General features: G+C 41.1%; 7 protein-coding genes and 1 pseudogene across 7 annotated transcripts in view; 3 read left to right on the top strand and 5 right to left on the bottom strand.

Moving 5' to 3' along the window:
- LOC115680245 (ACT domain-containing protein ACR4-like) overlaps window positions 1-882 on the bottom strand; it is a 3,299-nt gene extending 2,417 nt beyond the window's left edge. The window contains exons 1-3 of the mRNA XM_030604018.2: window positions 432-882; window positions 145-190; window positions 1-35 (exon numbers count right to left, since the gene is read on the bottom strand). The exon at window positions 1-35 is cut by the window's left edge and continues 80 nt beyond it. Coding sequence (XP_030459878.1) covers window positions 1-35; window positions 145-190; window positions 432-505 — 155 coding nt within the window. The 5' untranslated portion in view covers window positions 506-882. The remainder of the gene's footprint in view (window positions 36-144; window positions 191-431) is intronic.
- A 9,417-nt stretch (window positions 883-10,299) lies between these two features.
- On the bottom strand, window positions 10,300-16,162 carry LOC115680243 (glucose-6-phosphate 1-dehydrogenase, chloroplastic-like). Its single transcript, XM_030604017.2, has 10 exons — window positions 15,741-16,162; window positions 14,811-15,028; window positions 14,592-14,686; window positions 13,808-13,922; window positions 12,256-12,461; window positions 12,026-12,175; window positions 11,824-11,944; window positions 11,458-11,687; window positions 11,115-11,315; window positions 10,300-10,723 (listed from the first exon to the last, which is right to left on the bottom strand). The coding sequence occupies exons 1-10, from the start codon at window positions 15,943-15,945 to the stop codon at window positions 10,474-10,476; spliced, it is 1,791 nt and encodes a 596-aa protein (XP_030459877.1). The 5' UTR covers window positions 15,946-16,162; the 3' UTR covers window positions 10,300-10,473.
- Window positions 16,163-17,839: 1,677 nt separating this feature from the next.
- On the bottom strand, window positions 17,840-18,716 carry LOC115680246 (uncharacterized). Its single transcript, XM_030604019.2, has one exon. The coding sequence runs from the start codon at window positions 18,604-18,606 to the stop codon at window positions 18,016-18,018; it is 591 nt and encodes a 196-aa protein (XP_030459879.1). The 5' UTR covers window positions 18,607-18,716; the 3' UTR covers window positions 17,840-18,015.
- Window positions 18,717-31,635: 12,919 nt separating this feature from the next.
- On the bottom strand, window positions 31,636-32,778 carry LOC115680113 (heavy metal-associated isoprenylated plant protein 8-like). Its single transcript, XM_030603850.1, has 4 exons — window positions 32,685-32,778; window positions 32,232-32,401; window positions 32,059-32,146; window positions 31,636-31,985 (listed from the first exon to the last, which is right to left on the bottom strand). Exons 1-4 carry the CDS (start codon window positions 32,776-32,778, stop codon window positions 31,636-31,638), a joined length of 702 nt encoding a protein of 233 aa, XP_030459710.1.
- A 4,596-nt stretch (window positions 32,779-37,374) lies between these two features.
- Window positions 37,375-38,346, top strand: LOC115680087 (uncharacterized). Its single transcript, XM_030603824.2, has one exon. The coding sequence runs from the start codon at window positions 37,442-37,444 to the stop codon at window positions 38,294-38,296; it is 855 nt and encodes a 284-aa protein (XP_030459684.1). The 5' UTR covers window positions 37,375-37,441; the 3' UTR covers window positions 38,297-38,346.
- Window positions 38,347-44,487: 6,141 nt separating this feature from the next.
- LOC115680112 (protein COBRA-like) lies at window positions 44,488-46,010 on the bottom strand (annotated as a pseudogene).
- Window positions 46,011-50,320: 4,310 nt separating this feature from the next.
- LOC115680169 (protein LAZY 1-like) lies at window positions 50,321-53,466 on the top strand. Its single transcript, XM_030603917.2, has 5 exons — window positions 50,321-50,932; window positions 51,013-51,085; window positions 51,475-52,250; window positions 52,662-52,947; window positions 53,166-53,466. Exons 1-5 carry the CDS (start codon window positions 50,927-50,929, stop codon window positions 53,183-53,185), a joined length of 1,161 nt encoding a protein of 386 aa, XP_030459777.1. The 5' UTR covers window positions 50,321-50,926; the 3' UTR covers window positions 53,186-53,466.
- A 768-nt stretch (window positions 53,467-54,234) lies between these two features.
- On the top strand, window positions 54,235-65,374 carry LOC115680092 (probable DNA primase large subunit). Its single transcript, XM_030603830.2, has 20 exons — window positions 54,235-54,420; window positions 54,565-54,626; window positions 54,733-54,830; window positions 54,920-55,001; window positions 55,090-55,149; window positions 55,350-55,407; window positions 55,774-55,793; window positions 56,073-56,156; window positions 56,252-56,316; window positions 56,846-56,894; window positions 57,017-57,064; window positions 57,148-57,237; window positions 57,344-57,403; window positions 58,642-58,701; window positions 60,261-60,335; window positions 60,537-60,622; window positions 62,300-62,393; window positions 62,486-62,593; window positions 64,187-64,258; window positions 65,100-65,374. The coding sequence occupies exons 1-19, from the start codon at window positions 54,282-54,284 to the stop codon at window positions 64,202-64,204; spliced, it is 1,356 nt and encodes a 451-aa protein (XP_030459690.1). The 5' UTR covers window positions 54,235-54,281; the 3' UTR covers window positions 64,205-64,258; window positions 65,100-65,374.
- The last annotated feature ends 4,444 nt before the right edge of the window (window positions 65,375-69,818 follow it).

Raw genomic sequence — 69,818 nt, 5'->3', positions numbered from 1 at the left:
TCTAATAAGCTCCCACGCTTATTCGCGCTATCAACCTAAACACAATTCACAACGAGCGAAACACAATTGCGGCCTAAATTCCAAAAAATTCATACACAGGACAATACATAATTCATGAAGACCATAAAAACCTTTTTTAAGTACCTTGACCAGAGTGGCCTTTTTGCTGGATTCGTTATCAACCGTAACCCTGAAAATTCAGCACCAGCCGCAGAAAAACAAGCACAGGAAAAGAACCCGTCAACACCTCGAAAACAAAAAGGTCAAATTCCAGCAAGAAAGCGGAAGGAAAACCGGGGGCTGGGGGGGTGGTATGGTATAGGAACAAGAGCCCGCGAAACAGAGGTGCAAGAAATGAACACGCGAACACGAGACAAGACCCCAAGAACAGGGAACGAACGTGGCACGGTCCGCACGGATCCATGATGTACCTTGGTGGGTTCATTCTAAGAACGAGTTTCTCAAACTCGTCGTCGACGGCGAGAGGAGAAGACCAGCAATCCATATCTCGCCCACCACCCAGAAAGACAGAGCAAGAAAGGAAGAAAGAACGAAAAGAACCGAGCGCCGCCAGACAGAGATAGGGAGAGAGAGAGAGAGAGAGAGAGGTTCTTGCTCTGGTTCTGCTCTTCGTTTCCTCTGTCAAGAATTCTCTCTGTTTCAACTCATTGCGATTTGCACACACGCCATCCTGAAATTCCAAACCGTTCGTGAGTTATGTCTTCCCTTTTCCTCGTTTTGCCTTTTTCTATGTATGGCGGAGTGGTGCGTTGGCCGAGGGGCGCGGCTGGTGGTGGCTCTTGAGTTGGACGATGAGTTTTTGGAGGGACACAGAAAAGGAACAGATCACCACCACAACACAACACGCCTGCGTACTCTTCTCATCAGCCTTTTGTTTTGTCATTTTATTATACACATACCATATTGAGAGAGTGCATTGAAAAATTGAAGAGCATAAAAATTGCAAGAGTTTTACAAGGTGAATCTGACAGATGGAAAAAATGAAGACTTGAATATTCCTGCTCGCGAGGACCTACCTAGAGTATTTTTTTTGTTACAATTAAATTTTGGAGTGATTTTTTTTTGGTCCTTGTGATGAGACTCGTGTGAAATGAATCGCCTTGTTTCGCACGTCGGGGGTATCTGAGCGACTCTCGTTGGTAAGAAATCGCTTTTGTGAAACATCTGCGCGCAATTAGGAATGGGAATGGTGAATACAACCTGTCTACAGATACGAGACGGGATACCAAATACGTCCCGATGTGACGCGGCGCGAAGGCCTGGCAATGTCCGACACGAAATAACACGGTTATTGGGCAAAATATAATGTTATTCGATGGAACTGGCTAGATGATATTACAGAACTCGGACATGACACGTGAGCACGAATTGCCAGATGCATCTAACTCGCACGTCGCGCATTGTTACTGTAAAATGAAATTACGCCGTTCGTTTGACATACGTGTGATTCACCGGGTTCACAATGGATCGAGTCTAAACGGGGTATTCTACCTCGATCGGTGGCCCCGCTCTCTGCTTCCCTCCTTTCCAATTGGTCGAATCCCTCCGTTGGGATCACGGAATTGGGGGGTCTAGCGTGGCCGAGCTTGTTGCGATTCTACTGTTCACATGGCGGCTTTGTGAATGAATGTCTGTCTTAGTTTATGTATTGCTAGCATTCTCACTCAGCTCACGTTCCTGCCTTGTTTTGAGGACGCTCTGCTTTCACTTTAGGAGGGCCTAGTCAATGTAAATACATTAACGACATCCTAAAACCATTTCTTCTTCTTTTTCTTCTTTCATTTCCTAAGGTTTTAGCCTTCCCCCCCCCCCCCCCCCCCCCCTGAAATTTACTTAGGATTGAGCTAGGCCAACAAGTTTTGCACCCGGTAGCCACGCTTAAAGGTGTGCAGGTTTACGTGCCGATCGGAGCGATCTTAGTTTAAGTATCGCAAGAAGCTCTAGAGCATTTGTCAAAGGACAGCGGATCCAAACGATCATGAACGAGAAATCCGAATCTCCTTAATTCCGAGTGCTCTTTGTAATGCCAAAGCCGACATCGACACGTGCAGTTAATTTGTAAGCGACATGTAGTGACCGGGAAGCAAAGTGCTGATATGCCTTTGCCAACTTGTGGCACGAACATGGTAAAAGCCTATTGATGGACAGCATGTAGGTGTAAAAAAGGTCCTATAGTTTGAAGGAGGGGCTGAGCTTGGGTTTCCCTTTCTTGCCCCCCAGATCAAGAAAATCTTTGTGGAGATTTGATTGTGCTTTTTAGGGGACACCTTTGGGTGGGTTTGAGGGGGAATATGTCTCTGATCATCAAGGCTCAAAATCTCAGCAAGATTTCTGCTGTGCTAAGTGTGATTTAAGGAGGACATCTTCCTCTGCCCCTCTTGTCCTTGCCCTTTTGCCAAATCTAAAGGGATTCTGCTTCTTTTTGTTTGCCCTAGCTGCAGGATTCCTCCCTCCCTCTCTCTCTCTCTCTCTCTCTCTCTCTCTCTCTCTCTCTCTCGCTTTTGGGTTTGACTATAGACCTGCCTATACTGCTCCGGGGAAAGGCTTTTTGCTCGTGTGTTCGACGCCCTCTCGCCGCCCTCGAATTGTGCGTTATGATGCGGTAAATGTGAAACTCGGCGACGTCCTTTGAGCGGGTCTTTGAGGATAAGAGTCAACGGTGAAAATTCAATACACTCAATCTCATTCTATTGATCCGCAAACTTTAATGTACGGCGATGTCGGTATCGAAAATTCTTTCGTGGCCTCTCATGTTTTTACTATGTATTGAGAATATTCGTGTTCTAAAGAGAGTGGAAAGAAGCCTCTCTCCTACCTCTCCACGACGTGTCGTCGTAATCTAGTACAAGAGTCTTGTAACCCATCATAACATCACGACAATTCATCTTAGTCAAGTGTAAAACGGTCGAAAAAAAGGCAATGGTACTAACACGAGATCAGTATATCCATGTTTTTTTGTATGGTTTTCCCCATGCTGTGCTCCAAATTGTGGTGGTAATGGGTTCAATTTTCCTTCTATTTTTTTTTTCAATAAAACCCCTTTGTGGAATAATTTATTTATTCGACCAAAAAAAAACGAATAATTCATTTGGGAGCCAGCCTACCCCCATACCACTCCTCTAAAGATACAAAAATAATATAAAACCTCAAGTCAAGATCGACTATGATGGGATAATCCCAACAACCCCACTATATTTGTATACCGTCCACCGTGTATTTTTCTGTGAGAGACACATACTAGTACCGTTACTTTTTTGCAACTAGATTAAGACCCATTATGGTTATCACATGTTATGATGTTTTTGTACTTAATCACGGCGACAATCACTGAGATTTGTCTCAGTGACCCACCTTCCCACTTAGGAAGGGAAAGATGGGGAGTTCGATTCCTCACTGTTAAATATGCCTTGAATTTTATGTACTCGATCCGGTTCATTACTCGACCCGACATATTTTTTGTGCGACCCAAAAGTGGAGAAAAAATTGAGATTTAGTTCGCTTGCTCCGGGTTGGGCCGAAATTTTTTGGGAAGCTCTATTTATATCGCGGCTAGGTTTTTTCATTGATTAAGAGAGATTTTCGTTTTGGGAGAGATTTGTGAGCCGTGAGGTTTTTCTTAAGTCGTTTTTCGACTTCTGAAAACTATACTTTTTTTTATTATAGTGGAATCTTGTTTTGCCTCACCCGTGGACGTAGATCACCTTATGATCGAACCACGTAAATCTTTATGTTCTGTGTTTGTTTTTCCGCGTTTGCTTCAACACTCACCTCATCGAGAAGTTAAGGGTGAGGACGTTTAATTTCAGATATGGGTTTCGACTCCCACACTCTGCAAAGAGGCAAGATAAAAGTTTGAGAATGAGTTGAGAGTTAGAGCAGGACAAAAAAAAAATTACCACGACACGCCGTGATATCACATGGCACATCCAAAGTATCATAGAAGTGTATAGTCCCATTACAAAAAGCACTTGTTGTTGTTAGTCAATTTCATAGGATGTTCTTCCCCCCCTCCCCTTTTGTTTTATTGGTACAAAGGGTATGCAAGAAACGATAAGATGTGCTGTGGAATTATCGTAGACCATGAGAATGGTCATATTGAAGCGAGAGTGAGACTATCAAGTAGAAAATAGCTATGTTTCGAGCCAAAACAAAGATAATTCAACGAATGCCGTCAATCGTATCATCGACTGTCTCAACTATGCGAGAAATATCACTCGACATCAAATGGGTCGACGGCGCATTACAAGACCAATCATACGGCACAAGGAGAGTGTGGGATTATAAATTAATTATTGGGGAGAAAAACTTAGAAGTGACTCAATTATATACCTTTTATCATTATAAAGCATTATTAGCAAAAGAAGCTAGACGTGTTCATGATGCACCGAGTTGATACGGACTCAGAGGAAGAAACGTGGTGGGGTGAATCAACACCAAGCTCGAACTCAGTGGGACATAGTTATTAAGTCACATCACTTATATTTGGCAATTAAGCATGGCTTAGCTTCTTGTTAATGTTGTTTTCTTTTAATTATTTATTTCCCCATTAATCAGAGTGGAAATTATCTTAGTAGGAATGACAACGACGTTTAACAATAAACCATAAATACAGGGAGAGCCATCTAGATGAAATCAATTAAGGTGAACTTTAAAATTTAACCACTAGGATTTGCCTTGGTCACTCTTCCTACTTGGGAAGGGGAAAAATGTAGAAAGTTCGATTCGCCACCTTCTCAGGGAGGGTTAGAGGTGGGGACGTTTAGTTTTAGATATGGAGTTCGACTTCCACGCTCTGCAAAGAAATAAGGCAAAAGTCCGAGAGTGAATTGAGAGTTAGAGTAGGATACAAAAAAATACTTTAGGATTTATTGATTGCTTTTCCTTGTTTTAATTATTGTGTTATAATTATCACACAATTAGTAGATGCTGATCCCTATTCTTGACTTAAGTAAAGGGTGTTATAAACTCGACATATAGAACATATGCTCCTCCAAGTCATTTGTCTGCGCTTATCGTTTACTTTAAATTTCAATAGGTAATTATAAAAACATATTTTAACTTTTGAAAGAATTATATACGATTCAATAGGTAAATATCCTAATATCTTCGAAGATTTCAAGCACTATGGGGTTAAATAAAGGTCAAAGCGTGAGTTTTACAAAATTTACAAAGAGTCAAAATATTAAAAGTAAAGGTCATTCCCGTAAAAGCTAATTTATAAAAGTCTTATTTAATACGCAATGTTTGGACAAGGAGTTGTCCAAAAGTGAAGTATGAGAGATAGGGTTTTTTTTTTTTTTTAATATGTCGTAGCTCTAACTTTCGTTACTTTTTGACTTTTGCACTGACTTTTGCAGAGTGCAGGATTCAAACCCCATTTATGATTCTAGCTTTCTCACCCGCCAATCCCTTTACCAATAGGATTGCACGCCTATTGGCATGATAGATAGGGTTTATTACAGTGTAAGAAAGATATGGGCATGCTCATGTTGATCTACAAACCGCACGATATGTCCCATTTAGAAAGTATTTCACGATCCTCCAAATAGTTGAGTCTCCACGCTTACGTTATAAAAGAGGTAAGGGGCAGAAAAACAAAAAGGCTAGATTCCATTTGGAATCCCTCCACCTTAGGGGTGAGCGGTTCCAGGTTCCTCACAGGTTCCATCTGGAATCTACCCTCGAGTACAGGTTCTTCATTTTTTGGAACCTAGAACCTACCCGTTGGAACTTGAAACCTGGAACCTACCCTGTTACAGGTTCCATGGTCGGTTCCAGATTCCAACAGGTTCTTTTTTATTTTATTTTATTTTTAGTTAATCAAAACGAAAATGAATATTCATAAAAAAGAATACAAAAGACTAGTTATTGAAAAGTCACATTTTTCTTAAAAGAAAGGGGATAGAATGATAAAGAGCAATTGTTGGGATGCAATACATATGACTTTAAATTCCAAGGTAAGATGTCACATTTTTCTCAACAAAAAGTACAAAACATACTCTCCTCCAAGCTCCTCCAAAGTAAAAAAGTTTTTGTTTTTGGTCATCAAAGTAAGTTGCTCCTCCAAGCTCCTCCACCACCTTCAATACTGAAAGGAAACAGTAAAGATGAAGCTAGAAAAGTTAATTTACATGGAATAGGCACATGACCAGGGCTAGTGATCCTCCAATTATGCTTATAAGGATTTCAAGCTTAAAGGATGAGCCAACTGCTCCAAGAACCTCCAACTCCGTATGCTGAAGTAATGATATAAAACTAGAGCAACCTCGCTTTCACTCCAAATCACCTTCCTCTGAATGGAACTTTCCCAACGAAATGACTCAAAGACACATGCCCTAATATATTCCTTTTAAACTCCCGCTACACTGTGAATACATCCAAAGCAAATGTATTCCTTTTACTTGATTTTTTCATAGGTAACTTCATATAAATTTTACTGCGAATTTCATAGCAAGTAGAAAACATGATTCGTGCCATACAGAAAAACAATGCAGTCGCTTCCTACATTTTCTGATCACGCGCAAGAGCGTGATCTTGACTGAATATCGAAACCGAATGACTAGAATTTCGAGTTCGGAACAGCTTCGTCATCCGTTCATCGTCGTTCCTCGTCTCATTTCTACTAGGCGATGAATCCAGATGAATGTGCACGCAAGAGCACGATTTCACGCAGCTCAGGCACGATTGTCGTGATTGAATTCGATCGATCGATGCTAAAGATGAACCGAAGCAACGGCGGGAATTCAAAGAGAGAAGGCGGGAATGGCGAGGGGTTGTTCGAAGACGTTACGTACCAGAGCGACGGAGCTTCAGAGGAGGAAGACGGCGGCGAGCCCGAATAATCAGGGCGAATCCGCGTGGGGAGATCACAGGACCTGCAGCGAAGAAGGCGGAGCGAGGCGGAAGTGGGAGAGAACCGCGGAAGCGAAAGTGGAAGCGGGAGCGAGGGCGAGGCGGAAGCGGAAGCAGGAGCGAGGCAGAAGCGGAAGCGGGAGCGAGCTTTGGAGGGACGATGATGGAGGATCGGGTGATTCAGGAGGAGAAGCGAGCATTTGGGAATTAGGGTTTCGAAATACTAAATATGTAGTTTATGTTTTAACCTTTAGGGATCCGATTCCTGATCCTGGTTCTTGGTTCCGGTTCTAGGTTCCGATCCAGTTCGGTTCCTAAAAATGGGGAACCGGGAACTGGACCCTTTGTCCATGGAACCTGGAATCGAACCGGACCCACCGGGTCCAGTTCTTCGATTCCCGGTTCTACCCTGGAACCGCGCTCACCCCTACTCCACCTACCTCACTCGGCCATTTTAAAAAACCCACGTGCCTGCTTCTGCTTGTTCTTCCACGCACCTAAACCTTATATATTCAGCATACGCTGATTAAAATACCTACTATGGATTGGAAAATGTGGTTGTCTGGTTGTATTCTGAAAGATTTATCGAAAGAGGAACGAATCAAACTGGTCCTTCAGTTCGACCTAGACAGGCTAAAGCTTTGCTATATAAAATGCCATTTCGAATTTGATGAGTCAATACTTTGATGAGATCCTATGACAGGGAAAGTCTTAATTACTGAACTCACTGTCGCTGCTATATTTTGGCCATCGTGGTCGGTGCATCCAGCTCGTCACAACCAAGAGGGAAAGTGCCAAAACTGAACCCTTTTGGAAAACTAGAAGAGGGAAAAGGGAGCAAACGATCACAGGCAGTTGAAGCGCATAATATAATGGCATCAGATCACAAATTCACATCTTGATAGATTAGAAAATAAAAATCCACGAATTTTCATAAAATTTGATGCAGTAGAGACACTACACCAACTATGTTATAGACCAATAAAAAAGACGAGTCCACTCCCATAATGTCTAATCATGACGGGTTACATTTACTATTTAACTCGTCTTAGTTCGCATTCCGTCGTCCGGATTTTTGCCCACAGATGACATTATGAAATTAGCATCTGCGCTCATCGACACATCCAAGAAAACCACATTCAATACAATGATCTTCGCACATTTCAAACTCAATTTCTGCCTCGTTTCATCGATGCTCGTGTTCACACACACACAAATTTTGCTTTCTGTACCCTTCATGGCTACCTTACACATTTGTTGAAGCAGAAGCTGTGGGGGGTCTCTTTTTCTGCTTTTTTTTGTTTGGCACTTAGGTCTCGAAAAGCAATTTAATTTCGTCGCCACAAACACCAAAACAACGACCCCACATTGCGCTCGAGTTGTCACGTTCATCACGGATTTGTCAAAGAGAGGGACCTCTCCGCTTCCCCAGATCTCTTTGACTGAGCCATCAGAATGTCTTTCTCTTTTTCTTCTTCTTATTTTTTGCCCCATTCTCACCAATTCTTTCGACAGCTGTGATTCTGGATCCGTACGAGTCGCACGGCACGCAACAAGAGGGATACGGGCACTTCATTACACACAGAGTAAATAGACCTCGATCGTCGAAAACTTTCGCAGTGTTTGCCAAGTGCGATATCTCGTGTAGGAGATACATACAACACGGTATAATACGACGTCTTTGGGACGATGGCTCGGTTTTCATAAGAAGCTGAGAGGGGGAGTCTTGATCGAATCTGAGCTCTCTTTAATGAGCAGGATCCGATATATTGCGTGGTCCAAGAACAACCCACGTTGGGACCACGCCCGAACCTGTCTGGTTCTAGCCAATTGCAAAATTGTTGCCCCACTTCTAATTGATAAAGGAAAAAAAACAAGTAAATTTTCTTCTTTTATTCTTTCGCCGACTTGGGCCTGTAGATACGAAAGATCAGAGAACAGAATTAGCAAGTGGGTTGCCTTGTGCTTGCTTTGGACCTGCAGACTGCAGTAGCTTGTGGAGGGCCTTTTTATGGCCTTTTCTAGGATAAGAAAAATGGTTTGCTCAGACGCTTAGGTTGCACCCACAAAGGTGTGAAATGCGATGAGAGTGAAACAGATTTGTCCTTACAAAGTAATTGCCTGACATGTGATTTTGTAAGATCTGAAGTCTCTGAAAGCTTTCCCCTTTCTGCTCATAAAAGAGAGATGCTCTCAAGAGCTGCGTGGTCGATAAGAACATGGGGGACACTTCTAAGATACCGGAGTGTACAGCACAACATTACGACGTGTGTTCGCAATCGAGTGCAAAAACGTCACAACACATGGTAAAATTGGTTTACGACAGCCAAGTATAGAACAGTTGTAAAACCAAAGTGGGTGTACGGTACGCTAGTGTACCATGAAAAATTCCTTGAACGTGGGCTTTGGTAATAGAATTTTTTTTATGGGGCATCTAGATAGGGAATGCAAATTTGAACTTGTCGCTAAGATATTTTGGCGTGCATAAACATGTTTGAGCTTTAGTCTAATGAGCCGAGTAGGGACGCCGATCAGGGGAGTGTGATTGCACGCATGCGAGCTCTACGAAAAAGTTCATGCACGGCTGGAGAACTGAGCTGGGACATTTGGGTTTCCGCAATCCTAGTGAATGCATATCTTGTTCCGAGTGAATGTTCTGAAAGTACACAGAAGGCTAGGATGAGAGATGTCCCAACTTGTAAGAACAAGATACTGCCCTAATATAGAAAACTGAATAAAGTCAAGAAAAAAAGAGCCAACTGTACCTGAATTGGTGCAGAGTTGTTTTGATAGAGTTGCTGGTTGTTTTTTTATTCAGGGATTATATCAGAACATATTCTTCCTTGCAATTGCACTGATATCTACTGAATTCTTGTAAACGTTGACTTTAAAACATAAAAGAGAAGCAAAAGGGATTTTGCCTCCTCAACTTTCTCAGAAGACATGTCGCGGTAAGAATCTATTCCCAATTTTGTAGCTTTTTTATCACTCTCTGATTCAGGACGTTCGAAGTTGAAGGGATCCACACACCCTCATTCGTTTCTCAAATAGCTCAAGATGCTCTTCCAAGAAATTGGAAGTATGCATATCACGCAACTTCAGATGTCCCAAAAGCAAACGCTTGAGCAATGACACCGGCCCAGAATAGAAGAATAGACGATTCCTATTCTGGGTCAGCAAATAAAGTGGATAAAAGAGACGAGGATTGTTTACGGGTTTCTGATCCATGGCCTGATTGGCCTAAACAACGATCCCGAAGAGTAGCATCATTTGCCATCCGACTTCGAAAGGAAAAACAAAAATGGGGTTATTATTTGTATTCATGAAAGAGCAAATTATTCCAGTGTTTGAGAAGTATTTGACAAGAACGAATGGTAAAGGAGACTTTATGGCTCTTCCTTGGCCCTGTACCTCATACCTGTAGGATTGACTACTTTATACCCCTAAACTGAAGCCTTTCACATCTGGCCAAAGTCCTGGTAAATGCTCAAATTTTTGCAATGAGCAGTTTCTGGACCAAGATTACAAATAATGCAACTTGAAGTGGGGAAAAATATGAACGGAAAAACAAACAAATAGAAGAATGTTATCTGTTGTAGGTCACTGGCCTGTGCCGAGATCACCCCACCTTACGTTGTACCTTGCAGCAAGACGGTGTGCCCCAACAGGGCCCTGACTGCCGTAAGGATAGCTCTCGGGGATGGTTTTCTTCTCCTCAATCTCTTTCAACACAGGCGTGAAGATAGCCCAAGCAGCATCCAACTCATCACTACGGATAAAGACTCTCCTTTCCCCTTCGATAGCATCAAGCAAAAGCCTTTCATATGCATCAGGAATCTCCTTGGAATATCTACAAAAGGCACGAGCAGAAGTTGTCATGAGCATGTATCACTAAATGAAGCATTATCACATGAAGTGTCGAAATTTGTTTCTCTTTTCCCCATTTTCCCCAGGTACTTCAAATGTAAAGCCACTAAGACATTGTGCTAGAACTTCTCTTTATAACTAGAATCACAATCAACAAATTAAAAGGAAGGAAAAAATGGACAAAATGGATGCTTGAAGAAATACTACAGTGTCTATATTCTACAATTATTGATGTGAGCATGTTTTGCTAGTAGTATCTCACTACCAAAAATATGTCATTTCAACGAAATTAAAAGGGAGAGATTTACAATTGCATATGCTCAGAAGTATATTTTGCAAAAACTTTTTGAAAAATGTCAGAAATATAATTGTACCTCGCGGCATAGTGTAGATTCAGATTACTGTGGTCCAATTTCATTTCCAACCCAGGGACCTTATTGTTTATTAGCAAATAAATAGCCTCATCTGGCTGCACTCTGATGACAAGCTCATTTGTGGCTTGATTAAGATCCGTCCCAAGTTTCTGGTTATACAAATTGCCAGGCACGTGCCTGAACTGTACTCTTATCTCAGCCCTGAAAAATAACGGTGCAAAAGGCAAGGAAAATTGGATCGTTAGGCAAGAGATGGATGAGTATGCGCAATCAAAACGTGCAAGTTTCATATAGAATAACATATAGATATGTTGAATCTTCAACTTTTAGCAACTCTAGGTACCTCCGATCTTGTAATGCTTTTCCAGCTTTCATCAAGAAAGGCACCCCTTCCCATCTTGCGTTGTTTATGAAAAGGGCTGCCGCGGCGAAAGTAGGAGTTAAGCTCCCCTTTGGCACAGTCTTGTCATCGGTGTAGGCCAGGTAAGTGGTAGATCCCTCCTTGTGGCTTGTGTACTGACCAATTACCACGTCATCAAGATGTAAAGGCTTCATGCAACGTAAAACTTTGACCTGGTATGGGCCACATATAATTGGAGTCATGGCTCACACGCAATGACACTGAGCTCTCCCATGTGAGCCGTTTGAAATGCTACTCAAGTATGCCTAGAAGAATTAGGAGATGCCACATAAAGATTCGGGTTAAAACCTTCTCATTTCTGATATCCTCTGCATCCAAGCTGACTGGAGTTTCCATGGCAAAAAGGGCCAGTATTTGAAGTAGATGGTTTTGCATGATGTCCCTTATTATTCCGTAGTTGTCAAAGTACCTAAAAAGATCCACATCCACAAACAATGACTATATGGACTTCCAATTGACCTTAAAAAGACAAAGTAGGAGAGAAATTTACCCTCCACGCCCTTCGGTGCCAAAATCTTCTGAGAATATCAACTGTACATTCCTTATATACTTTCTTGACCACAAAGGTTCAAATATGAGGTTTGAGAAGCGGAGGACTGACAAGTTCTCCACTAGCTCCTTTCCTAAGTAATGGTCGATCCTGTAAAGAAATGATGCATGTCAATTAGTAGTACTAGTGCTCATCGCATGCAAAGAACCAAATTGTCTATAATTACTCACCTGAATATTTGATTTTCCTCTAAGTATTGCTTGAGTGCTTTTGTCAGAGCAGCTGAGGATTCTGAATCCCGACCGAAAGGTTTCTCCACAATTACTCTAGTCCAGCCGTTTCCGGATGCAGCTGATGAGCTTGAACATCTTACAGCATCTACGAAGATATTTGGAGGAATCGACAAATAGAAGAGGCGATTAGAAATTCTCCTGCCCTACACAGGTTACATCATTGCCATAATTAATGGAAGTCAACTCAAGACAGGATGAGGATGATTACAAAAGGAAAAACGGAAAATGCAGGTTGAGACATTGATCAAGAAACCAGCAAATTAAGGATTCATTACCTCATCTGAGGGGGCGGGGGGGTGTGGTGGGGGTGTAAATCAGATTCAAAGATAGAATACTTACAATTTACAAATACTACGTGACCAGGGAATCACATACAACCACATAGTCTGTAATTCCAGTATACACCCTCTAATACTGTATCAAGCACCAAGACACAGAGCACTCTGAAAAGTCATTGCCGACCTAAGTTTCATATGCAAAACTTTATTTACCAGTCAAAAGGAACAAAAACTACACTCCCATGTAGCACATTAGTTCTCAGAGTGAGCCTTCATGTGTAGATGCGGATCCCAACAAAATTATTAACTCGAGACAGCAGATGGACAGGGAGTTTCACAAATAGATGATTGTAACTACTGAAAGATACCGGCGAAGCAACTTAAATAGCTGCTGAGCATCTGTTGGTTTATCCCAGGGGTGGCCTTTCAAAATCAAATATGCAAAACTGCCAGGCACTTGAACTGTTCTATTTCAGCATTTCAATCTGTCAACTCACACATCTTCCGTTCCAAGCCTCCCATTTTTAGGTCAACTCGAGAGCCTGAAACACTATCGAATATAGTTGGCTAACCCACCATTTGGACTTTCAATCAAGATTAGTCTTCTAGGAGTGTACATGGGTTCATAGTTGCCCAGGGATCTTTAACCACCTTGCAAGTCATGATCTTGGTGTATTATGTCTAGGATCAGCTAAGTTCGCATCCAAACATTCCCATCACTAACTCATACCACTGAAATGCTCTTGGTAAAATAGGACTAGCTAAGAATCTTAACTTAAAATCATAAGATATGTGCATCAGCAATTTCATTTGAAACAAATGACCAAATTCTACTTGATGGATATGAGCCCGCTCCATCTCAACCTTTAGATAATGTGGCTCTCACGTGGGGTCCCCACCACTCAATGGCTGAGACAAAGTGGACTCACATGCTCTGGGTGCATACAAGAATTTTTTCACAAGAAAAACAACTAAACCTACTCCTGGAACCAACATGTTTTCAACAACTAGTACACCTCCATTCCAGTTCTTCTACTACAACTAAACCATACTTTTATCAAAATAACCACTGGGGCTATAATTGTCAGCTGCTCATAAAATATCACAACGCAATTGAGAGAACAAGATGCAAACTAACATGTACCCAGTTCATTGTTAGCACAGATATAATAAAAAAATGTACCCTGTTAAATTAATTTGTGAGCTTTTACCTCATGCAGCTTTAGCTCCTTATCTAGCTCTGCAAAGTTCTCTGGGGAATCATAATGGCCTGAATGATAGAAACATCTCTCCAGGAACTGGTCCATCTTTTCTTCACAATTCTCACTGAAAATCCAGAATTAATGGTTATCAACGGTGAGAATTCTCATATGTTTAATAATCCAAAATGAGAGGTCTAGACTGTTGGGGAGGAGAAGCATCTTATGTATCATATAATTCATGCATCACCAATTAGATTTAAGATATTGGCAATTCAGAGATAGATTTCCCTATTTGTCGTAACATCAATCCCTTTGTAAAATAGTGACTGGCTTGTTGCACCATGCTAGCGGTATAACTGTGTGCATCCTGTGATACTTTTCTACTGGGTTTATATATACCTTGTATACTGATAATCTTCATCTGTCTTATAGGCTTGAACTGTCGAAATTTAAATATGGTATTAGACCAAGTTTAAATTCTTTAAGGCCCATTTCAAGTTTCATTCCGCATGTAATTCTTGTTTGTCCTATGCCTATTTGTTATTTTGTACATGCCGCTCTTCATCCAATGTGCTTATGAGAGAGGTGCTGATACCAACATCACATTTATAAGCTTCTTATGAGCATTGAACATAATAATCTTCCTCCACCTAATAGTTTAAGCTTTTGAATTGGAATTTCAAATAGTTACGAAAAAAGACTTTCTTCATGACTGCAACAAAAGAACTAAAGAAGGATTCATGAATGTGAAATATTAGCCACTTGTGGTGTACGAGCCAAAAGCTGCATTTACCTTTTATCGATCCTGCAAGTTAGAGATTTACTGATCATGTTTCTGAGTTCAGCATCAGTCATCTTACTCCGACCATAACCATATATAGTGAAGTGCTGCAACCACAAAATCAATAAAAATGTGTGAAGCAATTTGGATGAAGTCCTAGGGGATCAAGATAAAAAGACAGAATCATAACTACTAAAAATTTGGAACAGAGCAACTAGAGAACTTCCACACCTTAGGGAGACAGTCTTCATAAAATAGTGCAAAAAGCGCAGGAAAGATCTTCTTTTTGGCAAGGTCACCAGAGGCCCCAACCACCGTGATGCTGACAGTAGACTCATTCTCGCTGATGTTTATGTTCTCCACCTCGGGCAAGGTCAATGACAAGGAGTCTTTTGATTTCTTCATTGGAAATTCGTTTTCAATTGGAATGATTGTTGTAGCCCCTGCACCTATGATTAACAAAAGCTGAATAAGAAGTTAAGAACCAAGTTCCTCATCAGTGGAAAAAATCTGAAGTTGGAAGGTACAGATACATTCATTAGGCAGAAGAAGATGTGCAAGATACTCTCATTTTTCATAATGTCCTTCCGTTCAGCTCACCGGAAATTTTTTTATCTACCCCTCTTGAACCAACTTCAACGAAAATCTAATCTCACACAATTAAGCTGCAGCTGATTCCTTCGCGAATATCAAAATCTTTCCGGTGGCATCTACTCCTAGCAAGTTCGATTCACATCTTGAAACATAGAAATATGCATCATCTTATGCCAAAAAGATCTTCTGAATCTTTATTCCTGTATCATATTTAGTCCGTCAAAACCAAAGCAAGATTCACTGGGTTGGAAGAAGGAATATGAACACAACAAACGAAAAAGGAGCCACTACGCTACAGTGCCTCAATCCGAAAGAAACAACCCTCACAGTATGCAAAAAAGAGAGAAAAAAAATAGTAATCGCGTAGCCAACAGCTAATAACTGGGAAAGCAACAGGACCAAAATGGACAGTAAAACTTTTGGTACGCAAGCCAAAGAAACCAAATGCAGTACCATATTCAAAAGCTATCATCACCAAACCCGACACGAGTAACTACAATGCGGGTGGTGGGCATTGCGAACCAAACTTGCATAGAAAGAGGAAAACATCAATTCCGACGAGGTTACCCTCATGCAGGCGAACCGCATTGGCGCGGCGACTCCTGCGTAGCCGAGACGACGGCTGCGCCCGCAACGCAAGCCCGCCTGGGATGGAGGGAAGCGTCGCTCGCCGATCATGCCCGCAAACCGAAGAAGGTAGACGAGGCCGCGGCGACGGGGAGGACGGGGTCGTTGCATGTGATGGACAACGCGTGGAAGAAAAGGCTGCCATGTATTGCTCTCTCTCAGCTGAGCTCTTTCGTCTAGAAATTCCGTGCTTCTCTGGATTCGGCTCTTAAAGAAGAAGGAACGTGGAGCAAGAGAGAGAGAGAGAGATTGGCAGTGTGTGTGGAAAGAAAAGCTTCGGAGAGAGCGAGGGCCGAGGCCCTGGGAATCTCCGAAGCCGAAGGAAGAAGGAAGAGGGGTAGTTGCAGAGGAGACCGTCTCCCCTCTGGGTGATTTATGAAGCTTGGTTAACTAGGTTAATCGGCGAGGTTAAATTGGGTATGATTGAATGGGCTGAACTCTGCACGGGCCAACCTATATTTGGTAGGCCGAGTCATCAGATGACTTAGTTACGTTCGGTAAATGGATTACGAATGAATTTAGAACCCAAAATAATTTGGGTATTAACCCAACCCACCTTTATGAATCTCTCTTCACTTATATTCACCTCACTCGATCTCGCGCTTGCTTGCTTCACGTTCTCTCCTTAGTTTGTGTATAAATTTTTCTAGAACAATATGGGTCGAATCGGGTATGGTTGGGCCTGGTATGAATCACTAAATTTGTATTTCATAGAACTGGATCAAAACGGGTGAAATAAGTTGATTTGATTTGGATCATTTTCAACGTGACTCGAGCCCGATCCGATCCACCCGTTTGACCGGTCTACCGTTGAGATAATCTAATTGTAGCAGTGATTTCGAGTGGGAAACTTCGATGGATGCATAGCTTGACGATCATGAGTAAATGCAACGATTCGATCGTTTAGGGCCATATAACTTTTTGCCTTCACTAATGCTGTGTTCGTTTGCGGAAAAATATTTTTCCGGAAAATATTTTTTGCGTTTTCCGGTGTTCGGGGGCGGAAAATGTTTTCCGTGGGAAAATATTTTCCTTCCCCGCCCCCAAATCTTTCATTGTTTTGAGGAAAATGATTTCCTCTTTTCACAAAGAGGAAATCATTTTCCCCCAAATTGAAGGCAAAATTGCTCATGGGAGGGAAAATGTTTTCCGTGGGAGAGGAAGTTGATTGCCGGTCACCACCGTTAGCAATGGTCTGCCGCCGCCGCCCGCCGCCGCCTCGGCCGGTCGCATGGCCGCCGCCGCCGCCGCAGCCGGTCGCGTGGCCGCCGCCGCCGCCACGGCCGATCAGCGTGGCCGCCGCCGCTCGCGCCGCCGGTCGCCGGCCACCGCCGGCCGCCGCCGGTCGCCGGTGAAAAATATTTTCCGAAACTTTTTCATATTGATCGCCGAACACCGGAAAATTATGTTCCGGGAAAATATTTTTCAAAAGGAGAATATTTTCCGCCAAACGAACGGAGCCTAAGGGAAATCTTGGAAGCTTTTCAGAGCTTTTGTTTTTGTTTTTAGCTCGAGGTAAAAACTCAAAAAATCAGCTAGATTGTTGCAGGTTCAGTCCTATGAAATATCGAATCCCACTCGGGAGTTAAGACCGACCAAGCTTACTCCAAGATCGAATAGGCAACCCGTTTTCTTCCATTATATCATGAAAAGAAACCCTACAATATATGCTAAAATTAGGGCTGTGGGATCTAATGTGAAAGTAGTGCACTCCATCATAGCTCCACTAATGAAATTATCTTATAAAAACTATTAAAATGTTAGCAAAAAAGTGAAATTAGCTGGTTCTCGATGTTCATAACCATAACCGGGAACCCATCAACAAATTGTCGATTCGGTTACCGATTCCGATTTTTTGAGATCGGGCCCTACAAGATTATGTAAAACTTGATCATCCTCTTTCTTTTTCAGGACACTTTGCAAAGTCTTCATTGCTAAAGGAAGGACTTTTGTGATGAGCCATGTCGAATTAACAACAAAGATTAGATCCCGTGCGTCCACTTAAATTTACTACACTAATTCCGGAGGAAGTGAACTCCTGATGATAAAACGTCTTGCAACTGTAGAGACTATGTATGCAAGATAATTCATTAGTTTTAGAAGGATGCATTCCTTTGTTTATCTAATCTATATCATGTCCTAAACCTACAACTTCAAAAGTCAACAATGGTCTATGATGCAAAATATATATGGTGGAGTCATGCGTCGGCCCATATTAAAGATCTGGCTCAAGCGACCTTCGCTTGTTAACCCTAGCAATGAACGCTTCAACTCTCCTATTCAATTCCTCAGCAGGCAATTCCTCCTCATCTTTATCCTTCTCCACCAATTTCCTCGTCCCTTCTGCTCCCACTTCTTCAACTCTACGGTCTTCTTTAATAAAGTCCTTCTTAGAATCCCTCCCCTTATCATTTTTCTTCTTCGGAACCGCATCGTGGACTTTGAAACCCTTGTTCCCTCGACTGATTCGGTCGATATATTCCGTGTAGAGGTCATCGGCCGGAGACGAGGGCGAGGCCCGGAGCCTCGATTCGCCGATGAGGAACACGACGATGGCGTTGACCACTATAAAGAGGCACTTCGGGTGAAGGAAGGTCGACTTTATGTGAGGGAGTGTGATGGATAGAAAATGGTTCATATAAGGCTCCAATGAGGACGAGGGAAGCGAAAAATGGTTAGAACAGACTAAAATGCACATTGCTGCGGTGAGAAGATTGAGAATCAGATGGTTGTTGGAAGGGGCGAGGTGGCTGCTCTTGTGTTTCTTCGTGGATTTGAGCTTTCTTGGTCTATAAGATTGATCCATTTTCAAGTGTTTGGGGAGCGAGAAGGCAATTGGGGCACTTCTCTAGGAGGCTTTGGAGAGAGAGAGAGAGGGTTAGAGAGAACTCTTTGCCATCTGACTGAACGTTGGAGAAGTGAGAACATGGGCTTTAATAGAGGGGAGGTGGGATATTTTGGTGAGATTCTGTATATTCATAGAAGTATATTTTCAGACCCAAAAAAAATAAGAATATTAGCAACACGATTCTAATAATGTGGGAAAAGGCAGAACTTTTACAAAAGGCATGGGGGCACAGGTTGAAAATGTGCTTATTTGGGTGCTTTTGCTTTGGCCTCCATTTGCTTATTTATTTTTGTTGTCCTAGTTCTTTTTTTGTCGTTTGCTTGTCTACCGTGTGCTCTAAAATGGTTTTGAAACAGCCTGGTTGGGAGAATTATTAGCTGCTGAGCTTCAATGCTGGAAGCTGACTCCATCGTATCCTCCTTGATGTACTTAGGGTGCGTTTGTTTCACGGAAAACGTAACGTTTTTAGAAAAATATTTTTCGGAAATTCATTTTCCAGGAAAATAGTTAGTTTTCCTTTGTTTGGTGATGTGTGATCGAAAACATTTTATGGTGTTTGGATCTTATTTGGAAAATGATTTCAATCCCATGATTTTATCTCGGGCAAAAAAAAAATTCGAATCTTTAAATTTTTTTATTTTTAAAAATAAAAAAGAAAACGTGAAAGAAAAGAATAAAATAGTAAAAAAGTAAAGGGAAGCAATTCCGGAAAGTATTTTCACTTTCTTAAATTAGGAAATTTACTTTTTTAATTTTATACATGAATATTTTCCTTAATTGGAAAGTGTTTTCGGTTGACTAATCATTTTCGACGGACCAAACGGGTGAAAGTCCGGAAAACGGATTCCCGAAAAATACTTTCCTTGAAACAAACGCACCCTTAGAGACCAATAATGAAGTTATTATCGAGGCTGAACCAGTGCTAAAAAAAACCCCTCCCTCTATACGATAGAGCTCTTCTATATCTCTTATGGCGATAGCTTATTCAAACCTTGCTAATCCACTTGAACCCTAGTCGCATCTTGACCATATCTCATCCCCTCTTTTTGGGCTATAACTACGCAAAATTCAGGCTTGAAAGAGCTTATTAGAGTAATTTTCTTAAAAATCACCATTATTGCTCAAATAACTTTAGGAATAGGAGTTCGCATGCTTTTTAAAATTCTTCCAAGCTTGTCCCTAGACCCTTAAAACTTATTAACTTCTTTTTTTCTTGATAGATCTCGTTTGAATCACATTGGTAAATCACCTTTTTGAACACTTTCCAGTTACATCGAGCAAGATTAGATATGTTCAAATTTTATGCTTTAATTGAGTCAATTGATAGCCTCAATTATTATTGGATCGATTTTGCCCGTCATAGCTCACAATTATAAGATTAAAAAAACGAATATATGAAAAGCATAGAGCTCGTGCCTTTTGCCTTTAGTTGATGGGAACACACAGTGAATGGAGAAATGTCTTCTCTATGCTTTTCTCAAGTGGTTTGGTACGCCTTTTTCCTTAATAATTGAAGAAGAGTATGTATTTGTTAATGTTGAACTTGGGAAACACCTCGGTAAAAGTGCCCGGCTTCGAGAATTAATCCACAAGACAAAATGTGGGTTAAAGCGTCTGGGTTTAGAATCCGGATTAACCTTCTGATGATTATTAAGTCAGTAATTAGAAAAAAAAGATGGGTACACAGAATTTAAATTTAGGATTTTAAGCTCCCTTATTTCAAGGAAAATGAATGTTAAAATTAATTACTTGTATCGCTTGAAATGATTAATCTATTAAAAATATTTTCATTATCGATAACATTTTATGTCTAAATATTTTCGTAGTCGATAAAAATATTATTTATTTATTTATTTTAGTATACCATTCAATCGATCATTTTTTTTAAAAACATTTTATAAATTGTTTATTTTTTGAGAAACGAACCAAGCCTCAAAAGAGTCCAATCCTGCCTGAACGAGGCCCCTTACGTTATTAGACTTTTTGTGAGTTGACTAGTCACGGTTGACAGGTAGTTGCCTTCGGTGACAATAGGCAAAACGTATGGCCCACCACTAAAGACACTTGGCACCTCGATAATATGTAGTGCTTTATAGTAAGTCATGTAATTTACAATGGTCGGTTCGATTTGAGGGTCACTATGGGCATGGATTCTTAATTAGTGGTAGCACCATTGTGGCGGTTAATTAGATAACGGTTAAGTGGTGTCGGACTAAAGTCTAATGATGTCAGGATTTATACTCCACCAACGGGATGATTCCGTCGGGTTGTTCTTGCCGCTTGACTAGGTGGAGTATTCCGATACTTAAAAAATCATTTATCAGTATTGAATAGGAAAAAAAAAAGGTGACCAAACAACTAGTAACTTTTCCAATGCAGCAGCATGGTGATTAATTAGTCAAAATAAGGGCATAGCTCATGCCATCAAGGTCTTCTTTTTTTATGAACATTGCTAGCAGTCAAATATACTCATTTTTATAACCTCCATCTATTCTAATTCTGAAAAAAAAAAATGGACCTGATCATGTCCTTAAAATGTTCCATCTCGGTCATCGTTCATACCTCAAGATCTTCGGGATGTAAAACTTTTAGAGGGTTATTTCCTTTTCTTAGGATGAGAGATTTTTATAAGACCACTGTCAACCGTTCTAAAAGCTTAAGTTATTAGACAATGACGTAGTTTAATATTTAATTACTACTCTAACAAAACAATGATACATGAAGAATTAGGAATGGACACCGGCACGTAAAAATAGGAAACGCATCTGTGGAGCCCGCCATCATATTAAATCAAACGGACAGGCCGCGGAGGCCCTCCTAGTCAATTAAGCAACCTTGTAAATGAATCTTGACCTGCACCTGCCACCTCCCATCCCTTTCCTTGCTCAGGCTGAGCTAACATGAAGAGCACCAGTAGCTAAAGAAACGCACGAGAGCTTCACCACATATACATCGCAAGCAAAGCTCACAGGAATCAAAAAAAGGCGATCCAATCAGCTGGAAATCATGAGGTCGCTTTAAGGCGGAAGTGGAGATGGTGCGGCAAAGCGGCCCACGAATGACGCAATCGAGCATGCGGGAGTGGGTAGGTTTCTTGCTTTTGTTGGGGTCATTTGATTAGATTAATGTCCTCCTTTAGTTTCTACTTCCTCTTCAAGAATAGCTTTCGCCTTTTTTGAAGGTAGGCCAGTATCGAAAGAAAGTTCCTACGGAACTTCCTCCTGCAACTTTCTTTTGAGCTTGGAAATTCGACCACGGAATGGTAAGTTGCTTTTGGGAGATGATCGGGGTTACGATTCGATTCCCAAATTGATAATTTTTCGTGAAAAAGAGGGAGTGACCATGTGGGTTAGTGGCGGTTCATGGATGGATCCCAGAGAGAGGGTGACCAAGGGAATGTGAAAGGGCAAAATAATGAAGAAAAGAAACTACACAAGAACCAGATCAATAGAACTCTTCATCACCGTAGCCCTTTCTTTATACTTTGTAAAAATTCATCTGAAAGCCCTCCATCATCACCACATACACGGACACACAGCCAGAAAAACAGAGAAAAAAGAACAGAGGAAGAAGAAGGTCATGAGAGAGGTTTTGCTCCGTTCTTATATTCACGGAGGATTAGGGTTTTCGCTCCTCCGAAATTATGGTTGTGCCCCCCATGGGCCACGGTGTCAGCTCCAGGCTGTCTCGCTCTTGGGCTGCGGCCCCACTTGTTTTCGGACCTTTACTCTCAACATCCCCCCTCAAACTGGGTGTGGTTTTGAAACCTAAACCCAGTTTGATTCTGAAAGAACAATGATCAAATCTGGACAAGGCCTTGGTAAAAATGTCCGCAATTTGATGATGGCTGGGAACATATTGCACACTGAGTAAACCTAACGAAACCTTCTCACGGACGAAGTGGAAATCGATTTCAATGTGCTTCGTCCTGGCATGTAAGATAGGATTAGATGTAAGAGAAATCGCAGATTGATTATCACAAAACAATACCGTTGGTGAGGTTAAGTGAATCCCGATGTCTCTCAGGACAAATGCAATCCACGTAAGATCAGCAGTAGTAGAGGCGAGTGCTCTATACTCTGCTTCGGTCGATGACCGTGACACTGTTGTCTGTTTCTTTGCTGACCAAGAGATGATATTTGAACCAAGGTAAGTGCAAAACCCCGTAGTGGAGCGTCTCGTATCGGCACAACCAGCCCAGTCGGAATCCGAAAAACCATATAAATTCAACGAGCTATGTGAGTGAATGAAAAGTCCCAAGTTAACTGTCCCCTTGATATAACGCAATACTCGCTTCAATTTATTTAAGTCACCCACTGTCGGATTCTGCATTTTCTGGCATAACACGTTCGTAGCATATGCAATATCTGGTCTGGTTATCGTTAGATATTGCAGACCGCCCACTAAGCTTCTGTATGCCAACGGGTTGTCAAGATAAACATCATCACCAGAGTTGTGAACTGGTTTTAGTGACAAGGGTGTGGAGATGGGCTTGCATTCCTTCATATTTGCTCGTTCCAGGAGGTCAATGGCATATTTCGTTTGACAAAGAAATAATTCTTCAGATGTGTACTTGGCCTCTATACCCAAGAAATAGTGTAAACAGCCCAAGTCTTTCATGTGGAAGCTGGAGCTAAGAGATTTGATCAACTCAGTGAGCAGCTGATTTGAACTTCCGGTTAACACAATGTCATCGATGTAGAGCAAGAGTAGGACTGTATCTTGACCCTTGTGTAAGATAAAAAGAGATGGGTCAGTAGCACTGCAGAAAAAGCCCGATTCCAAAAGGAAATTGCTGAATTTCTCGAACCATGCACGCGGAGCCTGACGCAAACCATACAGAGACTTTCGGAGCAAACATATATGATTAGGGAGTTCCGAGAATCCTGGGGGCTGCTCCATATATACCGTTTCATTAAGCGCACCATGCAAGAAGGCATTCTTGACGTCTAATTGGGGTATTGACCATTTTTGCACCATAGCTACCGAGAGGACAATGCGAATTGTCGCCTGTTTCACCACAGGACTAAATGTCTCGAGAAAATCGATCCCCTCTTCTTGGTGATAGCCTTTAGCCACCAAGCGTGCCTTTAATTTGTCAAGGCTCCCATCTGCGGCCAACTTGGTTTTAAATATCCATTTGCACCCGATTACATTCATTTGATTAGTGCGTGGAACCAAAATCCAGGTCTGGTTCTCATGCAAGGCATCTATTTCCTCTCTCATGGCCTTATTCCAACCTTCATGTGCAAGTGCTGATTTTACAGATTTGGGTTCTGCAGGAACCTGGTATTCAACTAGGCACGCGTATTTGGGGTTGGGCTTTACAATCCCAGATTTAAGCCGTGTCTGCATTTGGTGAGTAGAAGTGATTCTTGGCTGTTCAGAAGTCACTGCATTTGATATAGGTGGCTCACAACTGTTAGTTGCTTGAGTTTCTTCAGATTGTTCATGAACACACGTGTTCTCCAACTCAGTAGTGGGAGACATCTGTAACATAGGTGTTTCCTTGTAAGGCACTCTGATTTGTCCAATCTCAAGGACATCATTATCTTGTAAAAAACCCGAATTATCATGTGCACTATTTCTTGACTCTGATTCTCTAGCAGATCCCATGAACTTCACTTCTTCAACCCATTTCTTATACAAAATTGTATATTGAGGGAACACATCATTCAACTTTTGAGCAAATGGAAAGAGAGCTTCATCGAATGTAACGTTTCTGCTGATATATATCCTCCCATCTGTTGGTACAAGACAACGGTACCCTTTATGCTTCTCGCTGTAACCAAGAAACACACAAGTGAGAGAACGGGGATCAAATTTGTGTTGCGCATACGGTCGGAGACAAGGATAGCAGGCACAACCAAATACTCTGAGAAAATCATATCTTGGTTTTTGCCCAAAAATCTTACTATGAGGACTGTCCAACTGCAGATTTGGGGTTGGAAGGAGATTGATGATATAGTTTGCAGTCAAAAATGAATTGACCCAGTAAATCAGTGGAATTCTCGCGTGATAAAGCATAGACAATCCGAGCTCCACAAGATGGCGATGTTTCCTTTCTGAAACCCCATTTTGTTCCTGGGTATATGGACATGACATGTAATTCTTTATACCACAGTTCTGCAAATGTTTCTGAAATTTCGTACTAGTAAACTCTCCCCCTCCGTCGCTTTGAAACACTTTGATTTTGCGGTCGAATTGATTTTCCACACATTTTTGAAAGAGAATGAAGATATCATAAAACTCCGACTTTAACTTCATTGGATATACCCAACTATAACGGGAAAAGTCATCTACAAACATGACATAAAATCTGAAACCTTGAAAGGATTTTACTGGCGACGGGCCCCAAATGTCGCAATGAATCCTTTCTAGAGGAAAATTGGTTGCAGACTCTGATAGAGGAAATGACAACTTAGCACTCTTTATAATCCGACAGCTCCCACACATGGCCTGAGCTTGTTTATTCCACTGAATAAGTTTCTGATTCTGCAGAACTTTAAGTGTTTGAGCATTTGTGTGAGCAAGCCTCTGGTGCCACACTTCTTCACCCACTGCCTTGTGTCTTTGAGTAAAAAAAGCCTCAGTTGCTTGTTGATCGACTCTGTAAAGTCCCCCAACTTTCCTTCCGAGCATCAGTACTGAGTTGGTTTGATTGTCCTTGACATAAACACCATATTTGTCAAAAACAAAGGAGCAAGGATAATCATCGGTTAGCTTTGAGACTGATAGAAGGTTTTTCGTTATTTCTGGAACCACCAATACGTCATTAAGGGGTAATATATCAAGCTCAGTATGAAGGAAAGCATTACCAGTAAATGTGATAGGAAGGCATGATCCATCACCTATCATAACACTATCATTACCAGTATACTTTGAAGGGTTGTGAATTATACCGGGATTTGCGGTGATATGAGCTGTGGCACCCGTATCCGGGTACCATTCACTTCCCTTTGGGTCCTCAAGATGCATGGCAGCAAGTGCAGTTGGGATTTCCACACTTTGGAAGGAGTTATCAAATCGATACCAGCACCTTAGTGCGTCATGTCCCGGACGCTTGCAAATTTGACAAGCAACTCTCACATTCTCATGTGCTCTTTCTTCTTGATAATTCTTGTTCTCAGGTGAATTGGGTGAGGGGTAGGACTTAACATCTTGGTACCTCTGTGAAGAACTTGCATAGGGTTTAAACCCTTGACCTGAACCATAAGAAAAATTCTGTTGTCTGAACCCTTGTGCCTCCTGATTCATGCCATAGGGTCTGTAGCCTCGATTTCTCCCTTGATAACCAAAGCCACGGCCTCTGCCATTGTCATAGCCACGTCCTCTACCATTACTCCTTCCACCTCTGCCTTCATAAAACCGATTATTCCCCTTCTGACTAACAAACGCATAATCTGGTGAATTAAACCCACTGTTAAAATCCAGTTTCTGTTCACCCTCAATGGTTCTCTGCCCATAATATGCCAAATTGGGGTTAAACTGATTAGAGGAGTAATTTTGCAGCCTTGCCTCAAATCTCTCAAGCTGTGAAATGACCTCATCATAGTCGGGTTGAGGTTTCAAGCAGTAAATTGTGGTTCTGAAATTCTCATATTCCGAGCCTAACCCCTCCAAAACGCCAAAAACCTTCGTTATCTCATCCACGGGCTTACCAATTGCGTTTAACTGATCGCAAATTAGTTTGAATTCCCTGAGATAATCAGACAACAACCGATCCCTCTTTTGGCACGCTTGGAGTTTGCCCCTTAATTCAAACTCCCTAGCCACTGATTTTTGACTAAAACGATTACATAAAGTCTGCCATACCTCGAAAGAAGTCTCGAGTCCGATGATCATGCCCAAAATGTTTTCTGAAACAGCTCCACTTATCCAAGATGAAATCAACTGATCCGTCCTCATCCAGTCTGCATAATCCAGATTCTGAGCTTCAATCTCCTTTCCCTCGACTTCAACACGTACCATCTGTGGTGGTGATTTAATTTCACCGTTAATAAACCCAATGAGCTCTTGACTTCTGAGAAATCTATGAAATTGTGCTTGCCAAAGAAGGAATTTATCCTCAGCAAGCTTGATTGTAACGAAGTTGCAAATATTTACATGAATGGGAAATGGAAACTTTGGAACTCTCGCTGCCATGTGTGTGTTTAATAGCTTTCAGAGAAAGGCTCTGATACCATGTGAAAGGGCAAAATAATGAAGAAAAGAAACTACACAAGAACCAGATCAATAGAACTCTTCATCACCGTAGCCCTTTCTTTATACTTTGTAAAAATTCATCTGAAAGCCCTCCATCATCACCACATACACGGACACACAAAGACAGAAAACAGAGAAAAAAGAACAGAGGAAGAAGAAGGTCATGAGAGAGGTTTTGCTCCGTTCTTATATTCACGGAGGATTAGGGTTTTCGCTCCTCCGAAATTATGGTTGTGCCCCCCATGGGCCACGGTGTCAACTCCAGGCTGTCTCGCTCTTGGGCTGCGGCCCCACTTGTTTTCGGACCTTTACTCTCAACAGGGAAAAGTAGAATTATTGAGTTGCCTCTAGAGATTCGATTTTCGCACTATTTAGTGACAAATCATTGAGTGGGTGCATCTAGTTTTGATGCTGCTAATAGGAGTAGGCTGATACGATTCTATTGAGTTATCTTGATTTCGGTATTTCAAGAATGGGCCGTGCCAAGCATTTACGGGTTTCTTAGGGCGCGAATGGTAACCATTCTGCTCTAGAAATCAAATTCTTGCCAGAAATTGATTTCTGAAATTCTTGCCAGAAATTGATTTCTGAAGGAGAACTCTGTTTGATAAAACATAACTAATTCTGCTCTAGAAATTGATTTCTGGAACAGAAATCTATTTTGTTTTGTTGATTTTTTTTGCACCTAAAAAAATTTAAATTTCACTCAAAGTGAGTGGCCACAGATATTCTAAGCCATTCTATGAAGTTTTAAAATTTTTTATTTTTTGATTTTTTTGGGCACCTCAAAAAATTTAAATTTCACTCAAAGTGAGTGGCCAAAGGTATTCTAAGCCATTTTGTGAAGTTTTGAAATTTTTGATTTTTTTGGGCACCTCAAAAAAATTAAATTTCACTCAAAATGGGTGGCCACATGTATTCTTAAGCCATTCTATGAAGTTTTGAAATTTTTGATTTTTTTTTGGGCACCTCAAAAAATTTAAATTTCACTCAAAGTGGGTGGCCACAAGTATTTTAATTCATTCTGTGAAGTTTTGAAATTTTTGATTTTTTGATTTTTTTGGACACCTAAAAAAATTTAAATTTCACTCAATGGTGGCTTCTAAGCCATTCTGTGAAGTTTCAAAATTTTTTATTTTTTTAGAAAAAAATTCACCAAATTTCCTATTTTCCCGAAATCTGACTTTTTTTTATTTTCTGGAAATTTTTATGAATTTTTCTGGAATTTTTCAATTTTTATGCATTTTTTGAAAAAAATTTAGTGAGATCTCAAAATGTGTTGTAAAGGCCACGAAAAAGAGAGAAAAGAGGGAGAATCCATTCTGGAAGAAAGAAGCTACAAAAAGTAGCTTCTCTTTTTCTTGCCCAAAACTTATTCTTGAATCAAGAATGTATTTTGGAATCAAGAATGCATTCTGGAATCAAGTATTTTTAACAAACGCATTTTTATTCCAGAATGCAAAAATTGCTCCAGAATGCATTCCGGAAATTTTTTAACAAACGCATTTCTATTCCAGAATGCATTCTGGAGCAGAATTTTTGCTTCAGAATGGATTCCATGCGCGCCCTTAATGACCAATACTATACCTTACCCTGAAAATAATTGCAAAGACCTCCCGCACTCCAAAAAAAGCAAAAAGAAGATAACCCAACAAAACACTCATCTCCTCCATCTCTTCGCTGACCCGCCGCGGCCGCCTCACCATCGCGCTACCACCGTCAGCACAGCTTCTGTCTGAGCCTTGCAAGGCTATCATCCCCGAGCCCCTCTCTCCACGCTTGTGGGTGTGTTTAAGATTTAGTCCTTTAAATTGTTGACTGAGGTCGTACTAGTTAGTTGTAGTGGGAGTTCGTTTTCCAGTTGTATGAGGTCCTCAGCCGGGGAACCAGGCACAAACACTGGGATCCCAAGTCCAGCCTTGATGGGCCCCAACCCGAGAATGGGCACCTTGGTCTCGAGCGAAGGCACAGGCACCGGTCTCGGGTCTGAGAACCTGGTGCCTGTGCATGGTTTTCTAGCACCCGACTCGGGTCCACAGTGACCGAACCTGAGGCCCTAATACCTATACCTAAATCCCCGGCACTCGGGCCTAAGTCTACAAAGGTTGAGTGTGGGACTCCGATGCCTAGGCTAGGGACCTCGGTGACTCGAGACCCTAGCATTAAGGCTCGGATCCTAGACACTTGAGCCCTGGTCCATCAAGGCTGGGCTTGGGATGCTTGTGCCCATGCCCGAATCTCCAACCTGAGTTCGGGTCTATCGAGGTAGGGCCTGAGGACCCAGTTCTCATTTTTGGGTCCTTGGTGCTTGAACTTAGGACTGTAGTGCTCAGGCTCACGCCCATATCCTCAACACTCGGGCCTGGGAACCTAGAGACAGGTGTGGTTGCTAGGACTCGGGCTTGCATTGATGGATACGGGCCCAAGCGCCAGGGACTCAGGCATTGGCATTGGGGTCTTGGGCTTGGCCTCAATGGCATGGGCATCAGGATCTCGAGCTCGTCCTCAATGAACTCGTGCCCGGGCACCGGGGACCCAGTCCTAAACGCTGGGGACTCAGGAATGAGTGTTTGTCTTCCCATGCCCAAGTATGGAGTTCTGGGTCCAAGCGTAGATATCTAGTTATATTTTGGAAAATGATTTAAAAAAATCAAAAATCATTTTCCCAAATTAAGTATAGATTTTCTATTGACTTATTTTTCTAATCGATCCAAACGTCGGGAAATAAGGAAAATGTTTTCTGCAAAATAAACGGAGTCTTATAGTTTCATTTGATAGAGAATAAAGAAAAATTGACTAGAGGTAACACTGGTGTGTACGCGCAAATTAATTTTTTATCACTATTTATTGATAATAGAAATATGTTTGTAAGAGAGTAGCGATTTATATAGTACAGAAGTGATGAAATGTATTTTGCTGGTCTTCGTTCACTTTTCAAAATTATGGAAGCGAAGGAGAAATAACAATTCTAGTGGGAAAAGTGTTTAAAAAGTCTTAAACCTTTTATATTTATGCCAATTTAGTCCTAAATCTTTTTTTTGTGCCAACTGAGTTCTAAATCTTTTGTTTTTGTGCCAATTCAGTCATTTCGGCTAATTTTGGCCAGATTTTGGTGATGTGGATGCCGAGCAGCCTACGTGGTGCTGCCGGCGTTGATATGGACGGTTTTTAATAAAATTTTAATATTTTTTTCGATTTTTTAATTATTTTTCTAATTTTTTTCTTTTTTCCTTCTTTTCTTTTTCTTTCTTCTTTCTTCAACCTTTTTTCGGTGATTGGCCACCCCGGCCATGTCAAGTTGGCTAGCCTTGCCTAGGTGAGGCCCGATTGACCCTTGCCTCGGTGAGGGCGTCCCGATGAAGGGAGCTTCGCCCAGGCAAGGCCCGGCGAGGGTCGGCCTAGCCTAAGCCAGATCTGGCAAGGCCGGCCATCGCCCAGGCCATGGCGGCCTCGTCGAGTGTCGCCCAGCCAACCCTCGCCTGGGTGAGGGTGAGCCCCGACGGAGGCTCCCCTCGCCAGATCTGGCGAGGGGAGCCCTCGCCGGGGCTCGCCCAGGCCGCGCCGAGCATCACCTAGCCGGGCGAGGCCAACCTTGGGCGAGGTTAGCCTGCCCAACCATGGCCGGTGGCTGGTCACCGGCCATGGGAGGAAGAAAGCCAAAAATGAAAAAGGAAAAAAAAATCATCAAAATAATAAAAAATCGAAAAAATATTAAAATTTTATTAAAAATTATCCACATTAGTGCCGGTGAAAATGTTCAGTGTGGTTCTTTGAAGCAAATGTTTTGACTGTTTTGACTGGAATCTGCAATCAAAGAACATGAAAATGTTCAGTGTGGTTCTTCCATTAATTTAAGTTCATGGACTACATTGAACATTTCATATAGAACATGTACCAAAAGTTAAGGGAATATATTGAACAAATTAAAAGTTCATGGACCAAATTGTACAATGGGTCAAAGTTCAGGGATTGTTTGTGTCATTATCCCTACAATGATTTATCACGATAACACATAAAATTCTACATCATTAGGAAAAAAAACCTACATATTGCAAACATTGGATTTGTTACATTCTCCACAAAAATTACTCCACCTAAGCGCCACATAAGCATATATTTACTAATCACCATGGAACATTGTGGTTATGATCTCTTCACTTTGATAATTTGCCTTTTATTACAATTTAGTACATTTGACTGCTCAAATTTTCTCTAACAATGTTTCTTTATATTAAAGAGCAAATGACCACACAAATCTTTTACAATGCTTATTTCTTTTTATCATTTATTCTCGCACATAATGCACGGGTTCATGCCTATTAATTGGTAATTCCACAGTAACAAAACTATATAGGTTTATTGTCCCTTTCTCTAACAATGGATCGGTTCAAATTCGCGTAAATTACATGTGAATCATTACCTTATTTGACATCGGTTATCGTGAATTGGATACATATAAATCGAATCATCTACACGAGGGAAGAGAATAGCTCCCAAGACAATATTGAGTTCATGAGTCGGATCGGATAAGATTCATGTAAATTTCATGTGAATCCGTACCTTATCTGACAACAGTCATCGTGAAATTGGATACGTGCAAACCGAATCATCTATGCGAGGGAGGAGAAGAGCTCCCCAGACCATATTCAGCTCACATTTACTCTATTTTTTTCATCGTGTCCAGAACAATAAAACTTAAAAAGGAACGACAGGATACGATATGACAATTATATTTGTTCATTTATGTGGCAGTGAAGCAGCTAAAAAAGAAGGAATCCCACCTTACATGACGGAACAAGAATGGACATCCTCGTCGCTGAAAGCATTCTCGCAGCAACAACAGAGGTGATTCATGCAGCAGCACTGAGGGCACCGAGAAGGACAGTGAACCCAGTAAATCAAATGGCCACCGTCCTCGTTCGCTTCCCGTTTCTTCTCCTCGCCTTTCTTATCCTTCTTCGCTTCGCCTTTCTTCTTCTCCTCGACTTTCTTATCCTTCTTCACTTCCTCCTTCACGATCTCCGCGTGCTTCCCCATTTGTTTCTTGATGTACTCCACGAGCTTCGGCGGCTCGACGGCCCCCTTGACAGTCACCGTTCCTCCGGCCATGTCCGGTTTCACAGATAGGACACCTGATAGAGCAACATAGGGCACACGAAAGTGTATATTAGGAATCTCTTGTATGATTAACGAGAAAAAAATTACCTTCCATTTGGTAGATGGTCTTCTTGATATCACGCACACAACCCTCGCAGTGCATGAAAATCTTGAGCACAACTGTTTTGACTGGAATCTGCAATCAAAGAAAACTATTGTTGTTCACTATCATTAACCCTAGAATGGAACATCGATCTTGCCAAGGTTATAATACATAAAACCTCTGTCTTCTTCATTTCTTCTTTCTTGGTCTTTGGCAGTTCTGGGCTTATGAGCTCAGCATTTTTGTTATATTTCTTCCTCAACCTCTCCAATACCTTCACAATATCCACATTTTCGCCCTTGACAATCACCTCGTGTTTCTCCCTATTCGTGACAGTTTCTTCGACACCTGATTTTCATAACGTGAAAATTAGTTTTTCTTTTTCCCGACGAGAAAAATAGCAAAAGTCGACTGTTATGTACAAACGGAAATAATGCTCGACGGTCAATGAAAATATGTCCAAATTTCTTATCCCTTGCCTTTTCTGAAATGAGAGAACGCAATGAACACAACAACATGGGAAATGACTTGGGATGTCTTCATCTTCTGCAATTGAATGGCTACCCTAGACAAACTATGTTTCAAACACCAAATGAAAAGGAATGAATGGAAAATTGAAATGTTGATGTACCATCGAAACCTCTGAGGCAATTACGAACAGTATCGGCGCATCCCTCACAGTGCATGTTAACCTTGAACTTGACATCTTGTCCTTTGTTCGTCATATTCTGCGACAGCTATTCCAATGAATAGCAAAAAATTTACAGCAAAACGAACTGTGAAATTGGCTTATGAATGTATAATAGACTGATCTATTAGCTTATTGCCATCTCCTCCTTATTTCATTTACAAGCATCATCGTTTGCCTTGTCCTTAATTTATTGATACATTTCGTTTCCTGATTAGTTCGATTTTTCGCCCATTATGCTCCTTTCATTCTTGTTATGAATGGATTTCATTCATTCGGAGTTTATGAGCCCATTCCGATGAAATTTGGTCTTAATGACCTATCAAAAAAATGTAAAATTTGTGGACAATACACGTACAATAGCTTGAGCAAATTGGTTTTTGTACAGGCACCATATATTTTTGACATATATAGATAGCTAGATCACTTAGTGAGTCATTATGTATAGACAGGATCTCTATATGTGTAAAGAAATCGGTGATAAATGCATAAAAATAGATATATCACTATGAGTGGACCTAATATGCATATTCTTAAGTTCTCGAGTCAAGCAAATTGCATGCTGTGTAATCCAACTTTATGTTTGAATGTAGTAAAATCCTAACTTATGTTGATACTCATGGTGTAGCGGATTGAGAAGATTCACTACTTATATCACCAGGAACGCGAAAGATCCAGCGAAGATCCAAAACAACGGCCCAAACCTTGGAAGAAGCAAGACTGAGGATTACAACAGAAATCTCGAATAACAACATGCCCCTTTGGAGTGAAAAGGCAAGGGAAGAATCATGTATAATTTTGCTAGACAAATAATTTAGTAAAAAACCAAACAGATGTCTTTTACCATGCCATACAAGAAGGGTAAAATTTCAAAAAGCCCAATGAAATGGAGCCGTTTTATTAGGGAAAATTACCAAAAAAGTCTTAAACCTATTGTACTTGTGCCAATTCAGTCTTAAATATTTTAATTTGGTCATTTTAGTCTTAAACCTTTTGACGGTTTGCCGATGAAATCCTTTCTGCCAATTTTGACCGGAAATCATTGACGTGGAAACAAGCTGTCCTATGTAGCACGGTCGGCACTGACGTGGATAATCTTTTATAATTTTATTAAAGTTTTCTAAATTTTTTATAAATTTTTTATTTTTATTTTTTCTTTCTTTTCCTTTTTTTTTCTTTTTAAGCCTGGCAAGGAGCGAGGGTCATGGCCCTCGCCTAGTGGCTATTTGGGCGGGGCTGAGACCCCTTCCCACGACAAGTGAGGGCTGCGAAGCCCTCGCCTAGTGGTCGGTGAGGGTCGCTGACCCTTGCCTGTGCAGCGACCCTCACCATACTTGGTAAGGAAAAGAAAGAAAGAAAAAGAAAAAAGAAAAAAATAAAATTTACCAACGTCAACGCCAACTATTCTACATGGCATTGCCAGTGTCAATATTAGTGATTTCCAGCCAAAATTGATCGAAATGACTATATTGACAAATCGTCAAAAGATTTAGGACTAAATTAACCAAATTAAAATATTTATGACTGAATTGGTACAAGTGTAATAGGTTTATGACTTTTTTGATAAATTTCCCGTTTTATCAAAACAGTCTTCAAAATAGTGCTTGTCTTAAAAATTAAAAAGAAAACCCATGAAATTAACGACTTCGTGTCAATTCAACCTCCGGACTCACTGGTGGCTTAAATCTTCACCGACCGACAAGCATGTGCATCTCACATGTCATTTTCAAAGTGATGGCCAAGGGCAATTTAGCCTCGGGACACCTCTCTCTCTCTCTCTCTCTCTCTCTCTCTCTCTCTCTCTCTCTCTCTCTCTCTCTCTCTCTCTCTCTCTCTCTCTCTCTCTCTCTCTCTCTCTCTCTCTCTCTCTCTCTCTCTCTCCGTGTGAAGCCGCGGTCGAGGCTTGGCGTGGGTGAGGAACTCGAAGGTGTCGACGATGTCAAAGGAGACGTCGCGGATGCGCTAGTTGAGGAGGTTGCGGACAGATGCCGGGAACAAAACTCAGCACAAAGATGACTCTTTTTTTAGTATTGATACCTTAATTTGGGCTAATGATTTATTGCAAGACACCCAAGAACAATTTAATACGCGGCGTATCCTCTTTAAACGAAGTAAAATCAAACAAAACTCGACAAAGCTCATGAAAATAGGTAGATTCGGAGCTATGCAGGGAAAAGTTTCAAAAAAGTCCTAAACCTTTTACATTGGTACCAATTCAATCTTAAACCTTTCAATTTGACCAATTTAGTGCTAAACATTTTCACATCGGTACCAATTCAGTCCATCCAACCAATTTAGGTCGGATGTCACTGACGTGGACGCAGCCGTCCTATGTGGCACCACCGATGCTGATAATTTTTTTAAAATAATTTTTTACTTTATTTTCCCTTTTCTTTTTATTTTATTTTCTTTCCTTTCTCTTCCCTCTGCTAGTCGCCAGCCTCTATGGTGACTGCCGAAGGCCGCCGGTGAGGTTTGGCAAGGACTAGTGAGGGCTGGATGAGACTGCCACCAGCCAGAGGCCGGGACGCCCTCGCCAACCTCGCCTGGGCGAGGTCCCCTATCGAATTTGGAGAGGGGCAGCCTCATCCAGCCCTTGCCGGCCCTCGCCAGGGGTCGACGAGGGTGTTCCCACCCTCGCCCTCGCCGGTCGGTCATCGTGGAGGTTCGTGACTGGCAAAGGAAAGAACAAAAAACAGGAAAGAAAAGGGAAAATAAAAGAAAAAATTATAAAATAAATTCGACAAAAATATTGTTAAAATGTTCACGTTAGCGCTGGTTGTGCCACGTCAGACGGCCGGCGTTCATATCAGCGATTTTCAGCTTAAATTGACTAGATGGACTGAATTGAAAAAGATTTATGACTAAATTGATTCAATACCAATGCAATAGATTTATAATTTTTTTGGTACTTTTCCCGAGTTATGCCCACCATATTACCGGTACTTGTTTCTTCCAAGAGCAAAAGTCCAAGGCACATTGAAGTTCGACTAAAGCCCTTTATTCAAAGCTGCATAATGCGAGTGATCATTGCACGCCCTCTCTCGACATGTACGTTGGGTTAGATTTTACGGGACAATCTCGTTGCACTCCGGATGCATGTGTCGAATCGTTTAATGATGTCAATTAATGCTGTTTCCATTTGATTCTGAATAATGCTGACCTTTATAAAGAGTCTCTTAATGACTAGCCATCTTGGTGGCGTGTCCTGCCGCCATATAATAATGTGTAGGCTTTTATCTATCCAATTTATAGGTAGGAACAATTCTTTAGGAAACTTTTTAATTAAGAGCCTAGTTGTTTAACCTAAAATATAAAGTAAAAGTAATTCTTTGCCTTTCCACCGTTATTCAATTTTTGGAAAATCATTCTACGTAAATCTGCATATCACCATTTGAGTGTCGTGGAAGTTTTCAGAAGTTTAGGGTTTGAAAAAAATGTTAAAAGTGCGTGAGCTGCAAGATTTAAATAAAGTAAGAAGTAAAATGTAAGAAGCAAAAGTCAATTCAGATTTGTCCTAGATCTAATTTCCTTACTTGACGAAAGTCGCCGAACCAAAGGTTAATTGATTGAGCATGTTTTAAAACCCTTACTCCTCTTGAAAAAGTAAGTCAAAGAAGAAAGATGCATTTATGGGGGTTCCGTCTCATTACCTCAAAGACATACATGAGTCAAATAACCCATTCATCTTGGGCCGTTACAATTAAGCTTTGATCACGGACTCGAAGGACGGATTTCGAACTCGATATCTCATTCAACAAACCATTTGATCAAGCCTACATTAATTACCTTAGGCATATATTTAGAAGTTATAGTTAGATTTGATCAACGACAAGCATTGGGAGGTCACAATCACGTCAGGCCAAAAAATCTTTGCCCCAAACCTGTATATGTTCGAAAGTAATTGGGATTTTCAATATGACTTGAGATTAGGAAGATTGTCCAAAAAATCTTAAACTTATTGTACTTTTGTCAATTCAGTCTTAAAATTTTCAATATGACCAATTAAAAACTAAACCTTTTAAAGTTTTGCCAATTGAATCCATTTGGCTAATTTTGACAGGAAATGACTGACGTAAATGCCGGTCTTCCTACATGACATGACCGGCGCCGACATGGACAATTTTCAATATTTTTTTCAATTGCTTATTTATTTTTCTTTTCCCTTTTTTTTTTCCTTCCATCTTTTCAATTTTTTGTTTCCCACAGTGGCTAGCAAACTGCCCGGCGAGGGTCACCGGAGCTCACCAGTGCCATTGTGGCCATGGGCGAGGCTGGCCTTGCCGGCTTCGGTGAAGGCGGTCTCGTCTTCACAAAATTGCACTAAGTTTTAAGATTTTTTGGACAACTTTCCCGATTCAGGACCGACCAAAAGCCCAGGAAGCAAAAACAATTTTTGTTTGGGGGAGCGAAATCCCCATTCGATGCCTCGACCGTATGGGCCTTACGTAAGCACGGAGGAACTCAACGTGGCTAAACAAAGGCTCATTCATGGCCGATCTAAGGTGGCGCGCACGCGCCCAGCGATGAGCGTGGGCGTGGAGACTCCAGACCGCCTCGGCGGGTGGCGGTCCCCGCCTTTATTATAACCTGAAAAAGAAAGGACGGCTCCTACCTCTCCCTCTCTCTCTCATTTCATCATCTCCTTCGCCAACGAAAAAATCTCGCTCCCTCTCCCAGACACACTCGCCGGAGCAGAGATGAAGATAAAGAACAAGGGCAAAGTCCACCCATCTCCCTCCTCCTCCTCCTCCGCCGCCGCCGCCGCCTCGCACCCTCCGTGCAGCGGCGCCGCCAGGGACGTCCCCTCCGTCATGAAGCTCCTGCCCGCGGCCATCCTCGCTCTCGCCTCCGTCCTCTCCCTCGAGGACCGCGAGGTCCTCGCCTACATGATCACCCGGTCCCTCGACACCGCGGCCCCCGCCGCCGCCGGCGGGCCCGGCAGGAAGAGGCCCCAGCCGTCTCGGAGGGGGCCCGCTGCGGCGGCGTCGCCCAGCTTCGACTGCGACTGCTTCGACTGCTACATGAGCTACTGGCACCGGTGGGACTCGTCGCCCAACCAGGAGCTCATCGACCAGGCCATCGAGGCCTTCGAGGACCATCTCGCCAGTGGCGAGCTCAGCAAGAGCAAGAACGGCGGCGGCCGAGGCAAGGCCAAGCGACGCGAGCGAGACAGCAGGATGGCCCGTGGGGCCGCCTCGGGCAAACCCGAGCCGGAACCCGAACCCCAGATGCCGGTGATCGAGACTGCCACGCCGTCCGAGGCAGAGGACACGGTCGCTGCTTCGCCAGAGACTGAGGTGTTAGCTACGCCGGTGACCTCTCCGGAGAGGGCTGGAACGGAGAAGCTTCCCGAGGAGGCCGAGCTGAGCTGCCAGCTCCCGGCGGCGGCTCCGGCGGCTCAGGTAGCGGCTCAGTCGGTCGACGACGCGGCGGCGAGGAGGCCTCCGGCGGCGGCGGCGAGCAGCCACAAGGGTTTGGCGAGGAAGGTGCTGCCGGACGTGTTGGGGATTCTGAACTCCCGTTTGTGGAGCCTTTGGAGTCCGAATGTGTAGTCCAAGCATCACAAAAAGTCCTCTGTTTTTTCATTAATTAATCAAATCAATCCCATCTTTTTCTTTCTTTTGTTGAATTTTGTGTTGTTCCTCGAGCCAAGAGAAGTAAAGGGGAAAGGGGGCAAAGGGCCCATCTTTTTCCCGGCCGGGACGGTCCATTCCAAGGTTATAACTAGTAAATAAATATATATGATTGCCTCGTTTCTTTATTACCAACATTAAATAACATGTTCCTTCCAACATATGGACTGAAATGTCCGGTCAGCGGGGGGTCGTTTTCGCCCGGAAAATATTGACTTGCCTTTTCCGAGCGATTTGATTTTGGGTTTTCGCCCTTTTAAGTGCTCCTCTTCTTGCTTAGGGACGAAGTTTGGTGGTGACTAAATTCGGTGGGCGTAAGTATCGAGTTTGTTCCTTTGTGAGGTGGGGGCAGTACTATTGCTGCACAGTGAAACCATCGCTTTAGTTAGTGGGGCGTTAGTTTATATATACCGGAATGCTCCATGATTTTCGGTCACTTCTTTACCTTATTCTCCTATTCTTTTTGTTCGAGAATGTCGAAAAGGGGTGCGCGAGTGTCGTTGCTTTCTTCCCTTTTGATTCCTTTGTGGGGGGCATTGTGCAAGTATAAGCAGCTTTTGGTACTTGGAGAGAGACCAAAGCGCCCCTTGGTTCGGCAGGTGAATTTCCTGCACCCCCCACCCAACAACTCTCCAGTCTCGACATGGGTCTAACGTTGTCTCTTTCGCCTGCCTAACTGGATGGATAGGTCCTGCTTTCCAATTGAATCTCTTTGGATGTCTTATCTTGGTCTTTTCCTTCTTTTTCCACTCTCTAATGGGCTAAAGGTAAGATGGGGTGTCGTTAAGCTTCGATTTCGTGTCAGAGGGTTGGTGGGATTTGATGCGTTGGACAGTGTAAAGAGCGTAGGATCCGGTGGGCTTTCTATTGTAGTGAAGAGACAGAGGGAGATTGAAGCTTGGTTGGACTGTGAAGTTGATGTTAATGGTGAAACCATAGAGCCAGGTCTGCTTCTTCTCGCCCACCCAGCAAGAAAATAGGAGAGATGTATATAGCTGGGACTCCTGTAATTATTAGGAAAAGGACCTTCAAAAGACCTGTCGACCGTAACACATTAATCCCAAACCTTATGTGCTAAATAAAAAATCTCAAATTATACGAGTTACGATATATTTATCCTGAACTTTTTCTTGTGACATCAAACACATCACGTAGGTATCATTATCAACATAATTTGCCTTCTACGTGAAGATATTTTTAACTGTGCTTATTGACATAAAGTAAATATGTCACACATGTACAAATTTGAAATCATTGGTGTCACAAAAAAAGGTAAATGTATCGCAGTGAACAATTTAAGCGAGGCTTTTTTCCTAATTATTATGTTGTGGGGCCAAATGGACTTTCGGTAATCGGCGCAAACATAGTAAATGAGTGCTTACATGAAGTATTTATGTGATCTACAGTGAAGTGCACGTGTCTATACTATGATAAATTGAACGTAAATTGATCATGTCTCCATGTTGAACGTAATCTGGCTATTGTTATGATAAAGATGTTCCACGTTTTTTTTTTAAGCGATGGTGTTCTTTTCGGCCCGACTTATTGGGAAAAAGACTTTTTCCCTAAGGTTTATCAATACCCTTTTAGGGAACATTGACCAAATGTTGGGTACTCCTTGAATTTTTTAGAAGCCCTTTCTTTTAACGTAAACAGGCTTCACTTCTCCTATTCATTCAATTGCTATGCTTTATATATTATGTCTAATAAATTGACGGCAGTGGGAAAAAAAAACAGAACATTTATTCGATAGCATGGCCCATTTATTTAATTCTTAAATCATCTAGTGGATCGAATTCGCAAGAGAAAGATACTATGTCCTAACATTAATCTTATTCTTATCCGCACCGTCTCCACCTAAATTAAACCGGTGTTTATAGCATCGGGACGCATGTGGTGGGGGGGGGGGGGGGGGGGGGCCTTTGGATGGTGGGCGTCACATTCAACGTGTGGTTTGATATCAAAAAACACTCGCGCGAGTTAAAAATCTTGCCTAAGATCGAAGCCTAAGAATATATTATACGGAAGATGGATAGGGACTTTTGATTCCGATTACCATAATAAAAATAGTGCATAACAGAGAATATGTAAAGAAGATTATATGTGAAAGTTTATGCAGATTCTTCTAAACATCTAATGTGTCCTAACATTGATCTTATCCGCACCGTGGACGGTAGGGGCATCACATTCGACGATCGTAATGATGGCGTTCCTCATCCAACTTGTTGGCCCAGGCTGACAGAAATGTGCAGCGGACCTCTCTTGATCTCGCTTCCTTCCTCTTTTCACTGTGGTCGAGGGGACTCGCATGGCATCACGTGAATCTCCTTTGTCCCATAAATTTACTATGGTATTTGCAAGGAGGCGGTCGAATGTACGTGTGGCCCGAAATCAAAGCCATCGCAATGGGAATTTTAGTACTCTCGAGCTCGACTCCCCCCGTGCTCTGTGAATCTGTGTTTGGGACATGAAACACGTACTTCGATCTGTGTTTCGGACGTGATATTCTCCGGTCGTTGGTGCGCCGTCGCCTCTGCTATCGCCGAGGTGTCCTCCGATACCTTTCGTGATGGAGTGGAGAGGTTCGCGAATGAATCGGGAGTTCGAAGGAGGTCTAGCTATTAAGAGAGGAGATTCAATACCTTTAACAACGTGGAAGCAGGTGAGTTTCGATCCTCATCGGAATTGGCGAAACCAAAAGCGCCTTCGAGTCGCTGTCGGATGGATATGAACTGCCCCGTGAAAACAATACGGGAAACGAAAGGATCCGAAATCTACGATTGTCGCGTTCGATCGTGTTTCGTCCGTCACTCGCTTGACACCCAATCACATTTACTATTGAGATGGAGAAACACACATGGTGGGTCAACCGAACAACCTGTGGCGTTTAATGAATTTTGGCGGGCAGTGTCTTTCTAACCACGGTGAAGAAGGAAATCTCGGGGTGTGGATTAGTACAAGGTGATGAAAACAAGAACAGGGTTATTATCAGATTTTAGTTTTAGGTGCGAATGGTAACCATTCTGCTCCAGAAATCAAATTCTTGCCAGAAATTGATTTCTGGAGGAGAAATCTGTTTGGTAAAACATGATAATTCATTTCGAAGAAATTGATTTGGGCAATCTGTTTTTGATTTGTTGATTTTCTTTTGCACCTAAAAAAATTTTAATTTTACTCAAAGTAGGTGGCCACAGGTATTATAAGTCATTCTGTAAAGTTTTAAAATTTTTTTGGGCACCTAAAAAAATTTAAATTTCACTCAAATTGGGTGGCCACAGGTATTCTAAGCCATTTTGTGAAGTTTTGAATTTTTTTATTTTTTATTTTTTTTGGGCACCTCAAAAAATTTAAATTTCACTCAAAGTGGGTGACCACAGGTATTTTAAGCCATTCTGTGAAGTTTTGAAATTTTTTATTTTTTTTGGGCACCTCAAAAAATTTAAATTTCACTCAAAGTGGGTGGCCACAGGTATTTTAAGCCATTTTGTGAAGTTTTGAAAATTTTTATTTTATTATTATTTTTCTTTTTTTTGGGCACCTCAAAAAATTTAAATTTCACATAAAGTGGGTGGCCATAGGCATTTTAAGCTATTCTGTGAAGTTTTGAAATTTTTGATTTTTTTTGATTTTTTAAAAAAAAATTCACTAAATTTCATATTTTCCCGAAATCTGACTTTTTTTTATTTTCTGGAAATTTTTATGATTTTTTCTAGAATTTTTCAATTTTTATGCATTTTCTGAAAAAAAAATTATGAGAAAATAGGGAGAATGCATTCCGGAATCAAGAAGCTATAAAAAGAAGCTTCTCTTTTTTTTGCCAAAAACTCATTCTGGAATCAAAAATGCATTCCGGAATCAAGAATGCATTCTGGAATCAAGTATTTTTAACAAACGTATTTTTATTTCAGAATGCAAAAATTGCTCCAGAATGCTTTCCGGAAATTTTTTAACAAACGCCATTCTGTTCCGGAATGCATTCCATGCGCACCCTTAGGTGCTGCATGAAAACCATTCTGGTTCTGTCCAGAACTGGTTTTTTGTTCCCAGAATCAGTTTTGGACCAGAAACCCGTTTGGTAATGCAATTTCATTTTTCTATTTCCGGGACAAGTTTGCTTGAAAAACTGATTCTAAAACCAGAAATGAGAACCAAAAAAAAGTTGGTTTTTCATTTCTGGAACAAAAGTGAGAACCATTTCTGAGGAATTCATTTTCTTCAACACATATATTCATATGGAAGTCACGATCTTTGAGGTGAGAAAAAAAAGCAAAAAATCAAAAATTTCAAAACTTAACAGAATGGTTTAGAATCTGTGGCTACCCACTTTCAGTGAAATTTAAATTTTTTTAGTTACCGAAAAAAATAAAAAAAAATAAAAAATAAAAAATTTCACAAAATGGCTTAGAAAACCTATGGCCACCCACTTTGAGTAAAATTTAATTTTTTTAGTTGCCAAAAAAAAATAAAAAATTCTAAAATTTAAAAACTTCACAGAATATCTTAGAATACCTGTGGCCACCCAATTTGAGCGAAATTTTATTTTTTTAGGTGCCGAAAAAAATCAAAAAATCAAAAATTTCAAAACTTCACAGAATGGCTTAGAATACTTGTGGCCATCCACTTTGAGTGAAATTTTAATTTTTTTAGGTGACGAAAAAAATAAAAAAAAATAAAAAAATTTCAAAACTTCATAGAATAGCTTAAAATACCTGTGGCCACCCACTTTGAGTGAAATGTACATTTTTTTATATGCCAAAAAAAATAAAAATAAGCAAAAAAGTAAAAATTTCAAAACTTTACAGAATGGCTTAAAATACCTGCGGCCACCCACTTTGAGCGAAATTTTATTTTTTTAGGTGCCGAAAAAAATAAAAAATAAAAAATAAAATTTCAAAACTTCACAAAATGGCTTAGAATACCTGTGGCCATCCACTTTAAGCGAAATTTAAATTTTTTTAGGTTCCGAAAAAAATAAAAAAATAAAAAATAAAAAACTTCACATAATTGCTTAGAATACCTGTGGTCACCCACTTTGAGTGAAATTTAATTTTTTTTAGGTGTCGAAAAAAAAATAAAAATAAGCAAAAAAGAAAAATTTTCAAAACTTCACAGAGTGGCTTAGAATACATGTGGCCATCCACTTTGAGTGAAATTTAATTTCCTTTAGGAACCAAAAAAAATAAAATAAAAATCAAAAATACCATTTGGGCATCTAAAAAAAATTAAATTTTACTCAAAGTGGGTGGCTAGAGGTATTGTAAGTCATTCTGTGAAGTTTTGAAATTTTTAATTTTTTATGTTTTTTTTCACCTAAAAAAAATTAAATTTCACTCAAAGTGGATGGCCACATGTATTCTAAGTCATTCTGTGAAGTTTTGAAATTTTCGATTTTTTGCTTTTTTTTTCACCTCCAAAAATTAAAATTTCACTCAAAGTGGGTGGCCACAGGTATTCTAAGCCATTCTGTAAAGTTTTGAAATTTTTGAGTTTTTGAATTTTTTTGGGCACCTTAAAAAATTTAAATTTCACTCAAAGTGGGTGGCCACATGTATTCTAAACTATTCTGTGAAGTTTTGAAATTTTTGATTTTTTAATTTTTTTTGGCACCTAAAAAAATTAAAATTTCACTAAAAGTGGGTGGCCACAGGTATTCTAAGCAATTCTGTGAAGTTTTGAAATTTTTGATTTCTTGATTTTTTTTGAAAAAATTCAACAAATTTCCTATTTTCCCGAAATCTAATTTTTTTTTATTTTCTAGACATTTTGATGATTTTTTCTGGAATTTTTCAATTTTTGGGATTTTCTGAATTTTTTTAAAGATTTTTATGAATTTTTCGGATTTTTTATTATTTTTATTCCATTTCTAAAAAAATGGATTTTTGTTCCTGGAAATAGAATTTTCTGTTATTTATCAAACGGGTTTTTATTTGAGGAAATAGAAATTTTGTGCTGTTATCAAACGGGTTTCTGTTCTAGAAATAGAAATTTTTTGTCATTATCAAACGGGTTTTTTTTCTCAGAAACTCATCCAGGAACCAGAAATAGAAAAATTTATTTCTGGTTCAGGAACTCATTCCGGAACAGAATGGTTATCATTCGCTACCTAGCGATCGATTACCAAAAACTGTTTGGCCTATACTTTCAGTACTTGAAGTCAACCAGTGAAGTTCCATTGCTATCAAACAAGCTCAAAGATCAGGGAAAGATCATCCCTCTCGATCAAGTCTGGCTTAGTGAGCATTGGAATGAAGATAACGCCTTCTCACGCTTTATGTCGAGGAGTCTCGTCGCGGTAGAGGCGGATTGGCGCACCGATCGTCATTGAAGAAAACATCGCTTGAGAAGTTCCATTTTCCAGGGCTGCCCTTGTAACTTATCGCGAGCTTCGCCGTGGAACCTCTGCTCCCCGGCGCCGCTAGCCCTCGATTGTAGTGTTTGATACCCCACACCACCTCCATGGTCCCTGCAATTAAGGTAGAACGAACGAGAAATTCCTCGGTCATGCTTTCAAGTGTTTTAGACCAACACGAATCATATATAGCATATCATTTGAGAATTATACCGAATGTTCAAACAACTTGAGATAAAGTAGAATTGTCCCTAGATTCGCCGTAAAATAAACATTTCAATGTACTCATTTTGTTACTTAACACCAGAGATCCAACTAACTATCTATAAGCAAAGTTAGAAAGAAGATTGAAAGCAGGGCAACTCCATAATGACCAAGCTCGGGAGGCTGGGACCAGTAGTTCGTGTTGGCACTAGCAAACTTTTGTGCCACCGGATGCTGAATCATGAGGATCCAATCCGTGTAATTAATTTGCGTGGCGATTCAGGTTCGAGATCGACGCCTCGAACCACCAAACGCTTCCTTTGCTTTTGGACAGCAAGTGCCAATTTACGTTGATGGGGCACATGTGGTTGGTGCGTCTGGACCGGCGATTTCCCACGCTCAGATTTGCCGGAACTCCTGCAAGCGACGAACATTTGCCATCTCGCTTGAACATTCGTGCCTTTTTCGCACTCTTTCGAGACATGAAAATTCCATACACCGTGTCTATGAAAAATGTCCTATGAACCTCACAACATCAGGTAAGACACGAGTCGAAAACTCAGGCAGACGACTTATTTACGAATTTATTTGCACTCGGCATCAATACATCTAAGCAACATAAGCATGTCCATTTTTTTTCCAGTTATGAAGCCAATCCATGGTTGTGTTGCGAATATAATGAACTATCAACTATGTGCTCTCCGATCCTTTATGAGCAGGCCAACCTGCGTTCTATGGATCAAATTGGAACGTCTCCGGTATTAACTCAATAAAGCCCATCACACAAAGTATTGTCCTCATGGTTAAAAATTGGCCTAATGTTAAGGCATCATGATAAAGGAAAGAAAAGAAGGTAGACAATAACATGGAAAAAGACTTACCGAGCGCACAACTCGGTGTCGGAGGGCTTGCAGTCGCATGCGTATGTAGCGCATCGGAGGGCTTGCAGTCGCACGCGTATGTAGCGCACGAGATCTTCATCCCTTGATCGGAGGACAAGGACATGCAGCACGGCAGCTTGTATCCTCGCGGCGGAGCGTAGCGGCACGCCACCTGCCATGTCACTGAAGTGCCCAGCATTGATAAAGCCACCCCAAGTCACAGTAGTACCAATTGAAAACACCATTTTCTTAGATGCCCTTCACCAATGACCGGCATTTCCTTTAAGTTGGTATTTAGCTAGAGCCTATCTTGTCAATATCATTGCAACCTAGCAAGTCCAATATATTCTCCATCCCGTCGATCCACAATTCCCCCTTTTCAGGATTTCCTACTCAAGCAAACCTTGGTGGTTTCAACTTCAAGAATTATTCGATTAAACCTTGCAAATGACGCTCTCCGTTTCCCGAACTAGAGGTAGCTTGTTGTAGTACCTGCTTTTCCATCAAACTCCCGACATTTGCAAGTGCCAAGAGGATTCCTTCCATATGAGGATCTTGCTTCAAATTGCCACCATAATTCATGTTGTTTTATAGGGCTTACGCATTTTACTTAATTTAATGGCTAACTAATTAGTAACAGAAGCTACTTGTACCACTTAACCAATCAAGGGCAAACACATACATTTACTGTTTTATACTTCCACGATCTACTCTACTACTTCAATCACTTGGCGTACCTTATCACTTCATGGGTAAACCTAGTTCTGATATCATATTGTGACATCTTTGGATTAACTCACTGATGTATTGTCCGTTTTGGTCTATCCCATATCAAGTCTCACGATTTTGTTCTTTAGCGTATAGGTAGGCACTTTCCTAAGAAATTGCACTTCTTGAGAGTGCTCCTACCTGATCACGCTTTACTTTAGAGTTTCAAAGCTCAGAATTGTCATTACTCAAAAAGTGTCTCAATGAGTTAATTCCAGCTTTTACATATATATATTCCAAAATCGCTCTCCGCTTGTTTAGTGGACAATTCGATTCATTCCTACTCCTTTCATCGTCATAGGACGCGCATGGAATCCGTTCTGGAGCAGAAATTCTGCTCCAGAATGCATTCCGGAACAGAAATGCGTTTTGTTAAAATAATTTTGGAATGCATTCTGGAGCAATTTTTGCATTCTGGAATAAAAAGGCGTTTGGTAAAACTTCATTCTTTTTTTTGCTCTAGAATGAATTTTTGCTTCTAGAATGAGTTTTGGCCCAAAAAAGAGAAGCTACTTTTTGTAGCTTCTCTATTCAAGAATGCATTCTAGCCCAAATTTCCTTTTTTACAAGAAATAAAAAATTTCAAAAAATCAAAAAATCAAAAATTTCAAAATTTCACAAAATGGCTTAGAATACCCGTGGCCACCCACTTTGAGTGAAATTTAAATTTTTTAAGGTGCCCAAAAAAATAAAAAACTTCAAAACTTCACATAATAGCTTAGAATACTTGTGGCTATCCACTTTGAGTGAAATTTAAATTTTTTGAGATGCCGAAAAAAAATCAAAAATTTCAAAACTTCACAAAATGGCTTAAAATACCTGTGGCCACCTACTTTGAGTGAAATTTAAATTTTTTGAGGTGCCCAAAAAAAAGAAAAATAATAAAAAAATAAAAATTTTCAAAACTTCACAAAATGGCTTAAAATACCTGTGGCCACCCACTTTGAGTGAAATTTAAATTTTTTGAGGTGCCCAAAAAAATAAAAAAAAATAAAAAATTTCAAAACTTCACAGAATGACTTAGAATATCTGTAGCCACCCACTTTGAGTAAAATTTAAATTTTTTGAGGTGCCCAAAAAAATAAAAAAATAAAAAAATTCAAAACTTCACAAAATGGCTTAGAATACTTGTGGCCACCCACTTTGAGTGAAATTTAAAATTTTTTAGGTGCCAAAAAAAAATTTTAAAAAATCAAAAATTTCAAAACTTTACAGAATGGCTTATAATACATGTGGCCACCCACTTTGAGTAAAATTTAAATTTTTTTAGGTGCAAAAAAAATCAATAAATCAAAATAGATTTCTGTTCCAGAAATCAATTTCTGGAGCAGAATTAGTCATGTTTTACCAAACAGATTTCTCCTCCAGAAATCAATTTCTGGCAAGAATTTGATTTCTGGAGCAGAATGGTTACCATTCGCACCCATAGAAGCCTAGCAGGAGTCGCTTCTCTTTCAGGCTATCTGGCTTCGGTGACCACTTCCCGCTCTCGTTAGACCGAATCGTTATAATATGTCACGGAGTTCAAGTTTATGAACCGGAGGTCGCATATTCAAATCCATAAGAACCGCTGGCCACGTCCACGTTCAAGTTCATGCATTCTATTTGGATGCACATGCTAAAAGCTCAGACTTAACTGGTCTATGATTTTTTGGGATTTGCAGCGATGTTCCAGAGGCTTCTAGGGGCGCGCATGGTAACATTTCTATTTCTCTATTTTTCTATTTTTCTGTTCCCGGGAACAGGTTTGGAACAGAAATCCGTTTGGTAACGCAATTTCATTTTTCTATTTCTGGAACAAATTTCTATTCCAGAAATAGGTTTGGAACAGAAATCAGAAGTAAAAAAAAATTACTTTTCTATTTCTGGAACAGAAATGAGAAATAAAAAATCTTCTTATCGCTTGCCCTCGCTACTAACCGGTTACCCCCTTGCCACTCGCTATTATCGCCGGCCGCCTCCTGCCAACGCCGGCCGCCTCTCGCCACTGTCGGCTGCCTACCGCCGGCGTCCTTTGCCTACCGCCAGCGTCCTTCGCCGACCGTCTCCTCCCACCGTCATCCTCCGTCGTTTGCCACCGCCCAACGTTGGCCGCAACCCGCCCACCGTCGCCTCCCACCGTCCTTGGCCGCCGCCGGCCGCCTCCCGCCCGTCAGCCGCCTCTTGCTGCCGACCACCGTCCTCCGCTGCCCGACCTCGGCCGCCTCCCGCTCGCCGGCCGCCTCTTGTCGCCGACCACCGTCCTCCGCCGCCCGACGCTGGCCGTCACCCACCACCAGCCGCCGTCCTCCGCAGCCGGCCGCCATGCTCCACCGCTCGACCCCAGCCGCCCTCCACCGCCGGGTGCCCACCACCGACCGCCGTCCTCCACTGCCAGCCGCCGTGCTCCATCACCCGACGCCGGCGGCCCTCCGCCCTCGGCAACCGCCGCTGCTATTAGCCGCCGGCCGCCGTGCTCCACCACCCGACGCTGGCCACCACCCGACGATGGCCACCGCCAGTCGCCGATCGCCTCCCGCTACCAGCCGCCGTCATCCGTCGCCACTAGCTGGTCGCCTCCCACCGCCGGCCACCGTCCTCCGCCCCCCGCCGCCACCCGCTGTCCTCCGTCGGCCGCCCGGAAGGGAGAAATTTTATGTCGTTATCAAACAAATTTCTATTTCGGAAATAGAAATTTTGTGTCATTATCAAACACACATTTTTGCTCAGAAACTCATCCACCGAATAGAAATAGAAAAATCTATTTCTGGTCAGAAATTGATTTCTGGAATAGAAATGTTACCATGCGCGCCCTAGGTAGTCGGGCTTCACCGTTCGTATCCCTAAATAAACCGCCCAATGGCTAATATCTAGTAGTCACGAGTCACGATACCCCATAAGAACCGCTGGCCACGTCCACTCAGATTTGGTCTTGGACAGTTCCGGGCACAACATGCAAGTCTTTCCAAACGATAGGAAAAGTAAAGGTACGCCGCCCCTACTTCCTCCCGAGAGTTTAGAATCAGAAGTTCATTATAAGTTAATGAGGGTAGTGACAAACAAAAGGCCATCCTGTTGGGTCCGTGGAGCAGTGCATTTTGTAGTGGAAACTTGCGCTTCGGAAAGTGAATGATTCGAAAGCTTTGGGAATTAATGCGTGCATCGTCCTTATTATCCTGTCTTATTATCGTCGGCGATCCCGCTACTGGACACGCTATAGGAGATGGGGACACCACGTCGACTCGCTCTGTATTCGTGAGATGTTGAATTTGATGGATCTCATCGAATAATCTAAGTTAACAACTCAGATGCACATAAAGTCTTTGCATCAGGGCCTACAAATAATTCTTTTTGTAAACACATATAAGTCCTCTCTATGTATGGAAGCCAGTTAAATCATGAAAAGGAAGGTGGGTATCCATTTCGAAGTACGAACTGCATGATCGATTGATTAAATCTTTTTCACGATAAATAAACTTTCTTAAGATTATCGTTTCGAAAAGCGATATCAATAAATTGACATGCTTGCACAATTTAAGGATAACTATAATGTGCCAATTTCACAAATCACGCGAGCTTGTCCAATTTTGCTGATGATGCTATTCTCTCACTAGGCTTTACCTTATCTCAAATATTGATGTCACTTAGCTTACGCCGAACAATCCCATCTTGGCTTTGATACTCCATAGGCAGCTCTCTACCACTAATACTATATGATGTTCGTTTTGGTTACAGGTTATTCGCCCCCTGGAGTACTTTAAAACACATCGTTCCAGTTTGAAGTTGATCGACACTTATCTACCGGCACGATAGCTTAGGCGCGAGCTATGTGAGATCTCACACACGTTTGAAAACCCAAGGCTCACAAGATCTTACTGTGATGCGAAAACATTACATTTTTTTCTCACACAATGAACCGAACATCATGCCAAGCCATGGTACCACGACCGATTGATGGTCTCTGTGCTCGCGCGTGTAGTATGATGCGCTGTGCGGCTTGATTAACACCAAACAAAACCAACAAAAGCAGCGAGGGGAAATGGCGAAAGGGAATTCGCAAAACAACCTCAAGAAATGGACATACGCAAGATGGCTTCAGATCGTGTTGTTGAATCATGCAACTTGGGAGCTTCAGGACCCCCACCTCCTCCATTTCGCCACATGAGTTGCTGTTTCTCCCCCTGACAAATTGAAATTATAACCACCCCAGGATTTCTTACTTTCTGCGTGTTTCATTCCATCCATCTCTTTCTTGGACCATCAGCAGACAGCTATTAAATACTATCGTTTGGAAAAAGTTCATTCCAAGTACTGTTCTTGCGTTACCGGAGCGATCGAGAGTTGAGAGCTTTCACCGAACGATCGAAGATGAAGGTAAAGTCCGATTCCGATACTAATGTTTTGTTAGGTCCCGAACAATCAATGGATTGAATGTTCTGTTCCGGTATCTGCAGTTACCTGGCTGGATGCACCGCAAGTCTCGGCACAACGGCCACGAGCCACTCAAGGATTTTGGCGCCACCATAGGTAAGTCCAGGCATGTAAGTTCTTGCTTCTCTGAAGTGGGTTCATCTACAGATTGGACTATGTAGGTGCGGATTTGATCGCGATGTGTCTAGCCCGGTTGAACTTCGACGAAGTTACCTAAAGACTGATCTCATAAGCATAAGAACATTGCATGAATTGACTTAAATAGGGCGTCCGTTAATCATACTCTAAGGAAGGCTCCGACGAGGATTATATCGTCAATGCGATGCACGACTTCTTATGGCAATGCCACAGTAATTAACTGCTATCCGATAGAAGGCCAAAGCCCAGCCAACATAAATGTGCCTTTCCTACTTGGAAACGCTCACTAGTATATCCTAGTTCTTTCGGGCGTATCAGGCCGCCTTATCCGTCTAATCATCTTTCAGGACAGCCATCTCTGGATGATCAGAAATTCTCTCAGAGGCGAAGCTGCGGTGCCGAGCACCTCAAACAGTCTCAGCGCGAACTCCTCCGAAAGTCCTTTGCCTGCTTGGAATCGGCCATTTTGCCAGATGAAGAACACTACAAAGAAGAGCCATTAGCTGCTGAGATAACCGACCTTTTCCATGGTTTCCTAGCGATTGGCACCTTCGGTTCTGAGCCTGCTCTCATCCCTGATCCTGCAACTCCAACTTTCTCCTATTCTCTCGAGAACATAACCGAGAAAGAGACTGAGGTGACTGAGAACGATCTGAAGCTGATCAATGAAGAGCTGGAGAAGGTGCTCGCAGCTGAGGCGAACAAGGATGAGTGGGGCAACCAGTCATCCGGGAGGAACAGCCACGTCAGCACGGGGAGGAGCAGCCATGGGAGCACCATCACGCTCGGCAGTAAGGTGGAAGCGCAAGAGACCAATTCAAGCAATGGGAGTGCTGTGTGCCCGCTTCAGGGCTACTTGTTCGGCTCGGCGGTAGAAGTGTTGGAAGCACCTAAAGCGGACAAGAAGGATCACAGGACATCGCTCGGAGAGCTGTTCCAGAGGACCAAGATGACCGAGGAGGAGTACGGCTGCAGCAAAAAGGATTGGGACGGTTCCATGGTGCATTTCGTAAAGAAGAAGCTGAAAAAGAAGGCTCTTCAAGCTAATCCTGCAGCCCGGAGCTCCGCTTTTGATGCAGGGACAAGTTCCGATTCAGGTTCGGCGGAGACTAAGCTGCATAAGGTACGCATTTCTAGTATCAAGTCATCACATTAGGTATTCGCAGTGCACGCACTCAATGCTCCTATACAATTGCTGGTACTCACATGAATCTGAACAAATATAGGAATACATTCCAAAATAGCATTAGAAACTGTCCTGCCTGTCAAGCATAGGAATACATCATGATGGTCCTTCAAGGGTTAGCATAGGCGGATCCGAGTACAGATGAGCATACATATGGTGACACGCATTTGACGCACCGTATCTGTGCAGTTCGTGAAATGTCCGAAAGGTTTAATGATCTCCTAGAGTCCTTCTCTATGCTTGCTGGCTGAAATAAAAATGTTCGCTCATGTACTCATGAAGCATGCAAAATTGCCGCATTCTAGAGAAGTTTAATTCAGGTAGCCCCACCTGCCGTGTACTGTGCAGATCCTGCATATGTTCCACAAGAAAGTCCACCCTGAAAACGCGGCCGCGGCAAAGAAGTCCGGTGAGCAGCAGAAGATTGGAGTGAAGAAGAAAGCAACGAAGAGCAATGGGCACAGCATTGGTAACCAGGTCCTTCCTGAAGAAGACATCGTGCTGGTCCCTGAAAAGATCCTCCTGAAGGAAAAGCTCCGGCGTCTCAAGAGCCAGTCGAATCGTGCCCGGATCCTGCTGACCGGGGACGAATCCAACGGGAACCGGGAGTGCTGGATCAAGACCGATGCGGACTGTAAGTCGCGTGTGCCGTGCTCATCCTATCATTGATTCAGTAAATACTAATTTTTTTCTATATTAGGAAATCCCAGCAAACTTACGTAAATTTACCGGCTCGTATGTGAAATTACCAGTTATAACTTCATTGGCATATAAAACTTTCTCAAGACTCTTTCGCACTCCCGAAAGAGAACTAAGCTCTATCGCTGATAGTTGATACTGTGGTAAATGCAGACCTGGTGCTGGAGCTCTGAAAGCAGATAGAAGGCTGCCGGACGGGCGACCGGAGCGCGAAGACGTCGACGACACGTGCGACTTGTTTCCAAGCTTGTAGCGTGTTTTACTTTCTCTTATGCACTTATTATTTGCTGATAGTGTGCGAGTGATGTACGTAAGAGCTTTTGAGTGGGAACTGTTGAAAATAAGAAAGAGGGGGTCCTCCCTCTTGAAACCTGCTTCTTAAATAGCTTGCAAAGATGATGATCGCTTCTGATTGTGCTTATAAATGCCTGAAAATGTTACTATTCATGTGCTAGTTCCAAAATCCCACTTGCTTGTTTGATTCTTGATCACTAGAAGTGCAAACTTGTTACTTGGTCTGTGCGGGACGATGGATTACCGCGTATGGCGAGGATCAATCACTTGAGGGTTTGTGTGTATTGTAGGATTATCCTAAATATACGGAGATCGTTTTATAATACTGGTTTAATCAACATGACGGATTCCTTCTGGATGCTCGAACATGATCGATCCATTTAAATGACAAGCTACGTTTTTGCCACGTCATGAGATAAATCAATTATTTAAATGGGGGCTAGTGATATCATTATTGTTAATCTTATCCCAAACTCATTGAGGCGAGGTCCGTACTCATCAGCCTAAAAACCTCATCCAGACTCGTCTTTGGGAGGACCGTACATTTTTTTTTTTTTGGGTCGAACAGCTAAGAACTTCATTAATTCACACTAAGTTTGTTTACATCCGAACATATAAATATCTTAACATTGATTGCGGGGGGTTAGAGCAACCAAATTGGATGGAAGTCGATATCGAACACTTGGACCTCAACCGGAAAATTCTTAAAATTTGAACCGGACCGGTCCGACCGATGGGCCTGGCCTAAAAATTGTATTGCTCAAGCCCATGGATGTGACGGCGGTCCATGAGAACAGATGGGCCGTAAAAAGCCCACCTCACGCGCCGAGCCGAGCGCTCGGCCCCCGAGCAAAGTGGCTCGGCGCCGATGACGTCATCTCCCGCCATTTCCCGCGTTTGGTTACTGCTTCGCGCGCGCTAACCTTGAGCGAGCAGAGAAGAGATCCAGGAACAGAGAGAGAGAGAGAGAGAGAGATGCAGAGCCTCGGAGCGCGGCGGGTTTACCACCAGAGCGACGGCGCCGCCGCCCCCACGCTTCCTCTCTACCGCTCGCCGCCGCCGGTCGAGGTCCGGCTCGAGGACTTCGAGGCTTTCGCCGTCGATCGCCTCCGAGGTGCTTCTCTCTCTCTGTGTCAATCTTGTTTGCCACTGGCTGCTTAGGAAGTATAGAACTCGTCGATCCCATTCGTATCGACGGCCTTCTCTTTTCTCGAGGAATATTCACGCGAATTTGCACGAATCGATGTGTATGACGCAGTTCTCAAGGCGATCTCCGATGGACTATCCCGAGGGAAGAAGCCCGAGGAGATGGAAAAGCTGGTAAGGCGGGGGAGAAGCTTGTACGGACGAGTTCGTTTCCCGTGGTCGTTGTGCGATCAAGCTTGCCCTTGTAGCTACAATTGCTTATCGGTTCGAAGTTGTGTAGGTCGGTGAGCTGTGGAGAGCGCACATGAAGCATCCTAAGCCGTCGGTCAACAAGGATGTCATCTCTCATTTCGTCCTGCGACTCGTGTACTGTAGAACGTACGATTTCCACTGTGTCGCGCTGGGTGCCTAATTTACGTAATTGATTCGGTCGTATTTGACTTCTGTTCGATGGTTTTTTCCCTCAGTGAGGATCTGCGGAAGTGGTTTCTCTCGATGGAGACGACGCTCTTCCGATACCGTTTCAAGGATCAAAGTGTGGAAGCTCAGGTAGACACTCATCTTTTTGTGCTTCGCCATGCTTTTGGTGCTGAAGTAGGGGGACTGAGTAATTGCATCCCATGCTAATTACTTTCAGAGAGCACTTATGGCTGATTTCGACCTCCCCTACAAGGCAGTTAATACTGCAGAATTTGAGGTAGGAGATACCCTTTACACGGTTGGATTACGACAATATAGTGAGTTAATGGATTACAAGTTTTGCTACTTTAGTTTTCGTGCTTGTATTGTTTGATTGGAAACATAGAAGTTGAACAAACCCTTGTTTGCCACAATGTAGTTACTTGCTTGAACCTTCCAGAAAGGCTGTTAAAGTTTTACTGGTCTGTTATCTTACAGAGTGTGAAGGATAAATTGAGCCAGGTTGCACGTTCCATTGGTCAGCCTCTGCAAACAGGTGCAATAATTTCGATAAATCACTGTTTGTTAACATTTTTCCTCGAGTTAAATACCCAGGCTACAAATCATGTATCAGTCATAATGCGGTAATGCCTTCAGAATGAATGTCTCTGTAGAAAGGTTCTAGATTTTGCTATTCCCTAAAGGCTTGCCTCACGATGTCCGTCTGATTCAGTCTCTGGTAAAGTGATTGATGGCCAAATTCCAAGAGGAAAGCTTGGGTGAATTTGATGATATTCCATCTCATCTTCTGTAATTCATAAGTTACAGCCCAAGTTATTGATCAATCGCTATTAATCATGTATAATGGATCTCTTACTTGTTGAAACTCTAACCAAATTTGTTTGACCTTTCTCTGTTGCAGCGGATACTATATTTTACAAGGTGAGGTTAATCTGACTTCACTGCGTCTATGTTTCTTTCTAATGAAGCTCTGATGACTTGTGATTTACTCAGTTTGATATTACTACAATATATTAGCTTAGCTAGATTCTTGTTTTGAAAATCTTCGATTGAATGTGCTACAAATGATTCATTGAGTCAAGTGTTACGCATCTATGAAAGAATGAGCATCTTTATTGAGTATCTTGAGTTTGGTCAGCGAGACCATATTGGCTGGCTGTGATTGGCTGCTTTACTTACCTTTGTCTCAACCGGATGAAGGTACCTTTTGAAGAAGTTCCAGAACTTGTAGCTAGCCGCAAGGTGTATATTCATCAAGGAAATGCATATGTGGCTATGAATCAGGTGACACATAATGTTCTTCAATTTTTTATATGTCATATCACTGTCAACTTGGTTCGGTTGCTTGATGGCTCTACGATGTTATTTTTTCTCCTCAGGTGGTTTCGCTTGTTGTCACACAGTTCCGTAGTTTTCTGTCAAAGGCGCTCATCCTGACAAACAGGTGATTTCATCTGCCATGGTTAAGCTTGCCATACTTTGGTACCTACTTTTTAGCCAATCATTGGTCTAAAAAATAACATTCTGGGTAGTTGATGCATAAAACCAAGAAAAAGGTTGCATGCAGCTAGGGCATTTTTCAGATGCAACAAATTGGCTGCAAAGGCTTTGCATGCTGAGGCTCTCCTTGGTTTTACTGAAAAATGAGGTTCTATTGATATAATTTTTCAACACCATCGCTCTCCCTATAAAATAATTATCTTGGCCTAATTTCGAAGGCGATCTCTAGTAGGGAACAACTCTTACTAGACGTCATTAAAGATAAAGCTATCTGAATTCTAAGAGATAGTGTTTTTTTGACTAAAATAAGAAATGAAAATGACAGAGATTACGTGGTGTGTTTTAATCTCATTCTTTCTGATATTTGGTGAATGGCAGTTTCTGTATATTGTTAGATGCTGCTGCTTGCTTGATACTTGGTAAGGAGACACGGCGAAATTGCTGACTCTGTCAAATTCTACTTTTGCTTGCAGGAAATGGACCTCATCTATCAAAGAACAAGAGAAAGATCGCTTGACCCCCGTAAGTGTTGCCCAGAAGTAACGATGCTATACTGAATAAAAAAAGTAACGATGCTATGTATATCTATTTTATGCATGGCCTCAGACCTTTTCACTATTTTTCTTTTTCATAACAACATTTAGATTGTTGAAGTGTTGTCAACGAGCTACTTGGGTCCTGATTATTCACAGGTATTCATACATAATTTTGAATCACCTTTTAAATCTTATTTTAGAATTTCTCATGTGCTGACTTTGACAAAGTGCATATTCAGCCAAGAGAATCTGCTGAAATATCACTAAAAGATATAGATCATTTGGCTAAGAGTTCCTTCCCTCTCTGTATGCGTCACCTCTATGAAAAGGTGCGTGTTATAATTCTAAAGCGAAGCTCTCTACTCTGCTGCTGCGTCACAACTTTTTTCCCTCTTCTTCATCTCCCTTAATTCCTGTTTTTGCTCTAAATTGCAGTTGAAGGAAGACCATCATTTAAAGCATGGAGGGAGGATGCAATTAGGTCTCTTTCTCAAGGTTAATTATACTTTGGCATTTTATGGTTATCTGAAGCTCTGTTTCTCATCATATCTCAATATTTAGAAATATGGACAGTTGTGCGACGCATGAAAATCACTTTAAATTTGCTTTAAGAATTAACATTATTAGTTGTCATGTTAATTGTCATATCTTGACATGCTATGAATATTTATATTTTAACAATGTCTCGAGTTTGAGCTCGTAATGGAAACGTGATCCAATTAGGTTTCTTTATTGGAGTTGGTTAACTAAAAGGGGTTTGCTATTATGAATCCAATTACTTTATATATGAAAAGTGGGTATTTTTCATAATAGCATCTAAGAAAATGAGTGTTCATGCCAATAAATTCTGTGGTAAGATTTGTGAATTCCTTTGTGAGATCGAGGGATTGTCTCGCAAGAAATAATAGGGCTATACATTGGGAGTTATGTAATTGGGGCTTGGAAAACATTAAGAGTATTTGAGTGACTAGAGTATGGCTGGCTGTAATCTCCGTTGTATCGCTTAATCTAAAATGGAATTTTGTGCTGCTCTCATTGTGGAATAAGTCCCACCAACTGAAACGTGTAAATCCAGTGTCCAATAAATCTTGTGGTAAGATTTGTAAATTCCTTTGTGAGATTGAGAGATTGTCTTGCAAGGAACTATAGGGCGAAACACTATGAGTTATGTAATTGGGGGTTGGGAAAGTATTTGAGTGACTCAAGTATTGTTGTAATTTCTGTTATATTGCTTAGTCTAGAGTAGAATCTTGTCCTGCTCTTCTCGTGGGATAAGTCTCACCAATGGAACCGCGTAAATCCAATGTTCAATTTATTTCCTTATTATGTTTATTATATTGTTCGATCACATGTTTCTCACAACAGCTTTTCTTTTTTGTTTTATCGGAAAATCTGGTTATAATTGCATAATTTAACATGATTATTAAATGTTCTCCATGGAGTTTTTTGCCGAAAAGTGAAGGAGGATGAATTCATTCCACAGTTGATGCAATTAACTGTTGAATGTAGCAGAAATTTCTGCAATTTGGTACATGTAGAAAATAAAGAAAGAAAAAGCACTGGCAGATACCAAATATCAGCTAAAGTTAACGAGATTGCAATTATGATTCTGAGATATCTATTTTTTCTTTGGTCGAACTGAGATATCTATCTGTAATTGGATGATTGACATGTTTTCTAGCCATTAGTCAGTAGTCTTTTTTTCTCTCTCAAGTTTGTCTGTCTGTATACAGGGAGTTGGCTTGAAGCTGGATGATGCACTTGCATTCTGGAGAGCTGAATTCTCCCAAAAGGTAAGTTGATGTATTATTTTTGCATCAAACATTAGTTTCTCAAGTGTCCTGGTCATCTGAGATCTTTTTCCTTTAATACTTATGTTTAGAAAGTCATGTGCAGCATCATTTTTCTCCTGCTTTCCTCTATTTAAGAAGAAAAGGCTAAGGGTGAAAAGATAAGTAATTATTGGTCATCTGTAAAGCTAATGCCACTTCTCTTCACGGACACATGTCGTAATCGTCATGAGAAACTTCTGTGCATGCTTCTTATAGGGGATCATGCCTTATTCATGAGATTCTATGCAATGCTAATAACTAGATAAAGGTGCGCTGGCATACTGCAAGGTATTTTGCTATGCAAACGGACATTTGAGTGCATTTGCACACTAGTTTGCATTTAATTTGAAGTAGAGAAAAAGAATGGTCTAAGAGGTACCATATATGTAATTCACTATAGCCATTGTTTATGGCAAGTGGAAAATGGATATACTGATTTTCAAGAACAGATTTGTTAACTGGTAAATAACCAATTTTGGAATTCCTCTATTGTTCGCTGACATGAACCATGTTAACTTTGAGGTCTTAATGGAATTTGTAAAGCACATTTTAGAGGTTGATAACCACCTGTAGCATCACTTTGCATACATAGATTGGTTTGTGTGGGTCCACCGTACATGCTAAGTTTGCATCTCTATTCGCCAGCATGCATATGTATGTGCGTGCATGCTATGCATGGGTCCTTGTACACATGTTGTGAGCATTTGATGCTGCTGTTCTGATGTACTTGCAGAAGGTATGGTGACTAGTATCACATGCATTATTTTTTAGGATTCTAGTCAATGAAGAAAAGTTGCCATTTTGTCGGAAAGTGACTAGGATTAATTGTTGCTTGTCGCTGTTAGTGTAATTTTAATCTTCATGAATGTGTAGACCTACGTAGTATTGTAAGCCCATAGAATCCCCAATAACTCATGGACCTGTAAGACACTGGCCAAAGCCTAAGTGGGTGGCCCAAATGCAAGATTGCACGGACATCCGTTCTTTACTAAGCCAACATTATAGGGTTGCCATATCACTTGCTCTTAGAATTTCCTGACTCCTTAGCAATACTTGAACCTGAAACATATCCTACTTCAGGCCTCAAAGATTTGTAAGTACTGAATTCAGTACAATACTCTTCTTCATGGACTTGCCATGTGATCAAATTTCATTTTGAGAAATTTTCGTTCTTATTTTGGTTGATCCACTGTTGGTCAGAGGTGTTGCTTTACTTGTGGGGATCTTGCAACTATTTTGACACCATAAGCTTTTGTTAACGAGCGAAAGGTATTGCAGGTGTTTTTGACTAATTAGGCATTAATACCAATTTTAATCCAAGCTATTTTAATTGAGAAAACCACCTCAAAGCTGCCTTTTTTCAAGGGACCACTGGGTTCAAAATTAAGCATATGAATCGTTTGAAATTGGGTAGAGACTTGGCATTGTGTTTTCTGTGGTGTATTGTTCTTTGTATTCATGCATTTGCTGGGCAACCTAAATACTGCATCATTAGTTCATGATGAATTTTGTTCTCATAGGTTGGTGCTGAAAGGTTTGAAAAAGAGTATGCTTATAACATACGGCACAGTTATGGAAGAGAAGGGAAAAGAACAGTAAGCATTCTTTATTTCTCCCTCACCTTCCTTGCAAAAATGGGAGTAATTTTTTTGATAACCATTTACATGATGTTGTACTAGTCATTCTCTTTTGGAAGTTGTCATGACAACTTGCAGTGAAACCAATATTCTCTTTGCTTATCCCTTGGCTTCTGTGAATTTAATCTATCGTCATCTTTTTTCTTATTGGTATTGTAGGATTACACACCTTTTTCTTGTCAAAAGGTCATTTCATCAACTCCTGGTGTTGGGGATCATCATGGGTGTCCTTTCCGACTTTTCAGGTTCAATTCAAGTGCTAATGATGTTTAATAAAGCATTTGTGAAGGCAAAACATTTTAACTGCCAACCTCTACTTGTAAGGTTATGTACATGTCAATTTATGAACAAGGCCAAGGAGCAAGGAGAAGGCATCACTGATTTTTGTGCAGTCACATCATTTTAGGCCATGGAATTAGTGCCGTTACCATATTCACCTCATAGTACTAAATCACCATTTTAAAGCTCGCCAAATACCATCCTTGTGCTGCATTCTAGTTCTAGCTGTCATGTAGGTTTTCACTGTTTTATGTATTGAAATAGCATCACAGTTCTCTGTTGTCATCAAACATTTTAAAAATACTATGTTTCTTAAGGAATTTCTTCGAAGTCCTTGCCTACTTTTCATGTTGTGAAACATGGATGTGGCCTGGAGGATGTAGCGGAGACATTTTTTGTCACTCGTTAGACCATGCTTGGGAACCTGCTGTATTTTTTTAATATTGGATAGCAAATCCTACATAAGTTGAAAACCTTGCTGAAATGTGGTAATAATTTGTTAAGCACCTGTGGCATATATTATATATTCTGTGGAAGAAAAGTACAGATTGTTTTTGTTTAGGTAATGACAAGGTGATAATGGAATTATTTGGCCTCACTCATGATGCAAGTCATTCTTTTCCTCCTCAACTCTTGCAAGGAGGAGAGGGTGTTGACTGGGCATGTTACATGTTCCTGACCTCCAGGATTAGGATTGCAGTCTCATTGTTTCACGTATAATGCAATGACTATGTCATCAATGCGTGTAGTTCCAGTTTGACACTATGTTTCAATATAAATCCCAGGTGGATCACCTATCAACTGCTAACATTTAACTACTATTTGATCATGGGAGAAGGCCTGGATGTTTCCGGACAGGGTTCATGACCTAAGCCAGTTGTAATTCTGTAAAATCACAGTTAAAGCTTTTGTACTGTTGATCTTGACTACTGGTGATTAAATTTCCTTATACCTAGGAACAGACTACATAATAACAACCATGTCATATGATAGTGACATTTACATCAGTTGAACAAACATGTGTAACTGCCTAACTGGATCATCTCCAATGATTCCAAGCTGTAGAGGCATCTAGAAAGCTGTCATACTGGAGCTCCACGTTTTTGTTTGTGCTGATTCTCTAATAATGGATAAGAATTACTGGCTTGTCCATCCAATTGCTGTATTAATATCTACTTGCTTGAACCAATTTTGAGTTAGATGAAGAGATACCTGTAGTAACAAGGAACATTCTTGGCTGCTCCGGTCCATGTGAGCCCAACTCATATTCCCCGTTGTATGAGGTGGGCCCGTGGGACCCAACAGCTCTAAAGTTGCATGAGTTTGGTTCACCTGCACTTGGTGCAGCCAAGACTTGCTCTGGCTACGGGTACACAATTAAGTTTTATTTCTATGACTAAAGTTTTGTCTCAGCTCCTTAATTAAGTTTTATATGCTTGTATGGATTTTAATCTGTAGTTAACGTCATAGATTACTTATCGTATACTTTTTAAGCAACACGATTGCATCCATCTTTGTGGTGATATCTATAGTGCAATATCTGACTCCATATCACAACATTATGCTGCTTCTGAAATGTAAGAAAGACAGTATCTATACTGAGCCATGCATGTTGATCTTGGTTCATCAATTGTATGTGACAGTGAAGAAAATCTAAGGGCTGCTCTTGGTAGAATGGGAGTAGGTAATCGAGGAATGGACGATATAATTGACAAAGTGCGAAACCGACATTATCAGGTCTGAAAACACACCCCATAACTTGCTTCCTAGTGCTTGTTATTTCCCTTTAGTGAGTGTTGCTCATGCATGTTCTTTTCCCATGAATTCAGGTGGCATGTACATTAACATTTGAAGCTGTTCATGGATCAACATGTGATGCTGGCATCAATCATCCCAATCAGTACTTTATTGACAGCCAAAAGATTCTGCTGTCTAAGGTGAGTTCTCTTGATAAACTACTCAATATTGTGGGGTAAAATATAAAGCATTCAAGTAATGTCTAAGTTTTGTAAACTTAGAGTGATAAAAAAATGAAACCATGAGATTTGAAGGCCAGATTTGGCCGAATATTATTTCAAATCTCAATATATTTTTAGCACTTTATCAACTCCGGTGGAGCACATGCACTTGGATAGTTGGCATTTTCTATCGGGGTAGATCGGTGCAAAGATGGACATAATATGTAGGTCCCTAATTTGAGGCACCTCAATCAAGGCCTATTCATTTTGATCCTTATAGTTTTAGGGCACATAATATGTAGGTCTAAATATATATAATTTCAATACGATATATGCAAGTCCTTTTTTTCTTGCTGTAGCTAAATTGAGACCATATGCGAGGGTAGAATTGTGGCTCAGTTGAAGCCTAATGCAACTATCAGGCTTATGTCCATGCAGATCACTTGCTATTAGGAATACTCTGGTGTTGAAAGTTGGGAATGAGTGTGAAGTCTGAACTTATATGTCAAATAACAAATCCTTCCAACTCCACGTCAGACTTGAGTTCTCACTAACCCACAGCACAGTTGTTGTTACCTTCGGTTTACAAATCGCTGTCACATTTACATCCTAGGCTGTGTGGGTTCCAGAGCTCACAGGCCGCCGTGCTAATGGCGATCACACTCCAAAGCCAAGGTGCATATTGCATCTGTAGACCTCGTGATTTGCACATAGGGGTCAATGATTTTAACACCATTTCACCACTCAAATTCGGTCGACATAAGCTTTCCACAAAACGAGTCGTCTTTTTGAAGAAAAAGGGTCTTTCATTCCTGAATCATATTAATACACTTAGCTATATATAAAAGCCTCCATGAGAAAAATAGTACATCCTGGACATGAAAAAGGTTAGAGGTTGCTAAGTTAGTCCCCACTAATTGACTTCTTGTGATAGCTGATTAGCAGCTCTTAGAATACATGTCCATCAAGGATGTTGAAGAGACAATTATCTTGCTTGCAAACATATCAAACTGTAGTAAGCTTTGAAGGTCGTAGACATCAGTGACAACCTCCCACGGTGGAGTAGAGTTCTTGTCTGCTAGTTATTTGACCGACTGTCAAACAACCACTTTCAAAGACCATTGGTGGCACTGTGCTGCTCGTGCCTCTGCCATCAATGGTGCACAGGAGTTTGATGCTTTGGGAGTTCTTAAGGGTTGATATATTGGCTCTTTCCTCACCTTTACCAATCCTGTTACTATTGCCTGTGATGTCGGCTCGTAGTTCTAGAAACATTAACCATCGGTCTGGGGCTTGGCTTGTCAATCTTAAAGAATGAGTTTCAATTGACCAGTAGTATTAGTCATCATCGTTGGTCACATGATAAATGAGATGGTCCTTTAAGCCTCAGGTGTAAACCTTGTTCTATGCAGTAATGCAATTTGCCTGTCCATGTTTACTTTGGCCATACATCTCAGCCTGAATGATATCCTTGCTCACTTTGCATTAGTTTAAGAAACTGGCTATTTGCTTATTTTCTAATTACACTTACCAACTGAATTGAGATGACTTACCCCTTTTTGCAATGTATAGAAGCAGCCCACCATGTAAAGCAGAAGAATCTTTGAAAGTCGCTAAGATCTGATCATATTGCCGCATTTCCAGGTTTGAATATTTCTTGTTCTTTATTTCCTTTTCGGAACTAGCTAGTAATTCTCTCATTCTCGATTGTTTATACAAATAGTATATATGAGTTGAGGACCTACGACTACAAGTTCCCTAGATTATGCATGCTGAAGATGATTTTGCCAGTTCTTTTCTTTTCTGAGTAGGATTAGTAGCTTCTTTAGGTTCTTTCTGATTAAGAGATATTTGTAAATGTCACTTTCAGCCTTTTGTTGGGTGGGTTTATGTCATGGACTTTTGTCTGAAGCAAAAGGACAGTTGAACATTGGCATCAAAAGCATTTAGAAAATTTTGTATCGAGTTTAGTTGGCATGAGTTGGATAAGCATGGACTTGTATTTGCAAATACCAGCAATGAGTGATTAGAGTCTACCCATTTCTCCAGGATGTTAGAGTAAATTGATTTTCGGTTAGAACAACTCAAAAAGGATGTGGAGATTTCCCCCTTGAAGATTGATGAACTGTGTATGTGGTAGCCATGGATTCTAGTAGAGAATCTAGGAAGAGTGCATATCCTTATTTTGATAGTTTCCTGTAGATTTTTCTTGTAATTGTTTGGTTTTATTTAAAACTTTCCAAGAGATGGAAATTAGATGATGGGTATGAGGAAGTATGATTGGTTTGTGGAACTGTAGCTTAAGGTTTGGATTTAGTTCGCTGATATTACTGTGTTCTGTTTTGACCATCACAATTCATTTGTTTTAACTATAAGCTGTGCAACTTTTCCAAGTTCTGTTATGTTGATCAAAATAAAGAAGATGCTCGTGAATGAAATTTGTTGCCAAATTATTAATTGAAAATCTGTCACATTTTCCTTTCAGTGTAACACCCAGCTTCCTGGAGGTCGCAGTCATCGAGCTGTTCGTGATTCCAAGGAAAGCATCCTGTTGTAAATTCTCAGCGTCGACCTGTCCTACTAAAATCCAATTATTACATAGTTGTATTTATTTATGCAGTCAGGGTAGTCTCGAGTACAATTATAGTTCATCATATAGCAAAGCCAGCTAAACTCTGGATAAGTTAAAGTATCTGGGAACTTCTCTGCTATTTTGTTTTAAGTAATAAATGTTGCTGCCAAATCTCGATTGATTTTAAAGTTCTGCATTTCAGAATCTCAAATATCCGAGCTCTAGCAGGAATAAGTAGCTGTATTACTGCATTTTTCATTTGGTGGCTTCCATCTCAATATCTAAAGTATGGCCCGTCAACAGAACAAGACTCGCGGGTCTCTATTCTAAGGCTCACACAAGGATCCCTTGGTTGGTTTGTGACCGTTCATGGTGCTAAACCTAAGCTACGATAAGCCACGATGCGCACTCCATCATCGATCAGCCTGGCCTAGACCTCAGTGAGTTGCGAAGAGATGAATTGCTTGGGACAAAAGAAAATGAAAGGAAGATGAGGCTCTCTGTAGAATAACATGAACGACGATGAAAGAGGCAGAGGCTTTTCCGACTTGGGCTTGATGGGCTATGTGGAAATTAGGTCTTTGGCGGTTCCATTCCCTTCTTATGAGATTCTAAATTTTTTGCTCTGGAAATTATTCTGGGCTCTATGATACGTTGATTCATCAACACTTTATTTTTCTATAAAATGATGGGGTAAAAGGAGATTGAGAGGTAGGAGAATAGGAAGGCTCGTCATAATGCAACTTCTAAGCAATTCATTCATACCTTCTCTGACAATGTGTGACAAGAATCAGAAGGGGCTATTGATATCCCTCGTGCCTTTTCTTTTAAAAAAAATTCTTCCTTTTGAGATTATGTGGTTAGTCAATCGGAAGACAAATGACACTAGACATTTCGGTTGTCAAATTGGCATCAGGAGTCTAGTTGTCCTTAAATTTTCCTAATGTAACCCTAAGTAGTAATTACACTCTGGGTTGAAAACAGCCTTCCAATTTGTTGTTCGAGGTCGAAAATACGGTTTTTGGTGGGTTAGTTGAGGTAGGCATAGTAAAGGCATTATTAATGGCTTTCACGCGATAGGTTTGCATGTCGTATGCAACTTTTCTCAATTCTGGCATTCTAGGAAAATAAATTAATCATATATGATAATTGGCGACACTACTCGGTATGGTGATAGTGATCGCACAAAAATTCTTCATTGATGTGGGCGATTATACTTTTACGAATTTTACTTACTATCTAAATTAATGGTGAGAAAGGTGATTTCTGTAGGAAAAAATTTAAAACTATAAATCATGTATATAGCATAACAATACTACGAAGTTTTCTTGTTCGACGTTAATCTTCATGGTCTATTCTCGAAACCAAAATACTAGGTTGCATTTGTGGAGGAGTTTTGAAAGTACTCAAACAAGTCGTGACACTTCCTTCAGAAGCTTAAATTTAAATGAACTGACCTACAATTCCTCTGCTCTCTTTCTTTCATCCTTTCTTTCTTTCTAAGTAATCAAAGGGAACTTTTCTTCGTGTGGAGATGTAACTGGTTGGGTGCTCAATACCAACCAGCTCTTTCCTTTCTTTGGCTACACATCAAAGATGTAGGCGCAACCGTGACACGACACACTCTATAGACCATATCTTCTTAGCCCGCAATGAACAACATAAGACATGTCCTTAAGTGGGCAACCATCTACTCTATGGTCGACGACGGTTTAACAGGTTGCGTCAATTCTCATCAGAGAACGATGTTTACCTAACACCCTTTGGCCTTGCTTCTTCTTACGTGTTGTGACATTCGTTCTCTGATCGAAGAATGTCGTGCTGTGCCATAATCTGCAACTACTTCCTTTTTGAGGGTCGAATCCGGGAGTTGCCGATACATTTGCGTGGGAATTAGGAGGTCGATAGTTGCTGAAATGGCTAATCAAAGTCCGCGTTTCTTTATCCAGCAAGTTAGATTTCAGCACGCGCAGCTATCACATTCCTTTTCTGTATCTTTAGTGTAGTTTGTATTTTGAGACGTGTGTCCTGAATCTGCATTTTAAATATTCGCATTATGAATCATGAATCAAATCGAATCGAGTCGAATCGTAACAATTCGGTGAAATACCTTGATATTAGTATTTTTTTTATCGTGGGCATTTATAGATTTTGTGGATGACCACGTATGGTGTGAAAAGGTGAGTAAGACATATGATATGTTAAAAAGAAATCTTAATTTCGAGCACAAGCGACGATCCCTATCCATAAGTAGATATAATTTCCCATTGTTTTACTAACATAAGGATTGCATTCAAATATAAATAAATAAAAATATTTATATGTCGTTTCATTTAAGTTCAATGTCAGTGATTTTATAACTATCAAAATACAACATGCATCAGAAAATACATGATAGAGTTATATTATTTGACAGGTAAACCATACAAAAAATCGAATTGATGGATATGTATTAAATTGTAAATTGACTCGCGATTAAGGAGATTAGCAATTCTCCTAATAGATACATATCGCTTAGATCTCGAATCGAATCGAATCGTACGACATGAATCGACCAATAGATATAATCATTAGGAGCTAAGTAATCTTGAACATTTCGGATTTTATTCAACGTGGATAGTCATGGCTAACCAAGTATTGCGGGCTTGTAACCTTATGTATGTGGATATTAGAGTGGTTGAATGTTGTCAATGGGTTAAATTGGTGAAAGTGAATGGAAAACCAAGTGAAGGTGAGAGTGCGAGGCTCGCCGGCCTCTAGTGAAGCTTGCCATTGCTATGGCTCGCTATGGCCGGGCGAGGTCGACCTCGCCGGCCCTCGACTTTGGCCGATCGTTGAGGCCTGGCGACCCGCTTGAGGACGAAGGGAAAAAAGAAAAAAAAATTAAAACTATTAAAAATTATTCAAGTCAGCGCCGGCCATGCCACGTAGGACGGCCGGCATCTATGTCAGCGATTTCAAGCCAAATTGACCAGATGGACTCAATTAGCAAAACATGAAAATGTTTATTATCAAAAAAAAAATTTGGCACAATTAAAAGATTTATGACTGAATTGGCAAAAGTGTAATAGATTTAATCCTGCTCCTATCTACTCAAGGATTGATAGAAGTTTCTATTTAATCATCTATACGTGCCTATATAACTTCGGTTCAATCCTATTTTTTTTATTTATTTATAATTTTGCTCTAGTTAGGTAGCATTCGGTCCAATTTTCACACACCATAAATGTCCTTTTCCGGCTTTAGCCGCATTGGCTCCATTCTAAAACCTATCATTCACACTATTCTCTATGTGGCCAAATCCTATTATGGTCCAGACATGAGCTCTGGTTTTTGTTCGCATTTTTGACTAAACAAAACCGCCTCATGTTGACTGGACAACTTTTGCTGTACGAATATGCACCAATTGATGAACTTATCATAGGAAATTTCTTAAGCATAACTAACGGGACTCAGGACCCATTTGTTTGGAAAAAAAGCTGTTTTTGAAAAACTATTTCCCGACTTTCCGGTGTTTAGATGACGGAAAAACAAATCGATTCACAGAAAATGTTTTTCGTGGGCTCTGATTTAAAAATGCGTTTATTTCGCTGAAAACTTCGTGACGATCGAAAAATTTTCATGGAGAACGGTTAGTCCGGCATCAGAATGTGCTGCACCGAAGAACGAAAGGGAAGGCAACAAAAACGTGGGGAAAAGAAAAGAAAAGAAAAAGAAGAGAAAAAACACAACGAAAATACACGAATAAGGAGAGCAGATGCTATTACGGGAATTGAAACATGATAGCTAATGGACAAACATTTAAAGTACCTAGGTGGGGTTTGAAGGTGGGTACAAGGTGCAGTCGCTTCTCGCTGTTGCGAATTGCAGTGCCCCTACAACAAACGAACGCAATGGGACGCAGGCAGGAGGACCATCGCCTTTCGTTCTAGCCGGTCTGCTTTCGAGAGGATTTGCGTCGACAGATCAACATCAAGCGAGACCAAAACGTGGTCATAGCTCATGACCTGGTAATATCGCAGAAACAAGTTCATTACAGCTACCGCCGCTTAGTCGGCCCGCGCTTAACTGTTAGTCTATCATAAGCTGGTGCGAGCGAGCAGCACAAATCTCGATACATTTACCTGAAGATCGTCGAGAGGGAGCTCAAGCCACAGCTCATGACTTGATATATTACAGAAACAAGCTTATATAGCTACGTACCGCCGCTTATTAGGCCCTCACTTAACTATTAGTCTATCATAAATTGGTGGGAGCGTGCGGCACAAATCTCGATAGCTTAACTTGGAGGTCACTAAGAGGGAGTTCAAGTCGGAGTTTGTTAATACATCCATTTGGACCCATTTTCACTCAAAATGTGAAAATCTCTAACGTGGGACTTCGAGGGCCGCCAATTGATCATCCCCTCTGATGCCAATTGTTTGGAGCACGCCGTGGAATTTCGATACATTTACCTAGGGAGATCGCCGAGAGAGAAGTACATCTGATTAGACCTACCTTCACTCAAAAATTCTAGCCAAAGAATTATGGACAAATTAAGATATATTAACTACTACACACTACAACGATTATTCGATGTGAGACTTTTCTAACACAACTCACATGCGCATCTCAATATAAACATATGATATT

The sequence above is a fragment of the Syzygium oleosum genome, unplaced genomic scaffold (assembly GCF_021117445.2).
Source record: "Syzygium oleosum isolate NSW1041296 unplaced genomic scaffold, Sole_v2.1 Sole_v2.06, whole genome shotgun sequence".
Lineage (NCBI taxonomy): Eukaryota > Viridiplantae > Streptophyta > Magnoliopsida > Myrtales > Myrtaceae > Syzygium > Syzygium oleosum.
This window is presented reverse-complemented; position numbering and strand designations above follow the sequence as displayed.

Bases quoted from the DNA above. Each gene is read 5' to 3' on its own strand.
- LOC115680243 (XM_030604017.2), bottom strand. From the start codon at position 15,945: ATGGCAGCCTTTTCTTCCACGCGTTGTCCATCACATGCAACGACCCCG. The intron at 14,687-14,810 runs GTGTGGAAGTTC...TTGTGGTTGCAG, and splicing joins ATGAAGACTGTCTCCCTAAG to CACTTCACTATATATGGTTA. The intron at 11,688-11,823 runs GTTTTAACCCGA...GGCCCATACCAG, and splicing joins AGGATATCAGAAATGAGAAG to GTCAAAGTTTTACGTTGCAT.
- LOC115680246 (XM_030604019.2), bottom strand. From the start codon at position 18,606: ATGGATCAATCTTATAGACCAAGAAAGCTCAAATCCACGAAGAAACAC.
- LOC115680113 (XM_030603850.1), bottom strand. From the start codon at position 32,778: ATGACGAACAAAGGACAAGATGTCAAGTTCAAGGTTAACATGCACTGT. The intron at 32,402-32,684 runs GTACATCAACAT...TATGAAAATCAG, and splicing joins TTGCCTCAGAGGTTTCGATG to GTGTCGAAGAAACTGTCACG. The intron at 31,986-32,058 runs GTAATTTTTTTC...TTGCTCTATCAG, and splicing joins GACCATCTACCAAATGGAAG to GTGTCCTATCTGTGAAACCG.
- LOC115680087 (XM_030603824.2), top strand. From the start codon at position 37,442: ATGAAGATAAAGAACAAGGGCAAAGTCCACCCATCTCCCTCCTCCTCC.
- LOC115680169 (XM_030603917.2), top strand. The intron at 52,251-52,661 runs GTACGCATTTCT...TGTACTGTGCAG, and splicing joins CGGAGACTAAGCTGCATAAG to ATCCTGCATATGTTCCACAA. The intron at 52,948-53,165 runs GTAAGTCGCGTG...TGGTAAATGCAG, and splicing joins GATCAAGACCGATGCGGACT to ACCTGGTGCTGGAGCTCTGA.
- LOC115680092 (XM_030603830.2), top strand. From the start codon at position 54,282: ATGCAGAGCCTCGGAGCGCGGCGGGTTTACCACCAGAGCGACGGCGCC. The intron at 60,336-60,536 runs GTAAGCATTCTT...TTGGTATTGTAG, and splicing joins GAAGAGAAGGGAAAAGAACA to GATTACACACCTTTTTCTTG. The intron at 60,623-62,299 runs GTTCAATTCAAG...TGTATGTGACAG, and splicing joins TGTCCTTTCCGACTTTTCAG to TGAAGAAAATCTAAGGGCTG.